At 38.5% G+C, this 72,089-nt stretch overlaps 1 protein-coding gene across 3 annotated transcripts; it reads left to right on the top strand.

Annotated features, from left to right (window-relative positions):
• The first annotated feature begins 15,596 nt into the window (after window positions 1–15,596).
• On the top strand, window positions 15,597–62,162 carry PNPLA8 (patatin like phospholipase domain containing 8). 3 transcript variants are annotated; one of them, XM_032402432.1, is made up of 10 exons: window positions 15,597–16,234; window positions 22,936–23,938; window positions 24,089–24,238; window positions 30,140–30,291; window positions 34,639–34,733; window positions 37,631–37,802; window positions 39,734–39,791; window positions 41,907–42,101; window positions 50,439–50,634; window positions 57,422–62,162. In XM_032402432.1, the coding sequence occupies exons 2-10, from the start codon at window positions 23,192–23,194 to the stop codon at window positions 57,694–57,696; spliced, it is 2,040 nt and encodes a 679-aa protein (XP_032258323.1). In that variant the 5' UTR covers window positions 15,597–16,234; window positions 22,936–23,191; the 3' UTR covers window positions 57,697–62,162. The 3 variants fall into 3 exon arrangements, with proteins under 3 accessions (XP_032258323.1, XP_032258321.1, XP_032258324.1); XM_032402430.1 differs by having other exon boundaries at window positions 22,799–23,938; XM_032402433.1 differs by lacking the exons at window positions 39,734–39,791; window positions 41,907–42,101; window positions 50,439–50,634; window positions 57,422–62,162 and adding an exon at window positions 38,098–39,698 and having other exon boundaries at window positions 22,799–23,938.
• Window positions 62,163–72,089: the final 9,927 nt, after the last annotated feature.

The following is a 72,089-nucleotide window of genomic DNA, read 5'->3' as shown; positions in this document are numbered from 1 at the left end:
GGGTCCAGTGAGAGGGAGGCAGAGAGTGAGGCAGAGCTTTCAGCTTCAACCCACATCAGAGTCAGCTGGGCACCTTATTAACAGGGTACTTTCCTGCTACTGTGTGGGTGGGACAAAGCATCCACACTTTCAGCAAGCCCCCAGGTTCTCCTGATGCAATCGTTCAGAGGACCAACCCTCAGGATGGTGAAAGCAGGCCTTATCCTTTCAGGTGTTGGTAGCCCACAGAAGGGCTAGAGACTACCTCAGGGTCGTAACCCTAGAGAGGAAGCTGATGTTCTCAAGAAGAAACTACAGCAGGGTCACATTCTTAGGGAGCGACAACAGACTGGCAGGCAGGAAATGTCTAACTCAGGGGGTAGTCAAGCGTGTTCACTGCATACACGTTGACAAAACATCCTGCCACACTTCCTGCCCTGATTGTGGTCTGAGAGATATGATCTTAAAGGCCGGGCTTACCCAAGTCCAGGATGTGGGGATACATCACATCTAGACTGCTTCATTATGTGTCTGTAGCCCTGGCCCCCATGTCCAAGCACTGGGCACGAATATTTGACTACAGCGCTAGGTCACTTGCCCAAGCCCTGGCTGCCAGTGCGCCGGAGGGAGAGGGCCTGGCCACTTATCTATTATAGTGGGAGGCTGGTCCAGCTTCCCATTGAGGATCTACTACCAGGACATTCCATTACTTCCGAGTAATTTAAGTTAAATACAAAACATAGAACACAGAGTTAAACAACCATATTGTAGGAATTAATTGCTTCTCCTTCAGAGGCAGCATGGTGTTGTAGAAAGAGCATGAATTTAGGATGAACTTAGGTGTCAGATGTCAGAGACACACACACACACACACACACACACACACACTGGGGAACAAGAGTTGTCCAGCTACAACTGGTCCTCCCTGATCTGATGAAATCTCAAGGCTCCGTTAGAGGTAGAGAAAAGAAATTTAAAAAATCAATTAAATTTTCAAGATCTGAAATAAAGTAAAAGGCATAGTGTTTCTCTAGATGCTGAAATGATATCTTCCTTGTGTCTCAGTAAATGAATTTATCTGGCCCCTAAAATCTGTTCTGGCCAGGAAATAATTAGCCATGTAGGTTTCCTTTCTTATCCTCAGTTTCTGCCCTAAACTGGAACTGTGGTGAGTTCAAAGGTTTTAGACACAAAATCAGCTCCCCATGCTTCTCAGGTTCCTGTTCCCACCCATCCCAGGACCAGACACAGATGGGGGTTGAGATTCACCTCCAACACAGAGGCGAGGCTCAGTGTCCTCAGGATCCCCTCACTTGTGAACGAAAGAGGCCATATGGCCTCGCCTACGTCATACCGCAGACCAGTAAGATATCAACATTCTCTGCAGCCCTTCGTGTACCCTCGGCTTCAGAAGGTTGGGGTATTAACAACCAACTCTTGGGAGGTAGGGCAGATGTGGGTGGGGGCCTTACTGCTAGCTGATTAGCACACATGGCCTGCTCAGGAAATGATGTAAAACAAGACTCTGTTTAGGCAAAGTGACCTACTTTACCCCCTAGAGAGGTTACACTTTCCTTAATTCTCCCAAAGAGGAGAAAGAGCCTTTGTTCTCAACCGTTGTGTTGGCACCATGACTACCCCTCTCCTTGGTGGACTTCTTTGTAACGTTGTCTTGCCCATTTATCCCTCAGTGCCTCACCCGGAGACTTTCCCTCCACGATTCCTCCTTTTATTTCCCTTGATCATTGTCCTCTGCTGTCAGACATGTGAGGTCTACCTGATTCTCACCCAGATGGAACTGTGTGGTTGCAGGGGTGGCTGAAGGAGAGCAGGCCTGACTTCTCAATTCAGGGTCAAGCATCTCCAAGGCAATCAGACCATTCCACATCCAAGAGTAAACACCTCTCAGCACAGCCTCGGTCTCTGTCCTGCGCCTGGACCTGTGTCCCTACAGCCCCTTCTCTCATCCTGGCTCGAGATCGTCCAGGTCCTATCTGTCCTGCCACATCCCTTCCGTGGCACCCACAGGGCAAGGGAGAGGAAAACGTGGAAAGGCCCAAGTAGGAGGGAACCAGGCAGGGAGACAGGTGAAGGCAATAAAACGATGATTTGCCACGTGCCCCCGCACTCGGGAGAAGCGGGCTAGCAGCAGGTTGGCGTCAGTGACATGGGGTCCACTCGGGCTCAGATGGGCTTAAAACGACATAAGAAGTAATGTATTAATTAGGTAAAATACTCTAGATTGCAAGGACTTGCTTTTTTTTATATATAACCGGGAGGTCCCACTTCACACCTGAGGATTCAAAACCATTATCATATTGTTTTCAGTGTTCAAACTATGATGACAAAGCCCCACATGCTAACATGGTTGGAAATATGGATTTTATTCTGAAGTCCCACCCCAGGTCATTTAAAGAATCTCAGGAGTAGCTTATACTCCTGTATTAAGTCAGTGCTCCTCGGTGCGTGCCTGTTCCTGCCACCTGTCCCGAGAGCATGGAACCTGCTGTCCCCATCACTGGTGATCTCTACCACTGCTGATTCTGGATGCACGTACAGGTGCCCTGCTCTGCAGGAATGCTGTGCTGGCCGAGACCCAGTGTGTGATAAACCTCCAGGATCAGACAGCTCCAAGGCGGGTCTCCGCTAGGCTGAGGAATTACCATGGTAATCAAGGACCAGCCTTCTTGGAAACGGGGCACTCTAGCAGTCCTGCTTCGTGAGCTGTTTACAGCTGCTGATCCTGCAATGTTTCCCTTCACTCTCTAATATATGCCCCATCGGGTGTCACGCAGCAACAAACACAGTGGACAAACACAACCACCTTGGGCTTTTCCACACCAGCTCTGAGTTTGTAGAGAGGCATCATCTTCCCATAAAAAGAAACAGTAAAAGAAATGAGATCTGCATTAGGAGGGGGGTGCAGTCCCAGCCTTAAATCGTGCCTTGATTCAGCCCTCCTCAAAGAATCTCTAGGCTCTGGTATGACAGCCAGATCATCCATTTAGATCCCTCCTGGACAACGCATTTTCTCTTCGGGGTCCCTGTTGGCCTTTTATGATAGCTGGTTTCATTTGCGACCACTCCAAACCATCAAAGGTGTTTTATTTAATCGCTTTAAACCTCAAAGAGATATTTGTGTTCCATTTACCTTCCTCCCTGAAAGGTCTTTGCCTGCTAGGAAAAGTTCTGCTAGAAAAAAAAAATTTAAATTGATGTATGAGGGATGCCTTTCGCGTATTTTTACAGATCAGGCTTTCTAAGTTCTAGGCCTTTGCTGAGCCGCAGAAGTGTGACCCATTTCTTCTTTCGGAACAGTGAGTACTTGACCTACATCACTAGAAGGGGTCATTGAGAGCCCAAGTGTCTGTATCGGTAGGTACGGACAACTACAGTCCTCCATCCTACAAAAATAAAAAATCTGGTTCTCCTAAGCCCGAGGGAGAATGCTCCTTTGGAAATAGGTTTTCCACCTGTGTTTAGGTGCTCCTTAGCACGACGCTCATTCTGTGCGCTCCCACGTGCTCCCTCGAACAGGAGAAGAACGTGTAAAGTTATAGCTATGGCAGAGGAAATGTCCCCCAGCCTGCAGCCTCCCTGAGCTTTCCCAACACATTTCCCTGGCTCCCAACCGTCTAAGACTTTGCTGTGCCAACTTTGGTTTCATTATCTGAGACATAGCTATCCTAGAACATAAATGCCGGAGAATATTTGAAAAAAAAAGAAAAGAGTTTCTTGCAACATGCTGTTTGACGCTCTTCAGTCACAGAAATGCTGCCCTGGGTCACCCTCCTCAGGGGGAGAAGGGAGAGGGACAGAATGGCCCAGCTGGGCCTCCATCTCCTGTCTTGAAATGGAGGGGAGGGATGTGGGATGATCTGTCTGGCCCCTTCCGGTTTCAAATCCCACGTCTCCGTGGAAGAAAGCGATGTTGCACCTGGAGAGAGTGAGACAGAGGGAGGCACCCACACGGACACACAGACAGAGATGAGGAGAGGGACCAGGAACACAGATGCCCGGAGTCGGGAGAGCTCCGAGTCCCAGGTGCTGCCTCCAGTGTCTGGCTGGGCTTCGCCTCGGGGTGTTTGGGGTCAAATAGGGCATCCTGCCTGGCACTCGAGGTCTCGGTTAATCGCTTAGGAGTATAAACAGGTTTAGGAATGAGCAGTTGCAGATTTTGTTACCCCTTTCCTAAGGATGTTTCAGAGCGGCAGTTTAACAACTGTAGAATGACAAGTGACTCCTACCACAGCATTCCAGGAGCAGAGACTACCCCCCAGTGGCCTTCTCAGATGCCATCCTCCGTGGAGGGGGAGGCGTGGGTCCGATGGCGGCGTCTCCAGCAGCGTGTGCCTCGGACCTGCTCTGGAGCGGGACAGAGCGACTTTGTGTTCTGAAAACCGACTTAGGGTAATCACCAAGGTTAATGTCTTATTCTAACAGTTTTTGGGGAAAAAGATCTATATTTAAAGAATTTTAATCCTCTAGGATTTTAAAATATACTTCTTTTTATACATTAAGTATATGTATCCCAATCTTCGGACTTTTTGTCCCGTGTCTGAGAATGCTCAGTTAAGCACTTGGGGAATATTTTACTTAAGGAAGAAAAAAATCAGAATGAAAAAAACTATATTGAATCTAGTTCTACTTCAAAACTCAACCTTCTCTGTGAGATTCAACCTCTGCTTTTTCCAACCAACAGCAGCCATGGGACTCCGTCTACCCCAACTGGAAAACCAACCCTTTTCTTTACCTGTGGCTGGAGTTTACTGGCACTAAACACCTAGCCCTCACCTCAAAAATCTCTTGGCAAAGAGAATGAGATGATCTGAGGAGTGACATTATTCCAACTTTGTTTTTTGTTTTTTGTTTTTTTTTTTAAGATTTTATTTATTTATTTGACAGAGAGAGACGCAGCAAGAGAGGGAACACAAGTGGGGGAGTGGGAGAGGGAGAGAAGCAGGCTTCCTGCAGAGCAGGGAGCTGGATGCAGGGCTCGATCCCAGGACCCTGGAATCATGACCTGAGCCAAAGGTAGATGCTTAACTGACTGAGCCACCCAGGCGCCCCCCAACTTTGTTTTTAATTGTTCTCCAGAGGTAGCCATTTCACTCAAAGATTCCGCTTTCCAAGATCGAATGGATTGCTTTCTCTCTTTTCTCTTTTTTTGTTACAAAATTATTTTCTTATAATGAGAACTTTTAAAATCTACTGCCTTAGATTCGAATATGCAATACAGTATTATTAACTATAGTTGCCACGCTGTACATTATATCCCCATGACTTAATTTATTTTATAACTGGAAGTTTGTACATTTTTACTCCCTTCCCCCATTTTGCCTGTCCGCCCGCCCCTTACCTCTGGCAACCACGAATCTGTTCTTTGTATCTAGGGGCTATTTTTACGGGGATGGGGTTGTTTCTGTTTTTGTTTTAAACTTCCAAATATAAGTGAGATTATATGGTGTATGTCTTTCTCTGTCTTATTTCACTTAGCATAATGCCCTCAGGGTCTATCCATGTTGCTGCAAATGGCAAGATTTCATTATATATAAATACCACATTTTCTTTATCTATTCATCCATCAATGGACACTTAGGTTCCTTATCCTGACTATTGTAAATAATGAATGCTGCAATGAACATGGGTACATACATCATTTCGTAGTGTTTTTGTCTTTTTTGGATAAATATCCAGAAATGGAATTGCTGGATTGAATGGTAGTTATATTTTTAATTTGGGGGAAACTCCATACAGGTTTCCACAGTGACTGTACCAATTTACATCCCCACCAGCCGTGCGCAAGTGTTCCGTTTCCTCCAAACCTTCTGCAACACCAATATCCTTATATGGTTTCTATCAGGTAATTAGTGTTTTAGAACATTGTTGGGGCAGCCCGCTCGCCACCCCGTCTCTTTCCATATTACACCTCACATTTTGGGGACCATTTTACTTCAGTTTAGGAATTTTTTCCCCTACAGTTTAATTAACTTAAAATCATTAATTTGAATTATGGTGGTTGGCATATTAGCTAGCGAGGCACCTCCTTCTCCCATGCTGCCCATTTCCTGGCCTTGTACGTGTTTGGCTGAAAAAAATCAGGAAGCTTTAGCATTTGGGCTTCCTTGCTGAGATAAAATGCTCTCTTGACTCACGCATTGTGATTCCCTTGAATTGTTGGACTTCCTGATCTTTGGGGATTTGGAAGGTGCATCATGGTTTCTGACTGCTTCAATTTGCATACAAGCTTGCTGCACCCACTCTGAAGATGATGACTCACATGGCTAAGCATCAGCTAATGTTCCTCGAGAGAACTCATTTCCCATTTCTTTTAGACAGGTCTTTTCCTCTTCTCAAACTGTTCAAGCTGAGAACACCTTGAGAAGATTTTCATTGTTTATTTAATCTGAATTAATTAACAATTGGTTGGTTGGTTGGTTTGTTTAATCTGAAGTCACTCCCAGCTTCCTTTCAGGTCCTATTCTTCTGCAATAATCCCTTGGGACCTCCTTCCAGAGTGGCCCCCCCTACCTGGTCCTCCCTATGGTGTTTTCGGCTATCCCAGCCACATTACATCCATAACCTAAATACTCAAAAATGGAAAGAAAGGTTAAATTACTATTTCACCAGCATTATACCCCACTATAAATAATCATCATCAAAAGGAGCAAATTCCTAGGTTAGCCATTCAAGGTTGTTTGTGATTTAGCTTTTTATAACATTTGGCTTCCAACCCATTCTCATAAAATACCGAATTCCTAGTTAAATTTGAGTTTCAGATAGACAACAAATAATTTTTTTGGTGTAAGTATGTCCCATGCAATATTTATTTTGCTAAACCTGGCGGCCCTATCCCTAACCCCTTTCTGGAATCAGTCACCGCCTCCTCTGAATTCTCACATCACTTTGTCAGCTCTTTTGTTATATAACATATTTAATTCTTCCTTGTTTTACAGTTAATTCACAGATCTGCCTCTTCTATAGTTTATAAACACTTTGAAGGCAAGAATTGCACCTAGCTCCCTTTTTTGCAGATAGTCGGTACTCATAAATGTCGTTTATTTTTATTTTATCTTATTTAAGATTTTTTCTTTATTTATTTGTCAGAGAGAGAGAGAGCACAAGGAGGTGGAGCGGCAGGCAGAGGGGGAAGCAGGCTCCCCACTGAGCGAGGAGCCCGATGTGGGGCTCAATCCCAGGGCCCCAGGATCATGACCTGAGCCGAAGGCAGATGCTTAACTGACTGAGCCACCCAGGTATCCCCATAAATGTCATTAAAAAAAAATTTTTTTTTTGAGAGAGAGCAATTGGCGGGGGGAGGGGCAGAGAAAGAGGGAAAGAGAGAATCTCAAGGAGGCTCCATGCTCAACGCAGAACCCGAGGTGGGGCTCGATCTCACAACCCTGAGATCATGACCTAAGCTAAAATCAAGAGTTGGATACTTAACCGACTGAGCCACCCATGCAGCCCTCATAAATGTCATTTTTACTGAATGGAATTAGGCATTCTACTACATTGGTTCAGGCAGCCTCTTACTTCAGATAATATCTCTAGAACACTATGCACTTCTTTTCAGCCCTATTAATTTGGTATTAATATGCTAATAATATTAACAAGATTTACTGAGTATATTCTCCATGTACATACTGCTGAATTGCTCAGTTCACAAGGGCTGGGACCACATCTCTTTTACTGAGCAATGTATATTCAAAACTACAATTATCAGGTCATAAAAAGTGTATAATAAATATTTTTTTAAAATATGAGGCATTTCACATGTATTATGTCATTTATGTCTCTGTAAAACCCTATAAGATCAGTATTATTGGATCCACTTCTTTTTGGATGAGAAAAGTAAGATTTAAAGAGATCATGAGAGGGGTGCCTGGGTGGCTCAGTCGGTTAAACATCTGCCTTCAGCTCAGGTCATAATCTCAGGGTCCTGGGATTGAGCCCCACATCAGGCTCCACACTCAGTGGGGAGTCTGCTTGTCCCTCTGCCCCTCCCCCTGCTTGTGCTCTCTTTCACTCTCTCTCTCTCTCTCTCTCCCCGCCTCTCAAATAAATAAAGAAAATCTTAAAAAAATAAAGAGGTCATGAGATACAAAGTAATAACTCTGGTTTATATATCTCTGAAGTCCATACTTTTAAGGATTTTATATGATACAAGCGAGTATTGATGCCTTTTAAAAATGGACATTCCATCTCAAACGGGACTCAAGCACCCTTGAAAAGGTCCTTGTAAACAAAATAATGTATTTTTCAAGCGTTGGAACTGAGACTTAAAAGTGGGTAATTTGGGATGCCTGGGTGGCTCAGTTTGTTGAGCATCCAACTCTTGGTTTCAACTCAGGTCTTGATATTGGGGTTGTGGGATTGAGCCTGGGTCAGGCTCCATGCTCAGTGTGGAGTCTACTTAAGACTCTCTCTCCCTCTGCTCCTCCCTCCCACCCCCCCCAATAAATAAATAAATATTTTTTTTGAGAGAGAGAGAAAGAGAGAGCAAGAGCGGGAGGGAGGAGCAGAAGGACAGGGACAAGCAGACTCCCCACCAAACAGGGAGCCCAGGACCCCGCGATCATGACCCAAGCCGAAGGCAGACACTTAACCAACTGAGCCACCCAGGTGCCCCAATAAATAAATCTTAAAAAAAAAAAAAGTTAGGTAATTTACTCAAGTAAATGGCAAAGCTAGAACTGGGATGAGCTAAGGCTACCTACTTCAGAGTCCTTGCTTACCACAAACACTGTACTTCCCAGACAGTGTTAGTCCCTGAGCAACCTCTAAACTCTCAGAGACTATAAAAAATATTGAAGGAAAAGAGCTACTTGCTCTCTTGCATCTGGGTACTGACTCATTCATCCTTCCAACCAGTGTTCCTGTGCCTGCCGTGTGGCCCCGCCTTTTTGCTTTTCTTCCCTGCATTCCTCTGCTTCTGGGAAAAACTTTTCTCCCAGACAAATTCTGTGGTTCTGTGGGAGCTGCTGTTGTCTTGAAAGATCCAACACCCTAGCGCACTGTTGAGGAGTCTGAGGCGACCATGCTGTTTGATCAAAGTACCTAAGCCCCTGGCCACAGATCATAATGCCTTTAGATGCAATTCCAAGAACTTTTACTGATGAGAAAAGGGAGGCTTGCACAAGTTATTTACCCAAAGTTTCACAACCACTCAGTGGTAAGACTAGCGCTCCAATACTGTATTAATTGTGAAGTTACACAACACAAATACTGATACTTCACTACAAAACATTGGCAGTAAAGCCCATTACCCTACAAATAACTATTAAGACAAGGAATAATCTACAAAAGTATTAGATAAAAGGTAAAATGTAACTTATGTTCAAAAGCAAGTTAAAAAATATAATTATGGGGACGTGTGGGTGACTCAGTGGATTAAGCATCCGACTCTTGATTTCAGCTCAGGTCATCAGATCAAGTCCCTTGTCCGGCTCTGCGCTCAGTGGAGAGTCTGCTTGAGATTCTCTCTCCCTTTCCCTCTGCCTCTCCCACTCGTGCTCTCTTTCTCTCTCTCTAAAATAAATAAATAAATCTTAAAAAATGTAATTTTGTGTGTCCTTAAGATTTTAATTTTGTGTTATTACTCTCATGCTAAAACTTGTGACACAACTTGTCTCTGAATAATACTATCTTTCTTCACTCAGAAAATTACCTCATCTAGCTGGTTTAGCTACTCTGAGGATGTCCCAGCAGAAGGTGGGATAAACTGGTTCAAGCTTGATAAAGAGGTCTGGACTGCATATATAGAGAGGCAAATTCTTTAAGGCAATTTGGGAGGGTGGGGTGAAGAAAGGATGATTTTATTAATAGATTAAATAGGAAAACGACACAAGATAACAGGACTGCTCATCTTCACATCTTGCCTTCCCATGATGCCAAAAGGAATCTACCTAAAACTTAAATGGGTGGCTCAGTCAGTTGAGCATCCGACTCTTGATTTTGGCTCAGGTGGTGATCTCAGGGTTGTGACCTCAGGGTCATGAGATGGAGCCTGGGAGTCTGCTTGAGATTCTCTCTCTCTCCATCTCCCCCTACCCCTTCTCAAAACACACACACACACACACACACACACACACGAACCCAAAACTTAAATTGATCATATTATTCTTTTGCCTAGAATCTGACAATGATTCCGATTACCTAGAAAATCAAGGCCAAGCTCAGTCTCAGCGCTCACCTAACGCTTACATCCCATTTCCAGGACTAACAACAGGGAACTGGTGGTAGGTAGTTCCTTTCATGAATTCTGGTGAGCGCTCAATGACTGTGTTGATTCTCATTTCATCACCTTTGACCACGATGTCTACTCTCTGTAAACTCTCTTCCTTGTCTCCACAACTTTACCACCTCCACTACTACCATCTGCCCTGCTAACAACTTCATCTTTTAAGACTCAGCTCAGAAGTCTTCTCCCCAAGTGAGCCTTTCCTAACCCCACAGGCTGGGCTGAGTATCTCTGCTCTGAGCTTTTATAATACCAAGTGCATATCTCTATTAGAGCTCTTTTCACATTAGTAGTATAATTACCTAAACTTACTCCATGAGTTCTGTGAAGGTTTTTCAATTTTTTAGCAAACAGCTTGGCACCAGGCATAGTAGAGACTCAGTAAATAACTGTTGAAGCAATGACTCTGATTCATTTGAGATGCACACATCAAATATTACTGAGTACCTACTAAATGCCAGGCCTAGATGCTAAGGATCAAAACAGATAAAGTCCTTGCTTTCCTGTCTTCAAACGATATAAAGGCAATTGTATTAATTTCCTATTGTTGCTGAAGCAAAATACCACACATTTAGTGACTTAAAACAATTCAAATTTATTATGTCACAATTTGTAGGTCAGAAGTCCAGGTAGGGTTGGCTGTTTCCTCTGCTCCAGGTCTCATATGGTGAAAACCAGGATGTCAGCTTGTATCTGGTGGCTCTGGGGGAGAACATGCTTTTAAAGGTAATTTAGCTTTTACAGGGCACCTGGGTGGTTCAGTCGATTGAGCGATTGAGTGTCCGACTCTTGGTTTCAGCTCAGGTCATGGTCTTGGGGTCCTGGGATCGCCCCCATGGGGCTCTGCGCTCAGCAGGGAGTCTGCTTGTCCCTGTCCCTCCCCCTTTGCTCCTCCCCTCCCTCTCGCTCACTCTCTCTCTCAAACAAATAAAATCTTTTTTTTTTTTTAAAGGTAGTTTAGCTTTTGGCATAATTCAGTTCCTTGCAGCTATAGGGCTGAGGTCCCCATTTCCTCATTGGCTGCCAGCCAAGAACATTTCTTAGCTCCTTAAGGCCATCTGTATTCCTTGTTAAATTGTCCCCATTTCTTCCTGTCACTCCAGCACCCATGAATCTCTCCGACTTTTCTTCTGCCAAATCTCTACTGCTTCCAACCTGAGAAAGTTCTCCACTTTTAGGGGAACATGTGATTAGATTGGACCCACCTGGACCATCCAGGATAATTTCCTTTTCTTAAAATCTGTATCTTAATTACTTCCGCAAAGTCCCTTTTGCCATGTAACATAATTTATTCACAGGTTAAGGGCATGAGCATTTTTTTAAGAGGCCATTATTCTTTCTGCCTACCAAAGTAACTCTTCTTCTAGAATTATTTCCTGGCATATCCCTTACTGAGGTGATCTGGAGAAATACTTCACAGCAATATGTCTAAATTTATTTTGGCTACGGCATTAAGTTTTGTTTGAACAATAAAGAGACTAGACGTTCTTTGAACAAGTATTATGAGCCAGACCTTACTAGTTAATAGAGAAAAGGGTTGACTATGGGTTTACAAAAGAGAAAGATCTAAGATAGACAATCAGTCAATCTTGTAAATTGAACGAAAACAGTCAGTCGATGATACAGGAGCAAAGCAGATGTCTATTTTATCTAGCAGCAAAAGAAAATGGGTTTGAACAATTATTGTATTTCGTATGATGTTTTCCTGAAGGCTATTAAATATTATTAGTCTCCTATTAAAAACACAAGATAATCTCCTATTTTGCACATTACTGAATTTATTTTGTTTGAAAGTAATTGAAATTCAAAAATTTTTAAATAAACATTTTTTAAAAAGTAATTGAAATTCTCTTTTCTCCTAAAACTTTTTCCAACATCAAAAGAATCACCAATTTTTAAAATTTATTAACTAGTAATCTGAATAAAATTAAAAATTAATTCAATAATACAGAATTTTACAGGGTCTACTATTGCTAGGTATCTATGCTAGATCTGGAGGATTTACAAATATAAATATGTTTGTTATACTTCCTGCCTACAGGAAACTCATAGGCATATAAATGAATGAATTACAATACTGTGCAGCCAGGGCACTAGAAGCAAGCACAAATGGAAGAAATGATTTACTCTATGAAGTAGTAAGATAAGCCTTTTCTGGTTTTTTCTTTTTAAATTTTTAAAGACTTAATTTTTTTAGAAAATTTTAGGTTCACAGAAAAATTGACAGGAGGATACACAGATTTCCCATATACCTTGGGCCGGTGTATATGCATGGCCTTCCCTATTATGGACATCCGCCAGAGTGGTACATTTGTTACAATCAATGAATCTACATTGACACATTGTAATAACCCCAAGTCCATAGTTTAGGGTTCACTGTTGGTGTTGTACATTCTATGGGTTTGGACTAATGTATAGTAACATGTAGTCATCATCATAGTATCATATAGAGTACGTTCACTGCTCTAAAAATACTCTGGGTTCTGCCTATTCATCTCCCTTTCCCCCAATTCCTAACCTTTAGCAATCATTGGTCTTTTTACTGCCTCCATAGTTTTGCCTTTTCCAGAATGTCATATGGTTGGGATCATATGGTTGGTATGTAGCCTTTTCAGATTGGCTTCTTTCACTTAGTAATAAGCATTTAAACTTCCTCTACATCTTTCCATGGCTTGAAGCTCACTTCTTTTTATCACTGACTAATATTCCATTGTTTGGATGTATCACAGTTATTTGTTCATTCACCTACTGAAGGACATCTTGGCTGTTTCTAAGTTTTGACAATAATGGATAAAACTGCTATAAACCTCTGTGTGTAGGTTTTTGTGTGGACATAATTTTTTAACTCCTTTGGATAAATACCAAGGAGTGGGATTGCTGGATGTATGGTAATAGTATGTTTAGGTTTTGTAGGCTTTTCTGGTTTTGAAGGAGGCATAAACAAAGTCACTGAAGTACAAAAAGGCACAAGGTATTTGGAGAACTATATTATGGTTGGGGAACATAATATATTAACCGATTGAAGGTTGTGAGCATTTTTTAAGAGGCCATTATTCTGCCTACCACAGACTATTCTTCTAGAATTATTTCCTGGCATATCCCTCCCTGAAGTGATTTGTAGAAATACCTCACAGCAAGATGTCTAAATTTATTTTGGCTACAGCATTAAGTTTGTTTGAACAATAAAGAGACTAGATGTTCTTTAACAGGTATTATGAGCCAGAACTTATTAGTTAATAGAAAAAAAGGGTAAAGAGCAGCCTGTGGTGAAGTTAAGGCTGGAAGGTCGGCGGGGTTGGAACCTGCTACGGAGGCTATGCATTTTATTCTATGCAGATGAAGTGACAGCAAAAACTTTTTAATCAGGGACAACACATGATTGGATTTGTACTTTAGAAAGATTACTTTGGCTGCACAGAAAAGAATGGCTCTGGGTTAGAGGTCAGTTACAGCCTAGAAAACCAGTTTGGATAAGATTGTGTCTCAAGGATGAAAGCCTAAATTAATACAGTGGAAATGACAATGCAGAGCCAGTGGGAAGATGAGAGAGATTTGGCAGTAGGAATCATCAGACTTCACAACTGTTAAAGGTGTATGGGGGTAGACAGGGAGGGAAGGGAAGGGCAAAGAAGGAGAAGAACTTGCGAATTATTTGAAAATCTCTGACATGGGAGAAAAATCTAGATATTTGATGAAGCCTGACTAAATTAAGGAATAAAGGAAAACAAGGGGAGAATAGATGGTGACAAAGACTTTCTGTTTGACCAAACTTTAGGCATCTGTGAGTCCTCCTCTCAGGTAGTCTTCCTGCCTGGACCCTGTCTTTGGCCTGCCAAGTCCAGTTTTAGTAAGAATCCTGCTAAGTCAGTTTGGAGAGAATCTCCCACCCTTTCTATCTGACCACCCTTGATATCTGATCAAATTCCTCATCCCCCACCTTTGATATATGACCTCATGGGCCTGTCCTCAGCAAGAATCCTGTGAAATCAGTTAAGCAAGAATCACTCCCACGCTTGATGTCCCCTCTTAGTAATTTTCTATCCACTGACCCCTCTCACTCTGCTCATCTGCTGTGCATCTCCAGCTGTCATAGTTGAGCCCAATCTCTCTTCCCTACTGCAATAGTCTTGACACCTACAGCAATAAGGTCTTTCTTATAGTTTTAACAAGTGGAAGAATAATTTTTTTTTAACAATGGGGAGAAGCATCACTCCAGAACTAAAGTTATCTCCAAACACCTCTAAAGTTTAATTTGTTGCATACATCTTTTAACTATCGTATAAAAAATAACATGTCTGAATCATGTGCTTCAGGCATCGTGATGTACACAATCCAGCCATCTGTGCCCCAAGAGCCTAGTAAGATAACAAGATGGCTTCCTTGCCATAATTAAAAAAAAAAAATTATATATATATATATATATAGAGAGAGAGAGAGAGAGATTGGGAGAGAGAGATATCCGTCTAATATCCACTATGTTTGACAGTTCATGCAATTCCCCTAAAGATTTTACAATAATCTTACAGGGTGCTAAAGGCTGGTGAGTTTTGGCGCCTGGGTGGCTCAGTCGTTAAGCGTCTGCCTTCGGCTCAGGTCATGATCCCAGGGTGCTGGGATCGAGCCCCGCATCGGGCTCCCTGCTCAGCGGGGAGCCTGCTTCTCCTTCTCCCTCTGTCTACCACTCTGCCTACTTGTGCTCTCTCTCTGTCAAATAAATAAATAAAAAATCTTAAAAAAAAAAAAAAAAGGCTGGTGAGTTTTAAGGGAAAAGAGTCTAAGTCTTGGTAACATTTTGAGGTTGCAGTCTAGTACAAGCTACTTTTCTGTTTCCTAACCATGATTTAATTGCAAGGTCAGTTCAAGAGAATAAAGGAAGCTGTTATAACTACTCACATTCACTGCTGTAAGCATGAAAGTTGCTTGAATAGAGGAATGGGCATGGTTGTGTTCTAATAAAACTTTTTTTTATGGACATTAAAATTTGGATCTCATGTTATTGCATGTGTTCCAAAGCATACTTTTTAATTTTTTTTTTAAACTTTTCTTTTTTTTTTTTTAAATTTTATTTATTTATTCATGAGAGAGAGAGAGAGAGAGGCAGAGGGAGAAGCAGGCTCCCAAGGAGCAGAGAGCCCGATGCGGGACTCGATCCCAGGATCCTGGGATCATGACCTGAGCCGAAGGCAGACGCTTAACCATCTGAGCCACCCAGGCGCCCCTTAATTTTTTTAACCACTGAAGAATGTAAAGGCATTCTTAGCTCACAGATGTACAAGAACAGCCGATGGGCCATATCTGCTGTGAGGCTGTAGATTGCTCATCTGGTATGCATACAATGTCAGAATTCGAAAAATGTAAGTGTGACGTGTGGGACCTTTTGTGGGAGGTACATGGTAATGTCACAAGCTAACTTCCAATACGATAATACATGTGGAAGGGCTTTCCAGTGATACGTAGCCGCGGTGGCCATGCCCAGGAATGGCGACAGCAGAGGGCTAAGCAGAGGGGTAGAAGCCCCGGCCCAGGCCGCCCGCCACCCTCTCGGCCGATGGGAACGCAGCCCCCAGCTCCGCAGATTGGACAGCGCGCAGACACCGCCCTCAGGGACGTGAGGATGGAGGCCGGTTGACAAGCACACGGAGTGAAACAACGGCCCCCACCCCACCAACCCAGCCGCGCCTCCCCGGCGCAAGCAGGCGCGTGCACGCACGCACGTCTCCCGCCCGTCGCTCACTCAGGCTCTATTGCGCATGTCTGGAAAAAGGAGCGGCGATTGACAGGTCGGCCCAGGCCGGAGCCGAGCGGAGGGGCTCCTCCCGGCCTGGCGGGTAGACGCGGGCCGCGCGTGCGTCACTTCCGCTGGGGCGGGACAGAGCTATGGGGGTGGCGCCCCGGCCGCTGCTCTTCTGTTTGTGTTGGAAGCTCAGCTGATGCGGGTCGGCCAGTGTGGACGTCAGTGCGGGACAGAGGCGCGTCGCCGCTGCCGCCCAAGTAGTTGCGGCCTGCATCCCGGTGAGTGGCGGCGGGGGGACAGAGGCGGGACGATAGGTTAGAGAAGAGGGCAGGCTCCTGGTCTCCCCGGGCACTTGTCTGGCCCTTCTTAACTGCCCTCGGAGGGCACTTGCAGGGTAAGAGAGCGGGGAGACGCCCGGCTTCGAGGAGGTCCCGGGACCACGGTTCCAAGAGGCAGCCGGGCACCGGAAGGAGCCGCGGACTCGGGGCTGATTGGTGCGCCGTGCCCGCCCCCGCCGCCCCCCCATCCCCCACGGGTTTTGCTGGCCTGGACCCGCAAGCTGTTTTGGTTTCTTGGTCCCGCCCCGCGCTTTCTGTCCCACCCCCACTATTCCCAGCCCGGTTACCCCGAGTGTGTTTGGCTGCCCCTGAACTGTAGGGTTCTCCAGCAGTTCCGTGGTGACTGTCAAAACTGTTTCCCTAGTCTACATCGTCCTCCACTCTTAGTGCACCGGGTCATTCTGCTGCGTGATGTTTTAGTTACCAGCGGTTTCTTTTTAACCCCACCCGCATTTAAGTGCCTCCCTCCCTCCACTGTTGGTGCTTCAGCAGGTTCAGGTGTGTGCTTTTTCAAAGATGAAGCTGTGTGAATCATTGTGTTGCAGTGTTCTCTGTCATTGTCATTTCTGTCATCATGCTGGGAGGAACCTGGTTTCTACGCCTAATACAATGATAAAGAAAAGTGGTGACTTCTAGGGGAAACATAGAAGAAGTGTCCATAAGGGACTATCTTCTTTAAAATGGTGTTTTTACTTCCAGTAACAGTTGCATCTGGTTCTTGCATATAGTCCTGGTTGCTGAGATTTTAGACTGACAAAAGTATGCTTCATTGTGCTGAGGAAATGCTGTTAAAACAGTGAAATAGAATTTTTAAATCCCAGAGTTAAAAAAAAATGTATTAAACTGTGAGCCGAGAATTGATGCCTCTTATGAGGCAGTTGTTTCCAAATCCATTGTAGTTATCTTGTTAAATTGCGCAATTTACTTGTACTTTCATTATAAGAACATGTTCTTATTTCATAATTTCTATTATCAAACTTTTTCTCAATGTTGATATTGCTTTTCTATTTCTTAGATCTATATTAAAATCTTGAGAGAGTGTCTTTATAGTGAAGTTGAGGGAAAAGATCAGTTGACTAGTTGATGTAATTAATTTGCATCACTTGCAAAGTTGATAAAAATACAGCTTGTACTGAGTTGTTCTTTTGCTCAGTAATCACAAAGGAATTGTGCTGAAGGGTACATATTGCCTCACTTGTGGAACACATATTTGTGAAAAGGTCAGTTAGAACTCTTAGCCTTGGACACCTTTCTGTCATGTCATGTCTTAGTTATAATCTTTCTCTCCCATGTTATATATTTTACTTTGTTCATTATCCAGTTCTTTTAAGAACTTGCTGTTGTATTGGTTTCCATGACCCTGATTTTTTCAGGATATCTTTTCACCTGTGTTGTTTTGTTTTCTGGGAAGACTTCTTCTAACTCTGGATGTCAGTCAAGGCTCTACCCTTGTTCTTCTTTCTAAAGAAACCAGAGTTTTAAAATTTCAAATCCAAGGAATACTTTCGTAGGTCCATGAGTCCTGAAATGTTATGGAAAATATAGTATATATATGCAAATAACCATTTTTCAAGGAAGAGGAGCTGTGATCCCCAAATTCTTAGGAATTATTACTATAAACCTTTGTGTGTGTGTGTGCGCGCGCGCACGTGTGTGTAAAACCAGTCTTAGGTTTTTAGTTGTCATTGTGCTGGTAACTCCAGACATAAACCACAGCCTGTGTTCCTATAGTACATCTCCATTTAAATGTCCCATGTTACTTCATCCAAGAGATTTTTCTTTCATATTAAATTGGTCCCCTTCCCAGTCATCTCATATTCACAAATGGTATTCTCTGTGTGTGTCTGAATAAAAACTTGAGTTGTTTTGACTACTTCTCCTTACCCCATTCTTCCCTGTTACCAAGTCCCGTGTTTTGCTCTTTCCCCACTTTCAAAGTGTGGCTCAAAATAATGCTTTCTCCAGTACAGTAGCATTACCTTAATTCAAACCCTTGTCACTTTATGCCTGCATTATTGCAATAACTAAGGGAAGTCCTGTGTAGATTCATTCTTTCTATCCTCAGCTGAGCCTCCACCTAGGAATTCCCTTATTTCCTCAAGTTAAAACACAGTTGCATTCCCTAGAGGTTGGTCTAAACCTCCCTATTGTATTTATTCCTCCGCTGTATTTATACTACCCTATAAATAGGTACCCTAGTCTTCTCTGCTCTTTTCTCAGTAGATGATGGCACCTACATTCTTCTCTTTATCATTTTGCAGTCTAACTTTTGTTCCAGCGGAATTTACTCTCAAAACTATTTATGTGCATTTACTGGTGTGATTTGGGAGCAGTTAAATTAAGCGTGTTGATTTTGATAGTTTTCTATGTTTATTAATTTTTGCTTGATAATTGTTTCTAAGAGGTGTATTAAATATTATGATCATGAAATTGTCTAGTCTTCCTGTAATTGTTCCTTTTTTTTTTTTTTTGCTTTATATACTGTATTTCAGTGCCTTGTTGTTAGGTGTATTCATAATTGGTCATGAGAATTATGTCATTGGAAAGAAACAATGCAGACCCATTACCATAGTCTAGGCTTGTATAGCTTTGTCTTCTGCTTGACTATTGGGCCCATTTTTCCACCATTTTCCCTGTTTTTTACTTACCTTCAACTTCCTGGTTGTTCTTCTAGTCTTGAGTAGACAGAGCTCATTACTGTCTTCAGTATATATTTTACTTTGTTCATTATGCACTTCTTTTAAGAACTTGCTGTTGTATTGGTTTCCATGACCCTGATTTTTTCAGGATATCTTTTCACCTGTGCTGTTTTGTTTTCTGGGAAGACTTCTTCTAACTCTGGATGTCAGTCAAGGCTCTACCCTTGTTCTTGGTTGCTTTTTCCTTTGTCTTGAATGCTTTTTCCCCAGATTTTCTTACTTAATTCAGGTCTCCAGTAAAATGTCAACTCAGTTCTTCTCTTGGTCATGTCAAGTAAAATAGCCCGTTTGCCCTGAGTTTTGGAAGTATCTTTTCATGGTAGTTTTTTGTTGCTGTTGTTTAAAGATTTATTTATTTGTAAGAGAGAGAGCAAGCTTGAGCACACATGCTTGAGAGCCGGAGAGGGGCAGAGAGAGGGGGAGAGAGAATCTCAAGTAGACTCCCAGCTCAGTGCAGATCTCAGACTCTGAGATCAAGACCTGAGCTGAAACCAAGAGTCAGAAACTCAATGGACTGAGGCACCCAGGCACCCCCTTTCATGGTACTTTTAGTTGATTCTACTGAACCCCCTTGGGGTTCACCAGCTCTGACTAGTTTTCATTTGCTTAGGGTCTGTGCACCATTCAAGGCAATGTGACTGAAGAAGATCCAGGCTTGTGGTTTCTCAACTATGGATTTACCACTATTGGGGTGGTTTTTTTATTGTAATAAAAACAAGTATTATAAAATTTACCTCTACCTAAAATTGTTTAAGTATGTGGTTCTGTGGAATTAAGTACATTCACATTGTTGTAAAATAGATCTCCAGTACTTTTTCATCTTGTGGAACTGAAACTCTGTGCCCATTAAACAACCCCTTTTGCCCCATTCCCCCACCCCTAGAAACCACCATTGTGTTTTCTATAGCTATGATTTTGAATACTCTAGATACTTTATGTAAGTGGAATCATACAGTATTTGTCCTTTTGTGACTGGCTTATTTTACTTAAAATAATGTCCTTAGAATTCATCCCTGTTGTAACATGTGACAGGATTTCCATCCTTTTAAAGGCTGAATAATATTCCATTGTAGATAAATACCACATTTTGTTTATCTCTTTTTCTGTCCATGGACATTTGTTTCCACCTCTGCTATTGTGTGCTTCTATGGACACAGGTGTACAAATACCTCTTGGAGACCCTGCTTTCAATTCCTTCAGATATATACCCAGAAGTAGGGTTGCTAGATCATATGGTATTTGTATTTTTAATATTTTGAGGAACCACAATACTATTTTCCGTAGCAGCTGTTCCATTTTACAATCCCACCTACAGTGCACAAGGGTTCCAACTTCTCCACTTCTCTGCCAACGCTTGTTATTTTCTGTTTGTTTTTAATCATAGTCATCCTAATGAGTCTGAAGTGATATCTCATTTGGTTTTGATTTGCATTTCTCTGAGGATCAGTGATGTTGAGCATCTTTTCATATGCTTGTTGGCCATTTGTTTATCCTCTTTGGAGAAATGTCTGTCCAAGTTCTTTGCCCATTTTTTTAATTGGGTTATTTGGTTTTTTTGTTGTTGAGTTGTGGGAGTCCATTATTGGTTTTGAGCATAGCTTTTTATTCCACAAGTACTTTAATTGTATTTTATCAAATATTTCTGTGTTGGGGATTATGGGGCTTTTATGTTAATTCAGCTTATTCATTGACCATAAGTCTGAGGAATTCAGAAAAGCTGGGAAGGCAGATAGGTTGGTTTCTTTTCTCTCTGCCTCTCTGTAAAATTGGGTATTTTAAAATAATACATTCACATGCGATTTAGAAAGATTTTAGTTCAGACTATAATCTGAACAGTCATGGTGGGTTCTGGGTTTCTATCTTTCTCAGTCCTGTCCTGTTTCATTCTGTCAGAGATTTGCTGGAATCCTCTTTCTAGTGTCATTCCTTTGCTTAAAATACTCCATTGACAGTCTGATCTCCGATCTCCTTGGCAAGATTTGTAAGAGCCTTCATAATCTGGCCCAAAACCATCTTTGCAATATCATCTTCTACTTCTCCCTCATTATTCTCATTACTCTCTCGAGGTCTTGGCGTGAAACTAGACTGCTTGCAATTTTTGATCATACTGTGTGTGCTTAAATGCATTTTTGTCTTTGTGTTTATTTTTTTCCCCCACTATCTAAAATTCTCTCCTTTTCTCAACTTTCCACTTGAATTCCTTTTTAACTTTGTCCACTTTTTAGTGTCTTTATTTTTTGGACTTACCTGGGTATCCACTCTCACCATTTGCATGACACCGTCTGTTAAAATGTTCTAAACCATTTGCTTTTTCTTCTTTTTTGTTTGCTTTTTCTAATTATAAAAGTAATACCTGCTCATTGTAAAAAATACAATACAAAAGGAAAAAGAAAAAGCCCCTCTCCTTATTCTCTTTTGATCCCCTCCTTGGTTCACAAGAATAAACAAACTAGTGCTTACCCTTTCAGAATCTGTGTGTGTGTGCACGCGCCATGTGTGGACAGCCACGCATTTAAACTGCATGTATAGGTTTTGCTGTCTTTCGTTACCTAACATCTACCTGTTTACCTCTTTGTATCTCCACATGTGTATCGTGCATGTAGTATTGCAGCTGACCTTTTTCACTGTAGTACATATAAAGGATATGCAGATCTAGTTTCCTTTAACTGCTACAGAATATTATATGGTAACCCATTCTGCTGTATGTATGTGCCATAATTTATTGAGCCATCCCTTGCTAGAAGACCTTTAGAGTTGTTTTTCGTTGCTTTATTATTCCAAGCAGTGCATTAGGGAATGTGTATATATACTTTTGCACTCTTATACAAGTATTTCTGTAGGATTCTTAATAGAGTTTTAATAGTGGAATTGTTGATCAAAAAATATGTGCCTTTAAAATTGTGATAGATAGTAGATAGATAGATAGATAGTATTTAGTATTTAGTATTACTTACTGTCAAATAGCCCTATGTGTCCCATTTCTCCAGCCCATTATTAATACTGGATATTATCAACCATTTACATTTTTACCTATTGAAAGAACAAAATATGTTTTAGTTGGTATTTTTCTTTGATGTGGTGAAGGGTGTTTTCATAATTTTACTGTTTGTATTTCTTCATCTAATTCTCCATAAACTGGCCTGTTAATGTCCTTTGCCTATTTTTCCATTAGATTAATCTTTCTTATTATATTATGATTATGAACCCCTTGTCTGTTAGATGTGGCACATAGCTTCTTCTAGTCAGACTTCTTTGATTTAATAAACACAACTAGATAGTGAAATGTTTTTTTGCATGGCTATCTGTAGCTCTAGATTGAAAGTTCCTTCGTATCCTGTTTGTCTTTGTGATCTCAGCATCCAGCACCATGTCTGTGTAGATTAAATATTCTGTAAATGGTTTGCAATAGACGAGGTAGTATAAGACTTGAGTCTTTCAAAGAACTCAAAGTCTAGTGTCACATAAACTAATCCAGACTTTGACAAGGAAGAAAAACAACATAGTATCTAAATTGCATATTTAGTTATGTGTTGTAGGAAAACTTATGTATTTGGTAGCTTCTCTAAATTTGTTCTTAGAAACATCCTACTACTCACTTTCTTTTTTCACTGAATTCTGTACTGAAAAATGAATTGTTTTCTGTGAGCTTAAAAGTCAAATCTACATTATCCCTAATGAAAATACGTTATTCTGTCTTCTTTTGAGACAAGTTGCTGAGTTTAGTTCAAGTAGAAGTGTATTTTATCTTATACCCAGTTTAAATTTTACCTTGAATCCTAATTTTTTTTTTTTCTTGCTATTTCAGGTAAGACCATGAATTATGGCATTTCTTAAATGAAGCATTCAGGAATGAAGTGAAAATCATAACATATAGAAAATAAATGATTTTTAAGTTATGTCTATTAATTTGACTATAGATATATATTATATTTACCTCCTTAGTAATGCAAGAAGTCTTTGTGGGAAGCAGAGAAGCAAGCAACTGCATTTCTTATGCTCACCTAAACATTACTGGAGGATAAGCCACGTCAGTCTACAAAGAGGTTTTCATACAAGCAAAATAAGATGTAAATTGACCAAAAGTGAAGCCCATTCTTGCAGCAAGCATTGTTACTTTCCAAGCCACCATGGTTTACATATTGGAATTTTGAAACTTAGCACTTCTACTCCGAAGGGACTTACAAAAGTGAGCATTCGTATGTCCCGTATTAAAAGTACTTTGAACTCTGTTTCAAAGGCTGTTTTTGGCACTCAGAATGAAATGATCTCACGTTTAGCTCAATTTAAGCCAAGTTCTCGAATATTAAGAAAAGTATCAGATAGTGGCTGGTTAAAACAGACAGGCATTAAACAAGCCATCAAATCTCTGAAAAAATACAGTGACAAATCAGTAGAAAAGGGTTCTTTTTCAGAAAGTCATATTCTAGATAAAGATGAAGATATAGGTAAACAAAGCCTTTTTCGTTACACAAGTAGTATAACCACAAGATTTGGAGAGTCATTCTACTTTTTATCAAAGCATATTAATTCATACTTCAAACGGGAGGAAAGAATGTCTCAAAAAAAGGAAAATAAACATTTCCAGGACAAACTTGAAGATAAAAAGATTGAAGAAGAGAAATCGAGCTCTCCAGATCCTGGCGTCCTGACTGATAAGCTAGATTCAGAATCTTCTTTATATTCTGTGGACAAGCCTGCAAGTGCCAGTGGGACACCTGAGGCTCTTCCACTTTCTACTAAACAAAGTATTGCTAACTTTCTTTCTCGTCCCACCGAAGGTGTCCAAGCTTTAGTAGGTGGTTATATTGGTGGACTTGTCCCCAAATTAAAGTATGATTCAAAGAGTCAGCCAGAAGAACAGGAAGAGGCTGTTAAAGCTGAGCAACCCGTCAGCAAAGACAAAAATGCAGAGGAGAAGAAGCAGTTATCTCTTCAGCGAGAAAAGGCAAGTCGTTACCAGTGTCGCTTGACATTTTAATTTTGGTCAAATGCATAAATTTCATTTCCCTATGGGACCTAAGAAACTTAATCACGTGTTGGTATTACTAGAGAAGTTTCGCATTCTAATCATATACATTTTAATATGTCTTTGTAGATTATTGCAAGAGTGAGTATTGATAACAGAACTCGGGCATTAGTTCAGGCATTGAGAAGAACAGCTGACCCAAAGCTCTGCATTAACAGGGTTGAAGAATTGACTTTTCATCTTCTAGAATTTCCTGAAGGAAAAGGAGTGGCTGTCAAGGTAATTCTAATTTATTTAATCTGGTTTTGTCTTGGAATAAAAATACTAATACACTTTTTAAAATGGAGAAGGCAATACCTTTCATTTTTTTATTTAAATATTTTTATGGTTTTTATCATACACATGATGTGTCATAGAGTCAGTAATTGCCCCACTTATTCTGTTATATATATTATGCTAAACACTCTTTTATTCTGTGATGATAAATTATGCTATTGATACTGCTATCTATACTTTGAGATTAAACGTTTTAAAATAGAAGATAAATCTCAGTGTGTTCATTGAATTGCCAAATAGTTGCCAAATTTTTCTTAAATGTGTTTATATAACTGCTTTTAAGACAGGAGGTGTAATTCATAAGTACAACCATTGCTAATTTTTATTTCATGATCTTTTTGTATTTGCAAGTCAACATTTTAATGATCTTAATGATAATTGGATTGATAATTATATTAATAAAATGATTAGCTTTTCTTGGCCTCAGTTTTTTCAAATATAAAGTAGTGAAGGTAATTTAGACCCATTTAAATAGACCCTTTTCAGAGAAATACTATAAAACATGATTGATATGGTTGCGTCTCTTTCCATCTGCACTGCTAAGATTATTTGTAATATTTATCAACAAATTACAAATATATAATGAACAGATTATGTTAAAATTTGATTAGAGATCTGTTAATGCTTGTTTTTAACTTGCCATTCAGAAAATTTTAAGTTAACTTAGTTCATATTTATTCCATTTTTTGCAACCATCTTGCTGAACAGTTATGTCTTTAAATAAGGTTGCCTTCTTTGTATAATTGTCTGTTGTATAATTGTTTGACTCATACATCATAAAGCTAAACTTTAGAATTTCATGTTCATAAAATTGGGAATTATTTTTCATAGATATTTAATCTCTTACCTAAAAGACAAATTTTCCAAAGGTAGATATGCTTTTAAGTCTATTTAACATTTCAGGGATATACTGAAAGCAGCGATCTAAAATAGAATTGCATACTTTAAAAAAATGTTTTATTGAAATATAATACAACTTGCAGTTATTGGAATCAAGTTCAATGAATTTTTCACACTCTAAACGCATCCATGTAACCAGCACCCAGATGAAGAACACAATTTACCAGCACTTCAGAAGCCTCCCTTGTGACCCCTTCAGTCACAATCTCCCCAAATTAATTTAGATAGATTAGTTTTGGGGGTTTTTTTGTACAAACTACTGTGATGGGGTTTTTTCATTCATCATGTTGGTAGTAATCATTTACATTGTTGTGAGTAGTTACAGAACATTCATTCTTGTTGCTTTCATATTGCATGGTGTGAATGTATTACAATTTATTTATTTATTGTACTACTGATGAATTGTTGGGTACTTTCTAGTCTTAGTCTATTATGAATAGTCATGCTAGTAGAAATTTTAAGGGCTCTTTTATTTTGCTTACTGATCACGTCTAAGGACCCTTCAATACCAAGGAGTAATGTGTTGTAGGAATGTATATTCCGATCAAGTATGATTGAAAATCTGGACAGTCTTTAAAAAGTTCTTATCATTTCCCTAAATAAGCATCTCAAAAAGAATGAACTTGATAAATTAAGACTTGTTAACATGTACACTCTCATGTGAACTTTCCCAGTGAAGTTTTCATTATTTGAAAGAATTGAGCTTTTGAAAAATGCTAGAATTGTTTGCTTTAAAACATTTGTATGAATTTCACATTTTTGTGAATCATATTTATGGTGGCCAAATCAGAATGAATTGTCTTTGATAGACTTGTTTCCTCCTGTGTATATATATGTATTTGATGTGCTACATTTATGGCAGCCACATCTAGGAAATTGCCTTTGATGATTTTTTTCTTTGTTGGTGAAGGTAGTCTCCTTTCACTATTTGTTAAATAAAGAAGCAACCTTTTATTATTAAAAAAAAGGGCAGCATAAACTTTGTAAAAAATTTTTTAAAAATTAAAAAAAGAGAAAATAAGAATAACATATTTCTGCTACCCAGAGATTACCACTGTAAATAACATATTTCTGCTACCCAGAGATTACCACTGTAAATGTATTAGTGTCTATTTGTATTAATCAGATTAAGCCGAGTTAATAAACAATACCAAAACCTCAGTGGCTTAACACAACAGGAGCTTATTTGTCCCTTGTGCAAAATCGCCTGGGGGTTTGGGTGACTTCAGGACAGTGAACCTCTGTGTGGTGGCTACTTTGATCTTGTTCTCGTATGTTTGCGTTCGAGGCCTCCATGATCACTCTAGTAGGGTAGGAGTTTTCAGCAGCAAGTGCCGCAGGTTTCTTCTAGTTAAAACTTACTTATCCTGCGCAATTGCATTGGCCTGAGAAGTACTGTCTTCTTGTGCCTGGAAGGAGAAGCAAATTGGATATTGGTGAACATTAGTAATGTCTGCCGTGGTATTTCTCTAGAAAATGTTCTGTGCATATATATAATATACCAGAATAAAGTCATTCAATATGTACTGCTTTTTAGTCTGTTTTTTATTTTGTTTTTTCAGTTTGTAATGTACACCTCTCTGTATCAGTAAATTGTCATTTCATCCTATACCCATGTTGAAAATGTTCTTTGTGTAACTAATTGGGTCCAAATGAAGGTCCAGTCTAGACCATATTTATATATCATCTGGTTATTTCCCCTAAGTCACTTACAGCCCTGTTCCTCCTTATCCACAAAAACTAATTGAAGAGACCAGGCTGGTTATCTTGTAGAATGGCTCACTTTGTGGATTTATGTGGCTTCCTCCTCATTGGTGTTATTTGATGTATTCCTTCTTCCTTTGTATTTGCCGAACACTAGAGTATAAATATAAAGACTTGGTTGAGTTAAACATTTTTGTTAGAGCACATTGTATATGATGCCACGTGCCTCATCTTCCATCATATCAGAACACGCATAATTGGTTGAAAAACCAAGGTTGACCACTGGATTAGGGAGATGACAGTCTGATCTTCTATTGGACATTTAGGCTAGAACCATAATCCCATCAGCCATTAACCTAATTGTTACCAGAACTAGTCATTTCATTAGGGTTGCAGAATGATAAATTTCTAATTCTGCCACTCCTTCTGCATTGTAATTGACATTCTTCTGTAAAAGTAGAGCTTTTCTTTACCAGCTAAAGCTATCTGGTTACTCAAAGACCAATTTCACAGGATAAGCAAGAAAAATGTTTAGTTTCCTTCTACTTAGTCACCAATTTTCAAAGTAAAGAGATGCTTTAAAAGCTGCCTCATTGGTGACATGAATTTTTTGGCATTTTTTTAAACTATCATTATGAACTCCTAGTTTTTCATAAATTGTGTTTCTATAATTTTTTTCCTCCCCCCTCTCTTTTTTTTGAATGCTGAGTTCATCTCAACTTTGGTAGGGGCCCCAAGTTCATTTTGTGATTTTAACTTTTTATAAAAATATCATGGGCAGAAAAGTAAATGTAAGCACACAGCTCTGTGAATTTTCAAAAATTGAAAACATCTGTATAACCCTCACCCCTTTATGCCCCCTTCCAATCACTGTCTCCAAAGAGATTAGACCAGTTTTCCTGATTTTTAGCAGTCTAGATTAGTCATGCCTTTTTCTGCACGTTCTACAAATGGAATGGTACAACTTGTGCTCTTTCATATCTGTTTTTTTCACTTGACATTATTTGTGAGAACCTTCAATGTGGGGTATGGTTATGAAACATTCTCATTGTGGTGTATTCTGTGGTATGAATATAGGACGGTGTATCCATTTTACTGATGGACATTTGGATAGTTTCCAGTCTGGGAGTATTTAGGAATAGTGCTTCCAGGACGTATCTTTTGGAAAACACAGGTCTTTACTTGTTTGGGAGTGTATACCCAAGAGTAGTGGTCCTGGTCATGAAGTATACCTATTTTCATCTTAAGTAGATACTGCCAAATGGTTTTGCAAAGTGTTTATACCAATTTATACTTTCGCCAAAATTGTGTCGACCTTCTGGTGGGTTCTACTTCCTCCCCAACACTTTATCTTTTTTATTTTAGCCATTGTGTTGGATGCTTAGTGATACTAAATTGTGGCTTTAGTTTGCATTTCTCTGATAACTGTGAAGTTTAGCACCTTTTCCAGTGTTTATTGGCCATTTGTATACTTCCTTTGTGAAGTGCCTGTTCCAGGTCTTACTCATTTTTCCTTTGGGTTGACCAGCTTTTTCTTACTGATTTGGAGAATTTCTTTATATATTATGGATAAAAGTTTTTATATATATGGTGTATATTACATGTATATATTACGTATAATAGTAATATACAATAACTGTGTTTTTTGTAAATGTATTTTCCCACTCTTTGAGTTACCTTTTAACTCAGCTGGTTTCTCGGTCCTCCGTTTATAGCCCTCTGTCTGAACCAGTCCCAGTTATTCAGTCTTTAGTTTCTTCCCCAAATAAGTAAATACCTCAGGGAAGAAAGGCTGTAGTTTATGAGATCACTTCTTTTTTTAAAAAAAGATTTTATTTATTTATTTGAGAGAGAGAGCATGAGCAGAGGGGAGAGGGAGAAGCAGGCTCCTCCCTGAGCAGGGAGCCCGACGTGGGGCTCGATTCCAGCACCCTGGGATCATGACCTGAGCCAAAGGCAGACACTTCACCGACTGAGCCACCCAGGTGCCCCTGAGCTCACTTCTTAGCAATTATCTCCTCTCCAGATTCTTAGCTCCTTCTGTCCTCATTGCTTCAGCAGCCCTCTGGTGCTTTTAAACAGATGGAACTTGTTTTGTCTTTTATTAAAGTTTTCTAATTGTTCTTGGAAAGAGACTGTTCTAACCAGAAATGGAAATTTACATTCCCAAGCTCCACCCAACTGAAAAGGAATTTAAAACAATATTTTTTCAGATTTTATTTATCATAAAAAAGAAACAAATGAATGATCATTGGGATTTTTTTTTTTTTTAATTTACTGAAGTTACATAGCACAAGTATAGCTGCTAGTCACCTATTCCCTTAAACCTGGGGTTCCAACCGGATAAGAGGCTTATGTGTACAGAACCTAGAGAATCTCTGGTAAACTCAGTATAGAACCCTGGGATTTAAGCTCTTGCCTCTGGTCGGCAATATGAAGTTAAACACTTAGAGTCTTGGAGTCCTAGTTTTGTTTAGACTAACTATTTAAGGGGCGCCTGGGTGGCTCAGTCGTTAAGCATCTGCCTTCGGCTCGGGTCATGGTCCCAGGGTCCTGGGATCGAGCCCCACATTGGGCTCCCTGCTCAGCGGGAAGCCTGCTTCTCCCTCTCCCACTCTCCCTGCTTGTGTTCCCTCTCTCGCTGTGTCTCTCTCTGTCAAATAAACAAAATCTTTAAAAAAATAAACTAACCATTTAAATGTAATGAATTTGAATCTGAATTATTTGTTGTAATGGTCAGCTTTTGCCTTCTACCTTAATTATATTTATTGACATTTGTTTATATTTCACTATGAGCTACCCTTATATCCCATGTGCACAAGATGGTTTGTTTTTCTTTTGATAAGTTTAATTTCCAGTAATTACTATGAAGAAGTTTGATCTTTAGGATTTGGAGAAAATAGCTTATACAATTTATAATGTTAACCTTTTGTTTTAACAATTAATACTTTGTAAATTTGTGTTAAGCGAATTATATTTTTTCTAATTATTAAGCATTGAATCTTTTAAAGAAAATATTTGGACTGAGGTTAATTTTTAACCTAGATATTAGAAGAAATATAATTTAAATATTAATCGACATTACTGTGTTAAAAAGTAATGTCATTTAAGATATTGAGAAAGTAATAAACACTGGCACTGTGATTATATGTGATGATCTACATAGGTTGGTTAAAAATAATCATACATTTTCATTCTTGATTTGACAAAAGCAATAAAATATTTTTTCTCTCAATACAGGAGAAAATTATTCCGTATTTACTAAGATTGAGACAAATTAAGGATGAAACTCTTCAGGCTGCAGTTAGGGAAATTTTGGCCTTAATTGGCTATGTGGATCCAGTGAAAGGAAGAGGAATCCGAATTCTTACAATTGATGGTGGAGGAACAAGGTAAAGCTAGAAAAATGATTTTTTAAATCTATAGATCCAGTTCAGCCTTAGAACTTTTTTTAACTGATTCTGTGTAATTATAGTAACTATATCATTGTAAAACCAAATTTTTAAAATAAAACATGAAATAGTTTTTCTTAATTTATTATTTTATCAATCTAAGAGCTTCTTTGTTGTTTTTTTTTTTAAGATTAATTTAGAGCAAGAGTGAGCATGAGTGGGGGGAGGGGCAGAGGGAGAGAGAGAGAGAATCTCAAGAGGCACCATGCTCAGCGCTGAGCCCAACACAGGGCTGGATCCCAGGACCCTGAGATCATGACGTGAGCAGAAATAGAGTCAGCAGCTTAACCAACTGAGCCACTCAGGCACCCCAAGAGCTTCTTTAACATATACCTGAATTTGCTTTTATTTTAATTTGACCTAGTATTTATTTCAGTTTGGTCTTTTCAGACCTTTTTGTTAGTTTAGGACAGTGTATCAATCATGATTTAAAAAATGTTGGCAAAGTTTTGTAATGTTAGCTTTCTTTTATTATATTTATCTTACCCAGGTTTATCAGTCAGCTAGTCACTTAATAAAGTGATGGCTATAAAAGGAGTCTATATCAGTAACTTTCTGACTCCCCACATCCTCACCTGCAGATGCCAGTTCTGCTGCTACACAGGAGATACTTAATGTATTCTTAGCTCAGAAGAAGGTAGTTTCACCATCAGACTCCATTCTTACTGTCAGCAGTTCATCGGTGCTTCTTATTAGTTTGCCTGGTTCCTTGCTGCTTGTTGGTTAGATCCTTTGGTGTTAACCTTTTCCCCCAGATTTTCTAGCTTGGGTTCTAGTTCCTGCCATCTCTAGTCTCACCTCTGAAATTGATAGTACATGCCATGCCTACTGTTCTTTGATTACTTTGCCTCTCTGATTCGTTCTCTGATAGACCTGCCTTGCCAGTTACCATTTTGTATGTCCAAGTACTACCCTTATCTTTTTGTTAAATTCTAAAGTCCTGTATGTCAGCCAGATTCTTTTAATTTTGACACCAACGTGAATAATGGGTGTGAGTGATGAAGGAAGAAGGCTGTTTAATAATCTAGGCAGAGGACAATAAAATAACAGCTTTGGGTGGTGGCAGTGGGAAGCAGGAGGAAGGAAAAATATGCAAGAAAACTTTGAAGAAAAGGGGGATTGGATATAGAAGGAGGTCAAGAGCGCTCTTAAATGTAGACCCCATGGATGCCTGGGACAGAATTGCAGGGAAATGGGAGGAGGTGATTGGTATTGAGAAAGTTCTGTTTCGAACCTGTTTCGAACATGTTGAATATAAGACTTTACACATCAAATAGAAGTGCTAATTTGGCAAATGAAGATTGGGTTGATTGAGGAGAAAAGTCTTAGAAGATCTTTTGTGGGGTGCCTGAGTGGCTCAGTCAGTTAAGCGTCTGCCTTTGGCTCAGGTCATGATCCCAGGGTTCTGGGATTGAGCCCTGCTCCCTGCTCCGCGGGAAGCCTGCTTCTCCTTCTCCCACTCCCTCTGCTTGTGTTCCCACTCTCGCTGTCTCTCTCTGTCAAATAAATAAATAAAATCTTTGGGAAAAAAAAATCTTTTGTATGTTTCTTATGGAAGTGAAATAATTCAAGAAGGTGAACATCATTTATATGATAGATAAAGTGGTAATGTACTGGAGAGGATCATTCTAGTTCATAGAATTAGTTCAAAGTGGTGGGAAGTAAGGAGAGTGGCAGTTAAATGAGTAAGGAATTTTACTGAGGAGCAGGAAGAAGCCAGTCCTCTCTGCCATTAAGATCAGGGCAGATAGAAAGGATGGTATCATTCATTGAGTCAACTAACAGGTTTTGAGTGCCTACCATGTTCCTTACACTGATTTGGATCCAGGAATCAGTCAGTAAGCAAAACAGACAAAATCCAAGTCTTTATGGTACTAGCATTCCAGAGGAGGAAAGAGAACAAATAGAAAGCAAAAATGTATTTTTTTGAATAGTAAGGGGTGCTATGAAGAAAAATAAAGCAAAGTGATAAAGAGTAACAGTGCTGTTTTAGAGAATGATCATGACTATGACTTCTTTTTTTTTCTATTTAAAAAAATACTGAGATACCGACTTACTATATTAGTTTCAGGTGTACAACACAATGATTTGATACCTGTTTATTTTGCAAAATGATCACAGTCTAGTTAACATCTATCACCACACAGTTAATTTTTTTTTCTTGTGATGAGAGCATTTAAGATTAACTCTTTCAATAACTTAAATATGCAGTATAGCATTGGTAACTATGTTACCATGTTGTACCTTACATCCCGGGGACGTATTTATTGTATTATTTATTGCGTAACTGGATGTTTGTACCTTTTTTTTGAAAAAGTAACATTTGAGTAGAGATCTGAAGGAACAGTCAAGAACATTCAGCTATCTATTTAGAGTGAGGGAGGTATGTTGAAAAGAGCTTTGGGACCAATAAGTATTTGATTTTAGAGAATAGGAGTTTTGTTAGTCGTTCAGGGAGGAAATTGGAGTTGAAGACATTTGGGGAAATCTAACCGTGGGTTAGGATGAAGGGAGGTTTAGATCAGCGGTTCTCCACTGGAGGCAATTTTGCCGCCTGGGGGACGTTTGTCAGCGTCTGGAGGCATTCTTAGTTGTTGCAGCTGGGGGACCACCACTTGCGTCTGGGGGGAAGAGGGCAGTTGATGCTGAAAACCTACAATGCACTGGCTAGCCTGACAGCAAAGACTTGTCCAGCCCAAAATGTCACGCGTGCTGCTGCTGAGAAGCCTTGCTTGAGGGGGACATGAGAAGGCAGCCAGGATGGGAAGTTTGTGTGGAGAGGAGTAAGGTATGAGGGCTTGGGGGAAAAAGAACCCATACCTTTTATTTCTTTTGTATATGAGAGCCCCCTACAGTGTTAGGCAGAATCAACCTGGCAAGTGTATTTATTTCTAAATTTGACCTGAATTAATTTATAAGTACAGCATTTTAAAATAGTTTTCTTCCTGATTATACACGTAAACTTGGAGGGGGAAAAAAAAAAGAAAAATATATGAAGAAAAGCAAAACAAAAAATTATAGCTCACAATTTCCAGATTTTTAATATTTTGACTTATTTCTTTAAATCTTTTTTTCTTGCATGAGTATGTATGTGCATGTTTTATTTCTTTTTTATAAGATAATAGAGGTCACATTGTTAAATATATTTATCTGGCATTATCTCTAATTCTTCATGTCTCACTTTGATTTCATAATGTATCTCTTTGATAAACCATATTGTCTTTTACCTCTCTTCAAATCCACATTACTTCTTAAAATTAAAAAAAAAATCACTTTTGGTTTTCTACTTTAATGTTAGAGTATTTTCTAGTGATTTCCTGTTAGCAGTGGTATCAAAGGATACTTTGACACTCTAGGTTGTATTTGGTGGTGCCTGACTATAGCCACTACCTCTCTGCCCCACATCTTGTATTGGGTTTAGACCCTTTCATTGCTTCTGTATATCTCCCAGCATTAAGAATTGTCCACATGTTACACACATCCTGAATTAGCCTACACCTCCTGGCCCCTTTCATTTCCACATTCATCATCAGGCTCTTTGCTGCCTTTGGCAGGGATCCAGAAATGAGCAAAGTAAGCAGCATAAAGTAGTACATCCCTAATGAGGGGCATTGTCTTGAAGTTGTTGAAGGTTTTAAAAAATGAATAAATAAAAGAACTCTTAAAAGTATGACTAGCGAAATGCAGAAAACAAAAATGTATAGAAGCATAGGCAGCCAACTTACATTGCAGGGAGAGGAAACCAATATATGATGTTCCAAAACTGAGTGCAGGTTTTAAGTATTTCCCACAGTCTGGGGTGTTTAAAAAAAATACCTTCCGTTCGCATCTTTATAGTCTTACGCAAAGAGATACTAATATAAATGTAAAACATGGAGCGCCTCGGTGGCTCAGTCGTTAAGCATCTGCCGTCGGCTCAGGTCATGGTCCCAGGGTCCTGGGATCGAGCCCCGCATCGGGTCTCTGCTCGGCGGGAAGCCTGCTTCTCCCTCTCCCACTCCTCCTGCTTGTATTCCCTCTCTCGCTGTTTCTCTCTCTGTCAAATAAATAAATAAAATCTTTAAAAAAAAATAAATGTAAAACATGCTGCTATAACACAGGTTTTCTACCATTATTTAGATATTGGAATTTTGAAAGTGATCTTACTACAGGCAGTTTTTACTGACGTTAATTTATATTATCAGTTTCCATGTTAGCATATAAGCTAGAAAAGCAACTTGTAGGCTTGTTTTATTCAAGACTTAATTTCCTTGAAACAGGAATTTTCATTTTTCCTTTTTTCTGTAGGGGTGTGGTTGCTCTTCAGACACTGCGAAAATTGGTTGAACTTACTCAGAAGCCAGTTCATCAGCTCTTTGATTACATCTGTGGTGTGAGCACAGGTAATTATTGTTATATGGAAGCCCTGCGTCCCCACAGTATGCATTTAAAATCATGGTCATTCTCTGAAGTGATGAATATTAGTTTTATATTTTGATGATGAATAATCCTTTGATTGGCTTAATGAACTTCATAAAATGTTTATTGGGAATAAGTTACCATTTGGAGGTGGTGTTTTGTTTTTTTTTGTTTTTTTGAGAGAAAGAGTGCGAGAGCGTGTGCCTGTGCAAGTAGGGGTGAGGGGCAGAGAGAGAATCTTAAGTGGTCTCCATGCTCAGCACAGAGCCTGAGGCAGGGCTTCACCTCTTGACCCTGAGATCACGACCTGAGCTGTATCAAGAATTGGACGCTTAGCAGTCTGAGCCACCCAGGCGCCCAGGAAATTGCTTCTTAATCATTTCTTATCTGATTGTTTAAAGCCAGAATTTAAATTGATAAATGTGAGAATCTATGTGTTTAAAAGCCTACTTCTTAATACAGTTGGATACATTTAAAATTGTAGTGTCATGTTTGTATAGAAGAAATTGGCAATTTAGAATACAATTGTTACTGAATAATTTTTTAGTTTTCCTTGAATCACCATCTGATACATTTTTGTTCTGTTTTCTGTTTTTCTATTTCCTTACTTCAGCTCTGTCACCCATCCATCCATCCATCCAGGCCCACCCCATGTATGCATTAAGCCCCTCAAGATACCCATAGCTGTTGCTTATCCCCTAGGTAACACTCAAGGACTATCAGGATTGTGAATCCTTGCTGTATATTTTACTGTGTGACCTGATAATTTCTCACTTCATGTTAGTTCATAAGCTTTCTTTTCTATTTCTTTTTCTCACTCTTTTAAATTAAAATAGTTCTAAAGACCACTAGCAACAAAATCAAATGATTTCTCTACGTTATCTCTGTCAAGTATGACAAATATGCCCAAAGGGCATGTTAATTGATGTTCAGTTGTGAAAACTTACTGAGTGCAGTTAAAGGAATGATTCAAAAGCATAAGGAATTAGTGCTTCTTATAATGTTCCATGGAACACTAATTCCTCAAGATGTTAGGTTACAGGAAGTTGTTGGGTTAAAGGAAGTTATGCAGGTTTCTTTACAGAGGGACTTCTGAGATATTTTAGTATGTTAACAATGCATCGTGACTCTCAGGATAGGAAAATAATATTTATTTCCCAATTTGATTTAACTGTGGAAATGTTTCTTAAAAGAGACCTTTCCTATGGCTAATGTTTTTTTAGCACTTTTTTTGAAGCTTTTACCCAGACCATTTCTATTAAATTTTGTGGTGGTTCTTAGCAATTCACACATTTAAACAAGCTAACGTCCTGCTTTGGCACTAACGAGAATTTTAAATCAGAGATTCATCCATGAAGTAGAGTATGAGTTTATGTAATACGCACATTTCTGTGTTTATCACAATATATCTTTTCCATTGTGTCTTCCGGCTTATGTTAACCTTAACTTCTAATACAGTGCTTATAATTTCCTTTCGTTTTTTCATTTTGTATATTCTAATGTAGAAATTTTGTTTGCACTTAGAATTTTTATAAAGTTAATAGATTTAGTTTAAGGGTAATAATATCCTTGCCAGTTTAATAAAATTTAGTTTTAAAATATCTGCTCATCTTTATAATAGCTCTACTTAAAAGGCACTTAGTTTTTGGCAAGTTATTTCTTGTGTTAATTAGGGATTTTCTGCAAACTGAAAAAAGTAATTTCTATTACATAGTTATGCCAATTTATTTTAAAACATAAGCTGTTTTATCTTTTACTAAAAAGAATAAGACCAAGTATGACAAAATACATACAATATTTGAAATACGTTACGATAATGAGTTCCTGTTTTTTCCTTGTTCGCAATATCACAGTGATGTTGTGTTTGTCTTTGTCCCCATCCCCGAAGCTTTCTCCCCTACGTTCCTCCTTAGTTCAGGGATAGGCCAGTTAGGTACACTAGGTGGCAGTGTGTCCTACCAAGTGCAGCCAGGACATGAATTCAGCTATTTAAAAGGATATCCCAGAGACCTAATTTCTTTACTTAGTTTAGTTCCCCGGACCAACTCAAAGGAGTAATTATTTTAATGAATTGGTAAGTTGTCAAATATACTGTATTCTGTGACTAAAACTAAGGAATTTATTAAGGTTAGAAAGAACGTCATTGACCATGATATCTTAATTATGTATTATTTGATGTACAGCAATCCTATATTTTAAAATTAATCTTCATATCACTGGTTAACATTTATTTAGTCCTTATTGAGGCCGGGTAAAGCCCTTTACATGTGTTACCCCTATATAAGAACATTATAAATTTTAGTTATTATCTTTTTTTTTTTAAGATTTTATTTATTTATTTGAGAGAGAGAGGGGGAGAGAGCACAAGCAGGGGGAGCGGCAGAGGGAGAAGCAGACGCCCGCTGAGTAGAGAGCCTGATGAGGGTCTCAGTCCCAGGACCCTGGGATCATGACCTGAGCTGAAGGCAGATGCTTAACTGACTGAGCCACCCAGGTGCCCCAGTTTTAGTTATTATCTTAATAGATGAAAAAATTGGGGCTGTGAGAGGTTAAATAGTTGGTCCCAGATGGCACAGAAAGTATCAGAGCTAGAATTTTTTTTTTTTAATTTTTATTTATTTATTTGACAGAGAGAGACACAGTGAGAGAGGGAACACAAGCAGGGGGAGTGGAAGAGGGAGAAGCAGGCTTCCTGCTGAGCAGAGAGCCCGATGTGGGGCTCGATCCCAGGATCCCGGAACCATGACCTGAGCCGAAGGTAGACGCTTAACGACTGAGCCACCCAGGCGCCCTTCAGAGCTAGAATTTTAACCAGGTCTGTGACTCAGGAAGAAGTACTGTAATGTCAACACTGATAAAAACTAAGCATTCTTTCTTTCAGGTGCTATATTAGCATTCATGTTGGGATTGTTTCATATGCCCTTGGATGAATGTGAGGAACTTTACCGAAAATTAGGATCTGATGTGTTTTCACAAAATGTCATTGTTGGAACAGTCAAAATGAGTTGGAGCCATGCATTTTATGACAGTCAAACATGGGAAAATATTCTTAAGTAAGTTATTATTTTTTTAAAAAACGTTTGATTCTATAAATAATATGTGCGTATTATTTGAAAAATGAAAAAAATTAAAAAGAATATTAAATTATTGATCCCAGTAATTAGAGATAACCACTGTTAATATTTTGGTGCATAATTCCAGTCACTATTTTTTTTTTTTTTTTAGTTCATTTGTGAGATTTGCATGTAGAAGTTACAATTGCCTTTTTAAAAATTGAGACCAGGTTATAAATGGACACGTGTTTTTTACAATCATTTGATATAATTTAATTTTCCTCCTTCAATAAAGGGATAGAATGGGATCCTCACTAATCCCCTACTTTTTCCCTACAAGTTATATTTTTTTTTCCCTACTTTTGCTGTACAACATACCACTCCAGAACTTACTGGTTTAAAACAACCTGATTCTGTGGTGTAGTGTTTCTTCTGTTCTTGTTTAAACTCACTCACACACCACAGCTGAGGTGGCTGGGACACCAGTCTCTCTCTCCACATGGTCACTCTCATTCTGGACTTCATCTTGTTAGACTGGTCTGAGTTTCCAGAGGGCAAGCCCCATTGCATGAATACTTATTAGGCCTCAGTTTAATGGCATGTTTGCTGAGGTCCCATTGGCCACAGCCACTCAAACATAGGGCCTGTGGGAAGGGACTCTTCAGAAGGGTATGGATAGCAAGAAGTGTGATTCATTGGAGGGTCATTATTGTTATCCACCACATCTACTCTCTGGCCTTTTTTTGTCTTTTTTCCCCCTCTTATTTATTGAGAGCATATTTGTGCCTTTTTTTTTTTTTAACTGTGATAATGATTTTGTGTTATTTTAGGGACACTGTGTTTATCAGTGGAATCTAGCAGTTTTGAGGGCTTTTTTTTTTTTTTTTGGTATTTTCAGTTTCTCTGAAATAAGCAATTAATGTTCCTGACTTTCTCTTCAAATTTATATTCATAACGTACTGCACTAAAGCATTTTACCTCTGTTTATAAAATCAAGGCTTAAAAAAAATGTGAACTTTGCTTGAAGTGTAAAAGCAACATGCTGCCAGGGTCTCTGTCCCAATTTTACAGCAAGATGTCTGTGAAAAGATAAAGATCCTAAAAGAAACACAGATCAGGTTGGAAAGACAAAGATCTTGTCCACTTTAGAAAGTATTTTACATTGATATTTATGCAAGATTATACAGGGTAGATCACCACCTAATTTGTACATATTACCTGTATATGAAATTCACTAATACTCTATTTGAGAATCATGAATATTGTTTGAAAAAATGTCGTTAGAAACATGTTTTTTTCTTACTGAGGCAAGTTGGCAAAAAACATAGTCTTTATACCCAATACAGGGGAAAATATACACATTTTTAAGTCAGGAAAAAATCTGCTGTGAAATAAAACTCCTTTATAAAATGGAATTGTGGAAATTGCTGCCCAAGGACAAGATCTGTAATGTTGCAGTAATTCAGAGCCCAACTCGGATGATTTAAAAAGCATTTTGTAGGAGTGACATCGGCTCTGTATTGCTAGACCAAGTTTAAAGTCTAAATGTCCTGATCTGGTTTTTAGATTACTCTGTTACTAGTCTACATACTTCTGCAGTTTTATTTCAACACAGCTCCTTTATCCCTCAGGAGGACCCTGAAAACAGCTGGGTTATTCTGCCTCAGTGCCTTTCTTTACCCCTTAGTCGGGGTTGAATGTGTTCCCTTGTCATTTTTTGGTGTCCTTCTCAAGCTCCACTTCAACTATATATTGTTATATGTGCATTAATTGTACTATCAGGCGCCTGGAAGAGATTTTTATATTTCTTTTTTGTCGCTCATAGTACTTTGAACAAAGCCCTGAGCAAACAGTATTTGCATATTTTATGTTCCCTGATGTTAGGAGATACGATCATTTTGATATAATTTAATTTTCCTCCTCTAATAAAGGGATAGAATGGGATCCTCACTAATGATTGAAACAGCAAGAAACCCTACATGTCCTAAGGTAAGTTTGGAGTCTTAAATATAATACCAACTTGGAATTGAAGGTTAGGCGAAAACACTTGTTCTAAAGGCCCATTACTAAGAGAAACATTTCTTAGGAACCTCTTAATAGATTATATTGATTCCTTACATCTTGCTTGGGCCATTTTCTAAAGATCTAGGATGTGGGCATTAGACCTCTTCCTATAGCCAGTAAAAGTATAACAAAAAGTTTAAGAACATGAAAGACTACGACTGAAAATAAGGAAGAATTATTTTATCATAAGGTTAATCAAATCCAGTGATTTAAGAAAAATTGTAGCATTTCCTTGCCCAGACTTTTTAAAAGAAATTTTATGTGCCTGTAGATATATGTTAGATTAACATACAAATGGAATTCCAATTTTAAAAATGGTAAAGCCACAAGGATATGTCTCATGTGGTCTCTTTTTATTTATTTTGTCTGAAACCTAATAATCTGAGTATTGCTTGAGTTCTGTGTTCTTTAATAATACTTGTTATTTGATTAAGGAATAGCATTTATGGACTTTAGAATCCCTTGTAGCTTGTATTTGTTCTTGGATAACAAGCTGTAACCGTGAAAAATCAAATTCAGCTCCCTTTATTTCTCTTTCACTCTTGCTTGTTCAAAAATCATTCATTCGTTAGATATTAATTCTGAGCCCAGTGTGTCAACACTGTGCCAGGCACTCTGGAGACCTTAGTAAATGCAGACATGGTTTATAGTCCAGTAGGGCAAAGTAGGCATTCATCAGGTAATCACACAAACGAGATGTAGTTTCCCTGAAATAAATGCTGTCGAGTACAAAAACAGACCTCTGAAAGCATATATTTACAGGGACAGGAGGGAAGGCTATTCTAAGGAAAGGAGGTTTGAGATCTCAGTGTGCAGGCTGATGAGTAGGAGCAATGCTGGCAAAGGGAAGGACCTGTGCGGGAGGAGGCACGGAGAGGCACAGGAACTGAGAGCCCCAGGAGACCAGAGCCTAAGGATTCAAGGGCGGCATGCAAAATGGGACTGAAGTGGCAGGTGAATCAGACCACAGGGCCTTGGAGGCCATGTTAATGAGATGCACGCAGCTCTTTTGGAGGAGATCCCAGGGTGCACTCTATGCCTCTTGTTTGTTTCCCTGCATCTTCAGAACTGTTTGTTTGTTTTTCAGTCATGGGAGTTGCCAACTTTAAATAAAAGACTGGAGTAGGTGTAAGGGAACTTTAGCCACCTCAAAAAGTAATTCACTCATGATAAATGGGTTTATCATGTTTCCCACACGATTCTTAATTCAGCCTGTCTCTAGTCCAATTAATAGAAAGACCCCCTGGATCTTGGTGTATGACCAACTCTTACCCACGGTGGCCTAGAGACACTCGGATCGCTCACAGGATCTGGGGATATCTCCTTTGGTTTATAAAATAGCAAAGCAGACAAGCCCCTGGCAGGGCTTGACATGGAACCCTAATAACTTTGGCCTCCTCCATACCTTTCAGCTTCTTAAGTTTATATTAGAGGTCATTAACCAGTACAACATATTTTACATTAATTAAACTTACATTGATAAAATCTGAGACCCAAGGTGGTCAGTATTAGTTATTTAATAAAAAATTACCTAGCTACCAGTTATTAACTATGATAAGAAAGCCTAAATAGTGTATATTGTTAGTTTCAGTTACTAAAGTCGTAATGCTTTCAAAGAGAACAGAAGCAAAGACTAATTTGTAAATGATATTATGAAAATAGTGTATTTCTTCTTCTTTGAGTAGTTTGTATTCATTGCTACTACTGCTATGTTGATTATTATATAAAGATTTGCAAATTTATGTCTTCCTAATGTCTTTTTAAATGGCTAATCAAATCATGTAGTCCAATAATATCTTTTAGTGTTGTTGTCTTACAATACATTTCTCAAAATTGTCTCAGTCCTTGTATCTACTGTCCCATAAAGAAATACCTGGTTAAATCTGGTTCCCTTTGCTTAAGATCATATTTATATTATACATTTATCTTGATGGGTAAAGTTGTAGGTGGTTCATTCACACTACTAAATAATACTCAATTTTCTACAGATCCCAGATACTGCTGTTTACAGTGGGTATTGTTCACTTTTTACTTTACTAGGTAGCTGCAGTAAGTACCATAGTAAACAGAGGGATAACGCCAAAAGCTTTTGTGTTCAGAAACTATGGTCATTTTCCTGGAATCAACTCACACTACTTGGGAGGCTGTCAGTATAAAATGTGGCAGGCCATTAGAGCCTCGTCGGCTGCTCCCGGCTACTTTGCCGAGTACGCATTGGGGGATGATCTTCACCAGGTGAGTTGACTGTGGCCTACCTTTTAAAAGTTTATGTGATTAAAGATCAGCACTCATTAAATGTCACAGAGGGATCAACCATGATTTCTTCTTCATGTTTACATGTGGCAAAATGTTTTTATTTATTGTTTGTTTTTCTTAAATCAACAAGCCTTATGGCTTGAGAGCACATTTTAGGAAAGCTTTTCTTTGTATTTTATATAATGTGATTCATAGCTAATTATGATTTTATTGATGGAAAAATGTGGTATGTAAGATTGGCTTTCAAAATGTAATAAAAATTAAAAATAAAACACGGTCCCTGAAAACACAGAACTCAATCTGTTTGACAGTGGGGGTGACATATTTTGAAGGAGATAATATAATAAAATGATAGCAGTAAATATTAAGTTAGCTGTGTGCCGGATACTTAATATAGTCCTTTGCATGCATTGTCTCATTTAATCATCACTGCTTATGAAGTGGATAGAATTAGTCCCACTTTTACAAATGAGATATTGAAGTCTTGAGAGAGGTTAAGTACCTAGAGTAGGATCACGGCTGTCAAGTGACAGGATTGGGATGCTACCTATAATTACACTGCTTCTAAGTTTATGGCTAAATGATGTATAAAGTTGAATATTATTCCTGGCAATTTATTCCTTTTCTGTTAATGGAGACTTACTTATTTATCATAAATGTTTCCTCTGTCAAGTTTTTCCCATTATGAAATGTTAACTCATAATTTATAGTAAATGATAAAAAAAGTCACTAAAGCTTTTGAGCTCATACTTCCAAGATATGTTTTATAGATGCTTAGTTTTTGTAATAATATCCCACCCAAAATCAATCTCATCAAGGTTATAGAGCTAATAACCTTAACTATCTCTAGTCAGTGAAGTATTTGTGTTCTATTTCTTTGGTATTTAAGTATATGTTGAGAAAACTATTTTGACCAGGATTTTCAGATGTCATTCAAAAGCTCATACATAGATCTTCTATATGAACTACATATCAACTATATACTTTTAATTTACATGTGTCAGTATTATAATAACTAAAACACTTTTATCAGTTTTATTTTCTCCTATATTTTTATTGTATGTTAGACATATTTTTAAATATTATGGCCCGCTATCCCATTTTTTTCTGTATTTCTAGAAGTAATGTCATAATCTTTGTAGTTATGAGATTAACCTAGGTTTCCTTTTGTCTTTGGAGTCAATTCAGACCATTTCTTACTTTGTCAAATCAGTCATTGTTGAATTATTTAAGGCACTTCCCCTTCTCGCCTTTCTCTTTCTTCCACCTACCCAAGGCAGAAAGTGCTAGCTGTAGGGTTTTTCTGACATTGATTTCAAGACTTACTGGTCAAATTAAAATTTTTATTTTAAAATGTACCCTGCTGCTTTTAACAATTTCTGCTTATTCTTATTCTTACCAGGTTGTAAATGGAGAAATAATTTAGACAGTGTGTTCAAAATAGTAGTTAAGATTTATAACATATTTTAAGGTGGTTGTCATGGTACAAAATTGCAGTTATGCCAAATATTAATGAAAGTCTCAAATGATAAGTTACTGCATTTCAGGACCATATGCTCCCAGACTTCAAAAGAAGTTGTCTCATTTGCTTTTTATTCTTTAAGTGGAAATAATGCTAAAGTTTAATTCAGTACATAATAACAAACCAGAGTAATTCAGTGGTTCTTTTTCCATTTCATTTAGACTAGTGATATTTCTTTTCATGCTTAGCCATTTTTATATTGATGACCATAATCTTTGAGTTTAGGTTTGAGCTACAGAATAAAATAATTTATTATATAAAGTTTATGTAAAGTATATAACCACGTGTACAGAGAATATACTTTTATGTAAATCACTGACTTGACTCCAGGAAGATTTGTACATCTAATTAATATTCACATGAAATCTGGATTCTAAGCAAACCCTGTTTTTAAGAATATTTTTCTTGGGGCGCCTGGGTGGCTCAGTTGTTAAGCGTCTGCCTTCGGCTCAGGTCATGATCCCAGGGTTTTGGGATCAAGCCCCGCATTGGGCTCCCTGCTCAGCGGGAAGCCTGCTTCTCCCTCTCCCACTCCCCCTGCTTGTGTTCCCTTTCTTGCTGTCTCTCTCTCTGTCAAATAAATAAATAAAATCTTTAAAAAAAAAAAAATATTTTTCTTACTGCATGTTCTCTTCCAAACTTGAGGAAGAAATGGGATATTCTTCTACTCACAAGGCGCCGTGAAAGATTGTTTAGGATATTCTAACATGTGAATGATCTTGATTGCTTAAACAAAAAAACATTCAAGTGAAGTTCCTTTCCAACTCTTCAGAAATTGTTAAGAAGTTTAAAACTAAAATATGGTACTTACTTATTACAATCCTCTTATCCTAAGCTCTTTGAATAATTACATTGAGTTATTTACAGACTCATTTTTTAAATCTCTTTTAACTGTCATGTCTGATACATGTTCTAATGTAAGTTACTCCATATCCTTTTGGAACCATGTAGAGTATAAATTTAGACTAATACTCTGAGCAGTTATTGAAAGTAGTGCCACAATTAAGAGGTATGAGTAGGTAGATTTGTAGATTTCATTTACCTTTGCCTATAAAGAGAAGAATATTATTACGGTATTTACCAGGTTTATTACATGTCCTAGAAAATTATGAAGTGAGAAGAATTCTTTTTGAGTAGCTTTCCAAGTATTACTTCTCTCCCCCTGCCCAAGTAGCATCATATTTATCTTGAAATAGAATGTTTTACACAAAATTAACCCTTCTTTCTCTCTCAACAGTTTCATTGACATATAATTGATATACAAAAAACTGGGCATATTTGATGAATACAGTTTGATGAGTTTGGACATATGCATATCCCTTCTCTCTGATCTTTTTCCATCTCCACCTCCAAAATTAAATCATTCATTCTCTGCCTTTGGAGAAAGAGCCTGGTAAATTAATTTGCAGTAAAGGTTTTGATGACAGATTCCCATATATTATTTCTCTTAGGCCTTATTTACATTTTGAAAGGTTATGTCCAGAACTCAGAATACATTAACCTAAGAGGAATTATGATATTTCATATAAATGTTCCAGGTAAATAGTGTTTTCAGCAGAAAGAACCTGCCTAGCACCTGGCAGATGATGCTTTTGCCAGGCCAGAACTATTAATTTTCAGTATAACTGGTCAAAAATGTAGTGACTGTGGGCGCCTGGGTGGCTCAGTTGGTTAAGCGACTACCTTCAGCTCAGGTCATGATCCTGGAGTCCCTGGATCGAGTCCCGCATCGGGCTCCCTGCCCCGCAGGGAGCCTGCTTCTCCCTCTGACCCTCCCCCCTCTCATGTGCTCTCTCTCTCTCTCATTCTCTCTGTCTCAAATAAATAAATAAAAAATCTTTAAAAAAAAAAAAAAAATGTAGTGACTGCTAGCTCAGTGCTGGGCACTGTGTTAACCATGAGGAACATAAGGGTTTTAATAAGTGCCAGCTTATTGTTTGTGTTTCCTGGGCCATAGCCTCAAACAGCTCAAACTAGAAGAATATAAGCACAGTTATATAATAAGATGATAAATTCAATAATATGGAGGCTCCTCAAGAAGTTAAAAATAAAACTACTCTATGGCTCAGCAATTGTACTCCTGGGTATTTATCCAAAGGATACAAACACAGTGATTCGGAGCGGCACATGCACCCCAATGTTTGTAGCAGCCATGTCCACAATAGCCAAACTATGGCAAGAGCCCAGATGGCCATTGACAGATGAATGGATAAAGAAGATGTGGGCACACATACACGATGGAATATTACTCCACCATCAAAAAGAATGACATCTTGCCATTTGCAACAATATAGATAGAACTAGAGAGTATTATGCTAAATGAAATAAGTCAGTCAGAGAAAGACAAATACCATATGATTTCACTCATGTGGAATTTAAGAAACAAAACAGATGAACTTAGGGGAGGGGAAGGAAAAATAAGATAAAGACAGAGAGGGAGGCAAACGATAAGAGATTCTTAACTATAGAGAACAAACTGAGGGTTGATGAAGGGGAGGTGGGCGGGGAATGGGCTAACTGGGTGATGGGTATTAAGGAGGGCACTTGTGATGAGCACTGGGTGTTATATGCAACTGATGAATCACTAAATTGTACCCCTGAAACCAACACTATACTGTATGTGAACTAACTTGAATTTAAATAAAGTCTTGAAAAAAACAAATTCAATAATGAAAATATGCATAGCGTTAAGAAATACAGAAGATGGGGCTTATTCTGTCACGATTGGCTTTACATTTCCACTCCAGTTGAGATCTAAAGAATGAATAGGTGGGTAGGACAGAAATGGGATTGGGAGGGGAAAATGGGGAAAAATTGCTTAATGGTTTTAGAGTTTCTCTTTGGGGTGATAAAAACGTTTTGGAAATAGATAGTGGTGATGGTTGTAAAACATTCTGAATGTAATTAATGCCACTGAATTGTAACCTTAAAAATGCTTAAAAGGACCAATTTTATGTTTTGTACATTTTACCATAATAAAAAACAGAATTTTTTTTAAAACTCTAAAAAAATAATAACTGAGTGAGATGATTAGGAGAAGTTCCCATTGTGCAATGGTTATTTTCTGATAGGTACTCTGTATGATTTGAAATGATTAAATGTACATTAAAAGCAATCAAAAGTATCTAAATTTTAGGCTAGTAAGTACATGTATGATGTATTGCTATTAAAACACAATTCTCTGTATCCCTCTGTGAGATAAATAGCAAATTTTTCAGTCAGTTCATTTTTTAAGTCTGTTTTACTGCAGTATCTAGCAGTGGGCCTGGCAAAACCAAATAACACAATAAATAGATAACTATGAATATGAATACCTAAGTGAAGGAAATACTATGGTCGCACCATTAGCCTGATGACTTCCTGATAGAAGAGGCATGGACAGGAGTGGACTAAGAAGGGAGTTCAAGGGCTGGCGTGCCTCTGCATAGACTGGAGTGAGCACCTTAAAAATCTTAACTTCCACACTTACATGATGGAAAGCAGTAAAGTTTAAGGAACAGCAATTTATTGACATGTCTATTAAAACCATTGGAAACCTGACAGCTTTTTAATTTGGGAGTGATTTTACTATTATCAATTCTTGCTAAACCTCGTTTGCCCCTTCTTATCTTTTCTTCCCTTTTTGTCTCTTCTGATCCTTCTTGGTAGGCTTTTATATAAAATAGTGCAGGAGTGTTCCATCTAAAATACCAAGACGGTTAAAAGTTATGTAGAGTATAACTATAGAATTTAAGGTAAAAGTAGTTTTGGGCCCCTGGCTGGCTCAGTTGGGGGAACATAGGACTCTTGATCTCAAGGTTGTGGGTTCGAGCCCTACATTGGTTGTAGAGATTACTTAAAAGTAAAATCTTAAAATTTTTTTTTAAATTCTTGCTGAATTAGAAATGAAATGTTACCTCTATTATATGATGGATATCGTTCCAGTGTCCTATTAATTGAAAACAAAAGATAAAGTTGAAAGGACTAAATTAAAATTAAATTTAAATTAGAAGCCTTTAGGAAATAATTATTACTACCTACATTTAAGGAATCCTAGTAGGGTTCTACAAAGTTAAACAGTACAAATAGACAATGTTAAGACTTTAACAGACATATTAAGATAACTAAAGGTAAAAATAAAAAATAACTAAAAATAAAAACAAACAGTACAAATAGACAATGTAAGACTTTCAACAGATATATAAAGATAACTAAATTTAAAAATAAAAAATAACTAAAAATAAAAAAATAACTAAATTTAAAAATAGTTCCTTTCAACTGATACATCCAAGTAATTAAATATTACTCAGCCCTAAAAAGCAATGAATTACTGGGCTGTCCAGTGACATGGATGGATCCCAGAAGCATTATTCTAGGTGAAAGAAACCAAACTCAAAAGACTACATCTATCTTGGTAACAAGAGCTAATGTGTGACCTTGGGGAACAGATAGAAGAATGGTTTTTGAAGATAAGAGGATTGAGGAACTGAGAGTCTAGGGTGTTCTAAAGATGAAAAGTCACATGTGGTATGATGAATCTCTACCCTTTTCTGCGTGGGATAGTAAGGAAGCCTATGGGCCAGGTGCTGGACGGTTTGTTGAATGAGAAGTTGATAGATGACAGCAGTGATGGTAGCATGGGCCAGTAGTTGGGCCTTTAAAGCATATGAATTTTCTAAGTGGATTGGAACTAGTAATGGTCTAGAAGGAACACTAAAGAACAAATAGGACACCATTCCCTCCTAACCACTAAGGTATATGAGATAGGAAAGAACAGCTACTTGGGAGACAACATTAGGGAAGAGCAACGTCTGTGTTAAAGAGAGCATTCAGAAGAAGGTGACGTTACCTTGGAAGTTGTAGCTGTGGAACAAGATCCATACAGCCCAGTGGAAGGGTTTAGGATGTCAGGGAGGAGTGGACGACTGTGTCGGTGGCAAGGAAGCTCAGAGATTTGAATGGCATTATTGAATGGAACAGAAGCATGGTGGAGTTTAGGATGACATGTGAATTTAACCTCTATTGGTTCTCTGAAGAAAGTGGGCCTAGGACCTCTAAAAACACTAAAAACATCCCAGCCTCCATAGTGATCTTTCCAGCAGATGCAGTCTCAGTTCATCTGCTTCAAGCTCAGCACACACAAGGATAGCAGTCCCTAAACTGTAGTCACTACATGCTCTTTGGCCTGGCATAGAGTAGATGGACATTTAAGCTTTTAATGAATGAACTGAAACTGTCTGCTTGGTGTCAGAGAAGCTTTACTTCTCACAGTGTTAACTTGCACTGTGATGTGTTTTTAGTTTAGGATTCTGATCTTTTGGGTGCATTCTCTGCCATGCTGCTTTGAGTTTAGGAATGATATAACTATATTACGATGGCATTTAGCTGTTTTACTAAGATGTACACTGAAAATTAAGTCTGGTGAACCCGTAATAAAGAGAAGTTTAATGCTAGCACGTGTGCTACTGTGTCGTCATTCTGCTCCAGCTACAAGTTTCCCTCTTCCTGAGTCTAGACAAGGGACAGAAGAGAGAAGCTCCACCCTCCTCAGGACACTTACTGCCGGTCAGGTGGCAGATGACATGAAACCAGGGCCCCCCTTTCTTGTGTCCCGGGCCTGGGGCTAGTCACAGGCCAGCTGTCTGCAGTCTTCTAGGTCTCAGAGACCATCCCGACTTAAGCTTATCTCAGCCGCAAAGGAACTTTAAGAAAAGAGTGAAGGACCTGAAATACGGTGGACCCATGAATAAATGGGCCCTCATTGACAAGAAATGTCTTTTGAAAGAATAAATAGCCTTTTCTCATGAAAGTCATAAACGTTGAAACATGAACCACATTCTTTTGAAAAGATGTAGTTAAGAGAGTGATGGAGGTCGCACATCATGGAAAGGTAGAGATTAGATTGGAAATGGCAGCAAACAACCTACTGGAAAATGGAGACTAGAGCAAGCAGTGAAAACACGTGATGAAACCGTTTCTCTGGGAATCCGCATAGCCCTGTGTATCTCTGTTACCCCAGAGGCATCATAAAGCTACACACTGCAGATGAATGCCATATGCATATGATAACGGGCTTTTGGGCTTTTTAGAAGGAGTAACTTTCTAACACTTGTCGCTTTTCAAAATTGAATGGTTACACTAATAGCAAGTGAGGTTTATCCCAGCAGTGCGAGGCTAGTTATATACTTTTATTCTGCTACGGTTTAACAGTATTCTGTCTGCATGTTTTACCCTTCTTTCCTCCTGAAGTCTTCAAAATAGTTATTATTTATAATAATGCTTAGAAATACAAAGTTTGCCTACCTCGTTTAGATCATATCTGCATTATAATGAATGTAATACTTCAAAATTGTATGGTTGATAAAGTTTCAGTTAAATTAGTTGAATTAATTTGGTTATATTTGACTTGTGAATGAAGAGCTAGTTTTAATTGTTTGGTAGAACCACAGTTCTGTTAGGTTTTATATCAAATCTCTAGTAACCACTAGCCAAAGATACTATCCTTTAAAAATAACTTTGTTCATTTTAGTAGTTTGAGAAAAATATGCAAAGCAATCAAAGAAGTTAAAATAACTTTCATAATAGGAACGGAAACCTTAATGAGGCCAGTGAGCTTTCACATTACCCTTTTCTGAAGCTGTAGTATATAAAATAAATTCACTTTAAAGGAATTTCTTGTCTTCAAGTAATTTGTTCAATTTTTTGTTCATTCCTTAAGCTCTCCTTGTAAGTACATTTCAGCCTGTTTACAATTTTTGTCTTCATATTTGTAAAATAGAATTTCACTTTTAAGAGTTCTGCACTGTATTTTGCAGGATGGAGGTTTGCTTCTGAATAACCCTTCGGCGCTAGCAATGCACGAGTGTAAATGTCTTTGGCCCGATGTCCCGTTAGAGTGCATAGTGTCCCTGGGCACTGGGCGTTACGAGAGTGATGTGAGGAACTCCGTGACTTACACGAGCTTGAAGACCAAACTGTCTAATGTTATCAACAGTGCCACAGATACAGAAGGTTAGTCTGTCTGTTTGCCGCCTTAAAGCACTTTAACTTCCAGAGCTCAGTGTTTGGTAGCATATGCTGATGCTGCCTACGAAAGAGTATGTTATGTCTGTATGGGGGGCTCAGGAAGCAGAGGGGAGCAAATCTTTTGTTTTCATTTCTCCCCACTCATTTCTTCTAAGTGACCCTCGAATGGAGACTACTTTCTCTGCATGCTAGTACTACCATGCCCATATACAGTTGGAGAAGTATCTACAGCTGGATTAGCACAGAGGTTCAGTTGGAGACTCTTAAAATATACATCATGTCTTTACCCTGCTCAGAGTCCTCTAGGCTTCCCGTCATACTTAGAACAAAACCCAAAAGCCTCATTCACTGAAATTCAGCAGGCCCTTTGAACCTAGCCTTTGCATACATCTCCTCCCCCATTCCTCACCAAGTTGTCCTCAGTCTGGCTCAGAAGTCTCTTGCCTCTGGCCCTCTGCAGTTGCTGCCCTCTCTGTGTGAGGTCTTCCTTCCCTCAGATTTACGCTTGCATCACTCCTCTGTTTCGTTCAGGTCTCTGCTCAGATGTCACTTCCTCAGAGAGACCATTCCCGATTCCTTTCTGTCCCCCCTCACTACGTCATTCTACCCTTTTACCCTGCTTCTTTCTCTCTCTCTCTTTTTTGACTTAGAGCATTTGTCTCATCACATGGATGTGTGTTCCATATTTGCTTGTTTCGTTGCTTATTATGTCTCTATCCCACAAGAACGTAACGTGGGCGGTTGTCCAGTTGACTGTGTTGACTGTGATGCCCGCGCATAGTAGGCAGTCAGTGAGTGTTTGTTGAATGTCTAGTTTTGGCCTGGAGGTCTAGATCTCCTTATTTTGTTATTTTTAAGTCTTTTGTGAAATCTGTTATTCAGTTCTTAAAAAGAATTGTTACCACTTACCAGCCCCTTGCTTCTAAATCTCATTCTTTTCATATCATTGTGTTATTGGCCGAGTCTTTCGCCCACATGAGGATCTTAAACTCCCCACTAAGGACTTTTATCTAGTAAATGATAACCCAAAAGAAGCTTATATACTGGATTTTTCACTATCTGAAATTTTATCAAATCAACAAAATACTCTTTTTTCTCTTTTATTTTCCCATAACATTTTTATTAGATCACAGCACAAATGCATTTGACTTATACCTAGAATACTAAACTTCTGAATGTCTGCAGTGAAATAAATGGCCTATGGCATCATAAAACAATTTTCTTAAAGATGACATGACATTGCTTCATATACATATATTCACATATGTATATGTGAATATATTAACATATACATGTGGCATATTTTTATGTACATGCAAGTGAACAGTTAAAATTGAATAATGCTTGATCTGTGACTTAAAAATAGTAAAAGAGGAGCGCCTGGGTGGCTCAGTCAGTTAAGCATTTGGCTCTTGATTTCAGCTCAGGTCATGATCTCAGGGTTGCAAGACCGAGCCCTGCCAATGGGGCTCCGTGCTGAACGTGGAGCCTGCTTAAGATTCTCTCTCCCTCTGCCTTTCCCCCACTCGTGCATGCTCTCTCTCTCTAAAAAAATAATAATAAAAATAGTAAAAAAAATTCTTAATATTTTTCATTAAACTATGGAATTAACACCATCATTATCAAGAAGCATATTTCTAAAACAAACTGAGGGTTCTAGAGGGGAGGGGGGTTGGAGGATGGGTTAGCCTGGTGATGGGTATTAAAGAGGGCACGTTCTGCATGGAGCACTGGGTGTTATACGCAAACAATGAATCATGGAACACTACGTCAAAAACTAATGATGTAATGTATGGTGATTAACATAACATAATAAAAAAAAAGCATATTTATAGGTCTGTACAATATTCTTATTTTAAGCAATCTGCTGAGAAAAAGCTTTAATCAGCTAGTCTCAGAATACTTGTATGTATATCTGGTGCACATCATATGATGGAATAATTTGAAATTTTCAAGAAACGAGTAATGCTATTTCTGCATACTTACACCCTTGTTAATGACAAACTTGAGTAAAACACATGTAATTGCTGATACTAGATGGTTATTGACCTATAAAAACTGCAATTTCATGTAGCTCAATCTAATGCATTATCAATTACTAAATAAATGGTGAATAGTTGTAGACGATTAAGACCGTGAATTAAGAGGAGGAATAAGAAAATGAAACTAGATTATTGTAAACAGTTCACAAGAAGCAAATTAGACTAGGGGCCCCTAGGTGGCTCAGTCGGTTAAGCATCTGCATTCAGCTTAGGTCATGATTGAGCCCCGCATCGGGCTCCCTGCTCAACGGGGAGCCTGCTTCTCTCTCTGCCTGCAGCTCCCCCTGCTTGTGCTCTCTGTCTCTCGCTGTCTCTGTCATATAAATAAATAAAATCTTCTAAAAAAAAAAGCAAATTAGACTTGATACAGGTCTTAAAGGATGATAGGGTTTTGAGATTTTAGAAGAGGGTTGAGTGCCACTTCTGGCCATGATAAAATGATAGAGGCCATATATTTCCTCCCACCTTACACCATTAGCAAACTGAATGGAACAGTGGTTTTCAGCCATTAGATGACAGGTGGCATGGGTTCGTGATCCCTGAGAGAAGGAAAATAAATGAAGTAATCTTTGCGATTGCCCAGCTTGCTACCTGAAAAGAGTTTGTAGGTCGTAGCAAAGGACGGGTGAACCCAGATACAGAGTTGGAGTTCATGGAGGCCCAGGAAACTAGAATTTGTGGGCAAAATACAACAGAGGAGGCAGCTTTTCAGAGTGCTCCAGAGACATGCAGGGGTGTCCCCCTTGAGTATTGATCTGTGCGTGCATGTGAGGAAGCTACCCAAGGCAGGGCAAAGAACCACCAGACAAAACAGTTCTTGGAGCTCACATAGGACCCAGAGTAGCTCACATAGGAGCTCACATAGGACCTCAAATTTTTATCAAGTTGATTAGAAGGACCTTGTAATGCATGAGATAAGCAGTGGAGTTCTCAGAAGAATATTGTCTCAATAGTGGCATCAGATTAGTTCTAGACTGAGGGCTGCTGTGGATCTACCCTAACACTGCTTAAAAGCAGCCCTCAAAAAGATCAAATTGAATCCAGTTAATAGCGTCCATTGTTAGAATAAAATCAAACAATATTAAAAGGAATACAACAAATTCCAGCACACAAAAATATAAAAAATCACAATGTTTGGTGTCCAATAAAAAATTACCAGGCATACCAAGAAACAAGAAAAGACATCCTTCAGTAAGAGAAAACCCAGTCAGTGGGGAGAGACCTAGCTATGAAACAGATGATAGGTAACTAGCAGACAAAGACATTACAGTAACTACTAAAAACATACTTTGCATGTTTTACTGGGCTGGAGGAGGACTTTTTTTTTTTTTAAGATTTTATTTATTTATTTGACAGAGATAGCGAGAGCAGGAACACAAGCAGGGGGAGTGAGAGAGGGAGAAGCAGGCTTCCTGCGGAGCAGGGAGCCCGATGCGGGGCTCAGTCCCAGGACCCCGGGATCATGACCTGAGCCGAAGGCAGACGCCTAACAACTGGGCCACCGAGGCGCCCCTGGAGGAGGACTTGAATATGATGAGAGAAATGAATGATATAAAAGAGGCCCAAATCAAACTTCTAGAGGTGAAAGATACACTATCTGAAATGAAAAATACAGCTGATAAGATTAATAGCAATTCTACATAAAAACTTGCAAAAACCAGAAGAAGGATAAATACTTGCCAGCTCATTCTATAAGGCCAGCATTACCCTGACACCAGAACCGGCGGGGGGGCGGGGCGGGGGATTATAAAATACATAAAAATACCAATTCCCTACTAGCTTTCCCATGCTGAAATCCTTAAAATATACTAATAAATTGAATTCAGCAATATATAAAAGGGAGAATACAGTATAACCAAGTAGGATCATCCCAAGAATACAGGAGTGGTTTAACATATTAAAAAAACAATGAAATGTTAATTTAAGACTAAAAATTGAAAAATTGAAAATTTTGTGGTGGTTTCAATAGATGCAGAAAAGACATCTCACAGGGGCGCCTGGGTGGCTCAGTTGTTAAGCGTCTGCCTTCTGCTCAGGTCATGATCCCAGGGTCCTGGGATCGAGCCCCGCATCGGGCTCCCCGCTCAGCGGGAAGCCTGCTTCTCCTTCTCCTACTCACCCTGTTTGTGTTCCCTCTCTCACTGTGTCTGTCTCTGTCAAAAAAAAAAAAAAAAAAAAGACATCTGACAGAATTTGAGATCCATTCATAATAAAAACTCACAGTAAGTTAGGAACAGAAGGGAACTTCCTCAGCCCAACAAAGGGCATCTATTAAAACAAACAAACAAAACCCCTTAGAGCTGGCATCATATTTAATGATGAAAGACTGAATAATTTCTATTTTAAGATCAGAAGCAGAGTAATATGTCATCACTTCCAGTCAGCATTGTACTGGAGGTCCTTTCCAGTACAGCAAGGCACTAAAAGGAAATAAAAGGCAGGTAGATTAGAAATGAAGTAAGTATTTATAGATAACACCATTGTCTATGTTGACAATCTTAAGGAATCTATTAAAAAGCTCCTAGAACTAACAAATGAGTTCAGCAAAGTTGGAGAATACAGGGTCAGTAAAACTCAATTGTATTTCTGCATACTAGCAGTTGGAAATTGAAATTAAATATATACAAGGACAAACATCATTTATAATAGCATGAGAATATTAAACACTGATGGAATTACTTGTTTTAAATTATGTGCAAGACCTGAACTGTAAAAACTACAAAACATTACTGGACAGAAATTAAAGAAGTTCTGAAAAAGTCCGTAGATACACCATGCTCATGAATTGGAAATCTCAGTGTTGTTTTAGTGACCCACCACAAATTGGTCTGTAGACACCACACAATTGCTGTAAGAATCCAGACAGCCTTTTTCTGGGGTAGAGATTTAACAAGATGACTATAAAATTTATATGGATATGCAAAGGACGTAGAAGAACCAAAACAGTTTTGAAAAAGAACAAAGTTTGGAGGACTTACACCTTCTGATCTCAAAACTAAAACTCCAGTAAGCAAGGGACTGTGGTATTTGCATAAAGATAGACATATAGATCAATGATGCATTGATCCATATGTGTCAGCTCAAATGATTTTTGACAAGGTAACTCAATGGGGAACAGATAGTCTTTTCAACCAATAGTACAGGGACAATGAGGTTAACTATATTCAAAAAAAAAGTGAGCCTTGACCCTTCACACCATATGCAAAAATTAATCTGAAATGGATCATAGACTTAAATAAAAGAGTTAAAACTGTAAAACTTCTAGAAGACTACCCTGGAGAAAATCTTAATGGCTTGGGTTAGGTGAAGATTCTTTAGATAGGACACAAAAAGCATGAACCAAAAAAGAAAAAAATAAATAAATTAGACTTTACTGAAGTACAGATTTTGCTCTTCAGAAGACACTTTTAGTAAAATGAAAAGCTGTAGACCTAATAAAATACAGCAAAACATGTATCTGGTCCATTATCAGAACCAAATATATAAACAGATCCAAATTATATAGAGAATTCCCACATTATATATATAAAAAGCACATAAACAAATTCACTAAAAAAAAAAAATGGGCAAAATATTTGAACAGACACTTCATTGAAGAAGATGTGCACGTGACTAAAAAGTACGTAAAAGACTTCACACCATTAGTCATTAGAGAAATGAAAAGTAAAACCACAAGGTACCACTACACATCCTCTAGAATGGCTAAAATTAAGGCTGACAATACCAAGTTTTGACAAAGATGTGGAACAGTGGGAACTCTGATATATTAATGGTTGGAATGCAAAATGATATGGCCATCTGGAAAATAGTGCTGCAGTTCTTAAAAAGATGAACATGTAACATTGTAACATTGTCTATCAACTATACGTCAGTTGAAAAAAAAAAAGGTAAGTATGCTTTTGCCATATGACCCAGCAGTTTTATCGCAGAATATTCCCTCAAGAGAAATGGAATTATGTATCCACAGAAAGATGTACATGTAAATGCTTACAGCAGGATTATTCCTACTAGCTAAAAACTGAAGAGAACCAGAACCGGAAAGAAAAAATTGTGGTCTATCTGTGCAGTGGAATTCTACCCACCAATAAAAAGGAAGGAGCGATTGATACATACTATGACAGGGATGAATTTCAAAAGCATGTTGCTAAGTAAAAGAAGCTAGACACAGAAGAGCTAGCTATATACTCCTGATTCTCTTTATATGAAATTCTAGAAAAGGCAAAGAATAAGAAGAGGAACTATAAAAAGACATGAAGGAACTTTCTGGAGTGATAGAAATGTTCTGTCATGACTGGTGTGATTACACAAAGATACTCATTTGTCGAAACTTCTCAAATTATACACTTAAGATTGGTGAATTTTGTATGTAAATTAACCCTCAGTAAAGACGATACCAAAAATTATAAAACACGAAAAGGAAAGTTGGGAAGGCATTTCAGCAGTGGCTAACAGTATGACCAGAAACAGAGAATAGAGTACAGGAGCAAGTACTCTAATTAGCAGAATTATATGAATGATCTTGGGAGATGAATTTCATTTTGTAGTTGTAGTCATTAGTATGGATTCCTTGGACCGACTGTTAATTGCCTGGAGTGATGAAATAAGGCTTTGTAATTTGCCCTCAAAGAAGATAATTTTAAATAAGGATAAAATTAGATCATTGCAGAATAAATCAATTTTCAGAATAAATCAATTTTCTTATCTACCCTGTTCTCTATTTGTTTTAACAGAAGTCCACGTAATGCTTGATGGTCTGTTACCTCCTGACACCTATTTTAGATTTAATCCTGTAATGTGTGAAAACATACCTCTGGATGAAAGCCGAAATGAAAAGCTCAATCAGCTGCAGCTGGAAGGGTTGAAGTACATAGAAAGAAATGAAGAAAAAATGAAAAAACTTGCAAAAATATTAACTCAAGAAAAAACAACTCTGCAGAAAATTAATGATTGGATAAAACTAAAAACTGACATGTATGAAGGCCTTCCATTCTTTTCAAAGTTGTGATAAGGGTGTGTGTATATTTTCATAAGTGAGGGCCTGATCAGCAGATCAGTGAGTTCGGTTAGGATTTGGGTTCAGCATGAGTTTACTTTGAAATACTGGCAAATCCTGGAAAAGTACGTGCTTGGACCAGCTTGCACAGCACGGAGGGTATGCTTGCCTACAGAATTCATATGGAAATTAGGTTTTTATGATGTGAATAATTAACTGTGTTTTAGGAGTCTTATTATTGTGCTAGTTGGTTTTAGTAGATATTGCTGTTCTATTGTTTGATATTTGAAAATTTATTAATATATGTGCCAAACAAGAACTATTATCATCTTATACTTGGTATTTTTGCTTTAGTCACCATAATCATGTTGAATGTATTTGATACTGATTTTCTGTCATGGGGAAAAGCTAATTTCTTCTTAAATTTCCATCACTTATGTTTTCACTAGCTATATCCTAGGATCCAAGTGTTGACTTTTACTGGAATATCATCTAAACAGGTACAGAAAAATAGAATTTTCTCTATCAGAAGACTTTTACATTTGAAATATGAAAGAACCAGATACAGTTCTATTCAAAATGTGTTTATTTCCGTCAGTATCGTTTGATTCAGAAAGAAAGGTGAAGCTCCAATCAACCACTTTCCCCCCTGAAATTTCAAGATAATGCTAGGTGTTAACTTTTCTAGCTCTAGCTTATCATTCACTGTTACAAAATTATTTGAATTTACTGAGAAGATATCCCTATCATTAACAAAAATAAACTATTGAAATAATGTATTGTTAAAGGGCTAATGTCGTTTTTAAATTTTTTTATTGTTCATATGAAATGTAGCTTCCCATCTCTTCTAAGCATTTGAATATACCTGCCAACAGTGTGCTTAAAAAAATAAGTTTTATCTGATTAACTCCTTTAACCTGGATTTCGTGGAGGTTGTATATATACCAACCCGAATCATTGTTTATGCCAACCAAATTCATCTTTGCTTTGTTATCTGCCATGTAAATCCTTACATCATGTATAGATTGGTCAAGGAAAATGAAAAAAGGTAAATGCCTTTTGCTTTGTACATATCAACTAAAGCTAAACCTCACTGCCTAGATGATTCTATTGCTTCTTTGTAACGTGAATTCATAGAGGCAGTGAGGCATGGTTCAGAGCACTGTGGGGAGCTGAGAGTCTGGAAGCTAATCCGACCTCTGATGCAAAGTCCTGTTTGTGAACTGGAGGAGGGGGCACAGCCTATCTGGGCTTTGGATATTTCATTTATAAAACGAGAAAAGCTAGCTTGAAAATTTTATTTACTCTTTAGTGGCAATCCAAATTCTGCCAGTGTACAAGCAAAAGATGGGAAGAGATGTGAAAATGAGTTTTCAGTCTACCAGTGTTAAACTGGTAGATTATCTGCTCTTTTCAAAGAAGCAAAGAAGAAAAATAAAATGTAGTAAATTCTCCAACTCATCAGTTACATAAAAAAAAATAGAATAAAAATTGTTTTGATGCTCAGGCCTTTTGGAGTGTCTCAAAATTCTTATTTCTGTAATAAAGGGTATGCTGGCCATGTTTCAGTTCTGTTCTTACCGCAGATAGTATTCTTTATTAAAAATAGTACCTCAGATAGGATTGTCCCTAGAGGCATATGGGCTGCATGGGATTTCCCCCAGAGGGTGGAGAGAGCCCAGCCTGGGTTAAAATTACCCTGTGAGCCTTTTCTCCTCCCACACCGCATTTCATCCAGGAGAAAGTAGATGTCAAGGGACTCTTCCTTTCGGAGAGGGAAGGAAGTCACAAAAAGCGTGCAGCCTGAGGGGATGGAGGGGAGGCTCCCAACCTTGTTTCAGTGATGGAATAGCTGGGCTCCCCCTGAGCCTCCCTGCCAGCAGCAGCTACGGACGGCCGCCTCCCCTTTTCCCCTTCCAGAGAGCTGCTAATCACCGAAGTGGCTAGGACCCCAGAAGTTCGAAAGCTCGTTGGAAGCTCAAAATGTTGCCTAACCTGCTGTGCTCTAGAAATAATTCTAGGCACAGTTTTGAGTATTTCACAAGTATCAGTGCTAGTAATGTGGCTAAAAATACAGGTCTATAAGATCCGAATGACACGGTTTTTAGACAATCTAAGTAAATATGAAAATATCAGTGGTTTCTGAAGATACTGTAAAATAGTCCTTTCAGATCACAAATACTGCATATTTTTGTGCAACTAGAACGTAAGAAAAATACAAATAATTGGCAGAATGAATACCCAGAAATATTTTGCTTGTAATAAAACATTTCAGGCACAATAAGGTAATATGTACTGCAGTTTACATATGGCACCTTATCATAAGGTCACTCTTCCCCTAACGTGATGCAGCTCATCTATTCTACAGCGGAAGTTAACTCTCTGTCCTTGTTTTTGCTTGGCTGATCATTTCCCTCTTGAACAGTACAAAATTTACAAGTGTATGCTGGCCACCGCTTCTTAAACTACACGGCGTGGCACCTGAGTATGTCCCCATGTCCCCGTCCCTGATTCTTTAGCTCTTTTCACTGTCCAACAAAAGGGGAACCCAGAACACCCAGTTCGGTGGTGTACCAATTTTCAATCATTCTTGTCCCCATTTGTACTTGAACCTGGTTATCTGAAGAACTGTGTAATTCACCTGATAATACCCCTCATTTTATAATGAAACCAGTACTTCCCACGCTCCAAAAGCAAAGTGGATTTCTTTCCAGGAAAGAACAGAAGTAAAGAACACTCTTCTGAAAGATGAGTGCTTGCTACCAAGTAGGTTATGGATTCTTCGTTGCACTATTTATTTAAAGTACGATAAGTTCTTTATGAGAGAAAATTCTGAAGGGGATAAATGGCCTAGTTAGGTTCTTTCAAACCCTATAATTCTGTGATAATTTATAAAAATAAACAATGGTCAAATAAGTTAGAAGAAACAAGAAGTTAGGATATTATATTTTTCTTGTTCACTGTATAAGATTTAACTGATGTCTTTAGCACACAGTTTATGCTTCTTGATAAACTTGTGTATTTAAATCAGCTAGTTTTCATTCATGCCAGTAGATACATCTCATTTTGTTAATCATTTTGTATTCTTAAAATATGTCAATGTATGCCTTGAAAATGGATTTATTTTTAAAAATCTGATTGAAAAACCAACATTTATCCAGTATCAATAATTTTATTACAACTAACTTTGACAAAGTTGATTTAATTGTGGTTCTGTGTTTACATTTAGGGAAATTTCATAGCTGTGGAATTAGAGAAAAACATAGATGTGTTTTGTTCAGTATTTTCACATCTGTAGAGGAAACCTGAATATTTTCATGATTGCTAATAGCTAATACCTAGCAGTTATATGCCAAGCATTATACCGAAAGCCCTAGGTCCAACATCTCATTAGTCTTCATTCTATCCCTGTGAATAGTGTACTATCCTTGTACTATTATTATTCCTATTTTCCACCTAAGGAAACCAAGGCGGTTAGAAAGTTAAATAATGAAATAAAAAAGAAAATCATAAATATTTTTAAGTTTTTCATTTTTCTCTCCCAATTAGCCAGGGACAAGAGTTCATTATTCATTGTTCTGCCATCTTTATTCCAGGATGGACTTCACCCTTTACATCACCCATATTTGAAGATCAATTCCTATTTCACTTGAAGTGTCTTTTTTCCCCTTTATTTTTGACAGTGACAGTATCAGTACACTGTCAAAATATGGAAATTATCATACCAAAACGTCATCCATCGTAACTGTCCAATCCAGTAATTTCCAGTAGGTTTATACAGCTCTGTAACCATCACCATAATCCAGTCTTAGGGCAATTCCGTCACCCCCCCCCCACCACCAAAAGTTCCCTCATGCTTGTTTGTAGTCATTCTCTGCTCCTGTCCCCAGCCCCAGACAACCACCGATCTGTCAGTATAGATTTACCATTTCTGGATATTACATACACATGCAATTATGCAGTATGTAATCTTTTGTATCTGGCTTCTCTCACTTAGCATGTTTTTGAGATTCATCCAGGTTGTGGCATGTATCAGGAGTTGGCTCCTTTTTATTATTGAGTAGTATTCCATTGTAGGGATCTGCCACATTTGTTGATCCATTCACAAGTTGATGACCATTGGAATTGTCTCCAGTGTTTACCTGTGATGAGTAATGCTGCTCTGAAATTCACATACAAGCCTCCTTGAGGACATACGTTGTCGTTTTTCATGAACAGATACCCGGAAGTGTAATTGCTGCAGCTGTATGGTGTGTGTGCGTGTTTAATTTCTCAGGAAACAGTCGAGCAGTTCTCCAAAGTGTCTGGACCACTTTACATCCGCCGTCAGCAATGTATGAGAGTTCCAGTTTTTCCACATCTTTACCAGACCTGGGTATTGTCTTTTTGATGATCACCATCCTAGGGGATCTGTGGTGGTATTCCACCATGGTTTTAATTTGCAGTCTTCTAATGACTATTGATGGTGAGCATTTTTTTTAGGTGCCTACTAGCTATTTGTGTATCTTCTTTGGTTAAAATGTTCAAATCTTAGGCCCATTTCTCTTTTTATATATTTGTCTCTTCTTAGGGAATTGTAAGAATTCTTTAATTTTGTGTGTGTGTGTGTGTGTGTGTGTGTGTGTGTGTGTGTAGGGGTAGCCAGTTGTCCCAACATCATTTGTTGAAAAAAAAAATCTCTCTCACCATTGAACTGCATCTGTACTTCTGTCAAAAATCTGTTGTCTTTATATTCGTGAGTCTGTTTCTGGACTCTACTCTGTTCCATTGATCGATACACTATTCCTGTATCAGTATCTCATGGTTCTGGTTACCATACCCATATAATAAGTTTTGAAAGCAGAATATAATTCTAACAATTTGTTCTCTTTGAAAATTATTTTTGCGTTTTGGGTTCCTTTTCATTTCCATATAAATTGTAGAATCGGGGCGCCTGGGTGCCTCAGTCGTTAAGCGTCTGCCTTCGGCTCAGGTCATGATCCCAGGGTCCTGGAATCGAGCCCCGCATCGGGCTCCCTGCTCCACGGGAAGCCTGCTTCTCCCTCTGCCACTCCCCCTGCTTGTGTTCCCTCTCTCGCTGTCTCTCTCTCTCTGTGTCAAATAAATAAAATCTTAAAAAAAAAAAAAAGAATCAGCTTGTTTACACACACACACACACACACACACACGTGCTAGAATGTGATAGGGATTACATTGAATATATAAAGTTGAGAGAACTGACATTTTAATATTGAGTCTTCAGTGGTTTCGGTCCTTCGAGGCATACAATGAACATGGACTACCTCTCCATTTATTTGGATATTTAAAACATTTTTTTCTCAGCAATGTTTTGTAGTTTTCAGTGTACAAATCTTGCACTCCTTTTGTAAAATTTATTTCTAAGTATTTTATTCATTTTGATGCAATTGTGAATGGAATTTTTTTTTTTAATTTCACTTTCTAATTGGTGCTAGTATATAGAAATACATACAGTGATTGCAACTCTGGTGATAACATGATTTTCCAGTTTGTGAATTATCAAACTAGTAATGTCACAGTGACCTGGTCCATGAAATACGGACAGGGTGCTATAGATTGTGAAAAATAATTGCAGTATTGTCTTAATGGTCTTACTGGAATGCATGATTGAGATAGTTCTGGGTTATTGTTATCTTTGGGCATTGAACACCTATTTTAAAGTGCTAATACTAATTGTGCAACATGTGTATGTATTAAATATCACACATTATTACTGTATTATTTTGGCATAAAGGTATTTAGAGCTCTCGGAATTTTGTTCATTTAGAAAAAGTCAGATCCTGGATTCTGGATCAGATGATATTTTATTGTTTGCAGGCACTGAGTAACTTACCAGTTACTGAGTGACATTTTAGCATTTTATGTTATTCTTACTTAAAATGCTTTGAATTTATATCTGATTAGATGTGTTAATTGGATTAGAGTTCAATCTCAATCAGTAAAAACATGAATTACAGGCTATTTTAGAGAAGAAAAGCATATTAGGTGCGCAATACATTTGATAGATCAAGAATTTAGGAATAAGAACGCACACTTTCTGTGTTTCCATATGTATTCATTGTGGATTCCTAAACTGAATTAATAATTAAACAAAACATTTTGACTTAGGCTGAGCAATTGTGAACCATTCAGTGTAGAGTTCCTGAATTGTACAAATTTAAACAGGAGTCCATCATGAATTTAAAATATGGCATAAAATTGGGGTGCCTGGGTGGCTCAGTTAAGCGTCTGACTCTTGATTTCGGCTCAGGTCATGATCTCAGGGTCGTGAGATCGAGCTATGCTGTCTAAAAAATAAAATATGGCACAAAAGAATAAACATGAAAGCTTATCTCATGCCTTGTGATTTTATGAAAATACACTCTTATTTTTTTTTTAGCAGTTAACAGGACAACAAGTAAGACCTATTCCTGGTGGTAGAAAATTGCTATTTGCCTTATTTTTTTAGTTTTTTCTGAGGCTGCCCTAATTTACCTTTGTTTCTTCCAATGTACATTATTCTGACAAATTCTTGGTCCTTGTGAATGACCTCCATTAAAGGCATAAACTCCCACTTTGGTAGCTCTATGCCTCACAGCTGGAACATTTGGGGGCTTGCTGCGTACCAGGAGCTGAGCTGCACAAGTGACACGTTAGCATGCTGAATCCTTCCAGTAAGCCTGCGAGGTGAAGATCACCATTATCCCTCCCTTAGTTAGAAGTAGTTGTGCAACACATCACAGCTAGGAAGTGGGAGAGCTAAGATGCATCCATTTTCTTAACCACAACTCTTTCCCTCTTTCCTAGAAAGTCCTTTCCTGAAATGTTGCAAAGTGACTTCATACCCCCACTTAACCGAATCTAACCTCTTGGGTTAGAGGTTAGACGGGAAGACGTGTAATCCCAACATCAAACCCTGTGCACAGTTTTTATGCCCTTGTCTACCACAGTGGTTCTGTGCTAGCGGTGGTATTACCCATATCCCTGAAAATGCAAGGGAGTAAGGAGAAATTGTCTGGGGGACCATCAGCGTTTGGTACCCCAGGAGTCAGAGACAGTGAATGTTACGCTGTGGACCGGGCACACAGGAAAGCCCTTCATGATGAAGAGCTCTCCCACCCAAAATACCAACATTGCTCCCTTTCAGAAACTGTGAGCTCCTAATCCACAAAACGCAAATAAGGAATTTCTTCCACCAGAAATTGAAAGTCTAGTTGGACTAGAGTTAGGATGCCTACACCATTTGCAAAATTCCATTTCCAGTTCATCCCAACAGGAATTCTTGTTGCATTCATTGCTCCCGGTTCTTCTTCTTCTTCCTTTTTTTTTTTTTTTTTTGCCAAGTTTAATTACAAATGAACTGTTCACTTAATCTCACTTTTTTTTTTTACCAAGTCTGTGGCAGTTGCTCTTTTCAGGACTAGGAAATAGGAAGGAGGGAGGTCACATTAAAAAACAGTTTGTTCTGTTCCTGGCAGGAGCTATCTACCGTTCAAAAAGATTCACAGAGTACAGATGTCCCTGGACTAAACTGTTTGCATGCGCTGGTCCAAGGGTTTGATAAATGTGTCTCTCTCAGAAGTCACACTGATCGCCTTGTTCATTAGAGCCTTTATTCAACTGAGGCAAGTGGGCTGAAATTCATCACACCCCACAGAGAGGTATTATTAGTTTGGGTAATTCGTTTGTTGAAAATAAAGCATTGACTGGAATGTTGACTTACCTTCATGATAAAAATCATTAATTCAGATTCATTCCTCGCCTCTAGACAATATAGAGTTGAGATATATTTTAAAGATTTCAGTCTGATTAATATGAACAGGTTACATGGGCCAAAATGGTTGAGAGTTCCAGTAATAATTGTAGCTGACATTTATGGCCATTCAGTGGCTGTCACCATGAGCTTGTCATGTCAGTGCTATCATTATCCCTCTTTTATACCTAATGGTCATGAGGATGGTGAGAAAAGTCTTCTAGTTCTTGACTGCTGCTAAGTTCAGACTCTTACCTTTCCCCAAAGAAAAGCAAGTAACCTCATTACCAACGGGAAGTTAAAGATCATGGTGTGAACACGGGTGACGCCAGTCTTTTTAAAGTTATATATACATAAATACTGTAATACCCTTTCACATATTTTATTCTAATCAAAGACACATCACATTGAAATGCCTGATTTGTATTATTTAGGCAATTTTCAAGGATCAAACCAAGACAAATGTACTATCTTATAGAAGAATAAGGTAGTATAACAATTACTACTACACTCTTCCTTGTATCATATACTGCCACTGACAGTGTTTGTAAAACACAAAGTGATTGACAGTGATCCCAAAGTCCATCCAATTATCTGAGAAGAAAGGAAAGCTATGTCATCTTAGCTTATGTTAATTACATTACAATGTATTCCCAACACACCTTGCTCCAAAATAGTATTGAATGCAGCATTTTAATTAAATTACTTACGAAAATAATTTAGAAAGAACTGTGAATGCAATTAAAAATAACCCACGCCTTGACCAGAACAGAGTATTAAAAAGCAAAAAAACAAAAATCACCAAATGTTCTACGCCAAGAGACACAATCCTTGGGATTCATAAAGGAATCTTACAAAAGAAAGTGTCTTATCATTCTTCCTACGTTTTGTACAATTGGACCACATTTTTAAAAACAAATGTTCTAGGGTAACAAACATAGCCATTGTGCTTTTGTGTTTGTGGTAACATGCATGAACAATCTAAGGAATTCTTAAAAGACTCGAATTGAAAACGTTAGGTAAAACAAGTGTAACTCCACACCTCTCCCTGCCTTTCAAATTTGTTCTTAAAAACACAAGTTTTAAAAATAATACTGGAATTAAGAACCATTTAAAAAATCAGTTTTTTTCTGTGTCGTCAGTTGTTAAAGCCACATTCTTGCAAATCACAGGTGCTGTTATTCTGCTAATTATGAATGCTCCTTTGGTATCAGGATACAAATAATCCATACATATCTAAACATGCCCTTAGGCATCCAATTCCTGTGTTGAATTATGTGAAAAGTGCCCAGTGCTGACGCTCAAAACCTGTAGAAGTATTGGCCATGTTAATGCAAATATTTGTTTATGTATGCATACAGAAGAAGGAAATATATGCCTCAAAGGTTTTGATGAAGTTTAGATAGTATAGAATGTTGTGATATAGGCTTACATCATTCTTATTTTGTGAACCTGGGTAAGTAGCTATGTCCTGATCTTCAGACTCAGCATCCCGAATGTTGGCAATAGTGTGTGGAAAACTACCACTCCATCCAGCTCATCACAAACAGGATCATCAGCTCAACTCCAGCAGCTCTCTTTAGAATAATTTTCACAGCCAGAATTATGTTTTTAAAAACAAGGATCTTGGGGCGCCTGGGTGGCTCAGTCGTTAAGCGTCTGCCTTCGGCTCAGGCCATGATCTCAGGATCCTGGGATCGAGCCCCACATCGGGCTCCCTGCTCAGCGGGAAGCCTGCTTCTCCCTCTCCTACTCCCCCTGCTTGTGTTCCCTCTATCGCTGTGTCTCTCTCTGTCAAATAAATAAAACCTTTAAAAAAAAAAAAAAACAAGGATCTTGTACGCCCTGCAGTCATCTGAGAATATCTGCAAAAGTCTGATTTCAGTCTTAAAACATGTAAATAAAGCTATGACGTGCTTCTGTTTCAAGCATGAGGGAAAACTCTCATGGGGCAACATAATGGAAATAAGGTAGCGTTCTTTATTTTTAACTAAATATATTATGTATTCCCAACTCAACTTACCATTTGGTTCTCTTACAAGATCCTGAATATTTGTCTTAAGTTAGGTTTAACTGAATGATCTGCCTTAAACCATTATGGGGAGCTGGTAGAAATGAAAATGCTTTTAAAAGTACTTTCTGAGACAGTTTACATTTAAAATCTGAAAATGGGGCTGTTCCCTGTGCTGGTAGGTAGATTGGTGGCAGGCATCATTTTCCTCAGGGTGAGTAAGACCCTTTGCAGACAATAGAAATTGCACAGATGACAAAGCCTGTCATTTCCTCTCACCTACAGCCTGAGGTAAATACTGCTTCAGCGTCTGCATCTGCGTCTTCGTCTTCGAGTCTGTCATCTTGACAGGGGCTCAAAGACAACCCTCTGGGCACAGAAGAAAGGGTTTTTTTGTTTGTTTGAAATGTGAGCTTTTATCTACCCCTTTTTGATCGGTATCTGCTCATCCTAAAACCATCTTTTCCTCATCACTGCCCCCTAACTTGGGCTCTTTGTCACTTTTTCAATCGATTCTTTTTAGTGGGCTGCCTACATCCTTAAAGGTATGTCTTATTTTAGTAAATTTATGGGTGAGGAGCTCTGTACCTTCAATGAATAATAACTATAGTAATACATTTGTACACATTTATTTATAGTTGCATACAGCATTTATATACTTTCCGAAACACCTTCAAGTAGACTTCTTCATTTTATTCTAACAACTGTCTTGTGGGTTTGGTAAGGCCAGCATTTTCACCCCACAAGGAATATATGAAAGGCACAGCACCAACAAATCCAAAGGCTTGTATGACCTCACCCTGTTAAATACGATGGTTTGAGCCAGTGGATTCCCAGCCCAAGACTCCTTCCACTGCTTTGCATATCATAGCTGGGGGTGGGGAGATTGGATGCAGTTAATAGGTTTGGGTTGTGATGGTGACTGTATCCTTTCCCAGTATCACGCAAGAGCTGTATTTCTGTAAGATTTGCTTTTATTTTTCTAAAATGAGAAAACATCATCTAAATGACATTTGTTAAGTGCCTTTTTGCATCATTAACTCTTATTTTCTCAAAGATTTATTTATTTATTTTAGAGAAAGTGAGAGTGCAGGGGTGGTGGGGAGAGGGGCAGAGGGAGAGGGAGAATCCTCAAGCAGACTCACTGCTGAGAGGGAGCCATATGCGGGGCTCGATTTCACGACCCTGAGATCATGACCTGAGCTGAAATCAAGAGTTGGATGTTTAATTGACTGAGCCACCCAGGTGCCCCTTTTAACTTTAACTCTTGATGAGATTTCAGTATATTAAGGAATTTGTCCTAGAAGATTCTAGGAAGATCTGGATGTCAGAAAAATAATACAGTGAGTGATATCCTACACACTTTGGAAGTATACCAATGGAACAAGATTGGTGTGATGTCCAGATTTCCATCCAGTTTCTCCAAAGTCCCTGGTCCTAGCCCATGGGAGGTAAAAGGTTTGTGTTAAGATGAAGGTATTTGTTTTATGTATGTATGTTTGTATGTATGTAGGCTCTATGCCTGGCGTGGAGCTTGAACTCACAACCCTGAGATCAAGACCTGAGCTGAGACCGAGAGTCAGATGCCTAACCGACTGAGCCAGCCAGGTGCCCCAAGATGAAGGTCTTTATTGAGACTTGAATGGGTTCCACGTGAGGCCCTAGCCAAGTTTCTTAATCTCCCTTTCAGTTTCCTCACCTGAAAAATGCAGAGTGTCGTGAGCACTAAGAATAATGTAAGTCAAAGTGCCTGAATATAGCAGGTGCTTAATCGGTAATTGCTATTATTTTTGTGTTCTGGGAAATTAAGGTACTGAGGGAGAGTACATTAAATTGATCATTTTTTCTGAAATATATAGTTCTAACATCAAAGTGTGTGTTTCTCAAACACAATGTCATAGATCTAAGTTGTACAACACTCTTCCCCCCCAATCCTTGTAAGGATGGTGCAATCACTTGATAGGACCTCTTTTTATTTTCCTGCATTATCTTTTATTATTCTGTTAAATTGTATCATATGTTGCATTGCTAAACACGTTAATACTATTATACTTAGTATCATACTTTGGGGATAAAAATCGAGGATATAAATGGTCTTGTTGCACATGAATTATTACATTCCCTATTATTTGCTTCCAAATGATTTTAAACAATTTTATGAAATTGCATTTAAAATAAAACAACAACAGGGACATGTGGGTGGCACAGTCGGTTAGGCATCTGACTCTTGGTTTCAGCTCAGGTTGTGATCTCATGGTCATGAGATCGAGCCCCATGTCAGGCTCCGTGCTCAGCATGGAGTCGGCTTGAGATTCTCTCTCCCTCTGCCCCTCCCCCTGCTCTCTCTCTCTCAAATAAATAAATAAATCTTAAAAAATAAAATAAAGTAAAATAACAAAAAAATAAAATAACAAGAATGAAAACTGTAGACCCTACATGTTTTATTTTTGCCTAAAAAATACTTTAAGGTATGTAGCATATTATACTTCCGTTAGGTTGCAGTAGTTGCTAACTGTGCAAATGAAACCACGTAGCTCTGAAGAAATGCAGCATGGGCCTTCCTGGGGTTCCCACCTCAGGTCCTGACTGTGGAGGCTACTCCCTTCACACAGAGACTACTCCTTCAAGAAATGTAAAAGAGGGAGTTTAGTCTGGGTTACAGGGCAGAAACTGTGGCAGGTGGGGAAGGAACAGTTTCCCGAGAATACATTGATTTTTGTTGTCCTAGGCCCAGGGATTTAATCTTCCTCTGTAGCTGAGGAAAGATGTTTTTTTGGTGCTATCTTTGTGCTTAATGTGTTGTTTTGTTTTTTAAGATTTTATTTACTTATTTAGAGCGAGAGAGAGCTCGGACCGGGGGAAGGAGGAGCAGAGGGAGAAGCAGACTCCCCGCTGAGCAGGGAGCCCGACGCGGGGCTCGATCCCAGGACCCCGGGATCCTGACCTGAGCTGAAGGCAGACGCTTAACCGACTGAGCCACCCAGGCGCCCCTTAATGTGTTTTTAAACTTACTGTTATTTAGCAGGGTGTCCTCCTTGTTCCTTGTGCTATACAGTCCTCCTCCCCTTGGCACACACGCCACGGTTCCAGAGGCCCGTGAGTTCTCTGTGCTGATGGTCCATTTGTTCATCGAGCGAATATTTATTAAACATCTAATATGTGCCAGACATAGTCAAGAAATTACAATAAAACAGAGTGATGAAAACACCAAAGTACCAGACCTTGTGCCTCTCAAAGAGAGTCACCATGGGAAGCTTTGCGGTTTTATCAGTGGTTTTCCCAGTGTGACCTCTCTTTGGGAACTGTATTCCTGGGCCAGTGCATGTGTGGCTGTGTATATAATTTCAGTTTTTTATATATGTAATATATGCATTCTGTTATGTCTATAAAAATGTAATTTCTATTATATGGAAATAGGTAATTTCTGGGATATATGTATATGTTTAATTTTATAGAATTAATTTCTTTACTAATACTGTGGTGGAAATAACTGAGACTTTGGAACAAAACAAGCAAGTTCAAATATATGACCTTTCAGGAAGTTATGAACTCTTCCAAGGCTCAGTTTTGTCACCTGTAAGACCGGATTAACAATGGAAAATCATATGGTCGTGAGGATTTATTTGTTTATTTAATTCATCCAAAATGGTACCCGTGAATTGAACACCTATCTTACTTAACAAAAATCTATCTGGGCATTTTAAAAAATTAAGCCTCATTCATACTGCTTTTTAATCAGAAATACCTTCTAAATCACATAGGATTTGTATGCATTTACACAGAAGCATGCAGCGATGAGCGAAAGTATATCAAAGTATTCAGCCTGTGTGGTTTTTTGTTTCTGCCTTTAGGTTTTTCCGTTTCAAAATACTATACATTTCCAAAGACAATCACTAAAGGGCCGAATGTCCGAGAGTTCTTTAGGCAAGCACCTAGTCTTTGCCTCACCGATACATATTTCCTGTAGTGTAGGGTCAGATGACTGTGGTGCGTTCTATTTCTGGGCCATCTTTTGAAGATCACCAGAACGCAGAGGCCCCTCTCACCTCAGGGCACATACTCATGGGACACGCTGTCCCTGGGCTTTGGAGTAGGACCATGAGCTGCCTTACTTCCGAGTTTCAGTGCCAAGGCCAAGGTATCACTGTCTGGTCTAGGGCATGACAGGAGAGAAGAGAAGGAAAAGAAAAATGAGAAAAGACACCAACTTTTTTTTTTTCATTGACTTACATTTTTAAAAATTTAAATTCGGGCGCCTGGGTGGCTCAGTTGGTTAAGCGACTGCCTTCGGCTCAGGTCATGGTCCTGGAGTCCTGGGATCGAGTTCCGCATCGGGCTCCCTGCTCGGTGGGGAGTCTGCTTCTCCCTCTGACCCTCCCCCCTCTCATGTGCTCTCTCTCATTCTCTCTCTCTCAAATAAATAAATAAAATCTTTTAAAAAAAATAAATAAAAATAAATAAAAAATAAAAATTTAAATTCCACGGTAGTTAACATACAGTGTTATCTTAGTTTCAGGTGTACAATATAGTGAATCACAGTTCCATGTATTACTCAGTACTCATCAAGAGAAGTTTAATAATTCAGTTTAATTAATTCTAAGTTTAATTAATCCCCTTCACCTATTTCCCCCATCGCCCCACCCA

Source organism: Phoca vitulina, unplaced genomic scaffold, assembly GCF_004348235.1.
Source record: "Phoca vitulina isolate PV1807 unplaced genomic scaffold, GSC_HSeal_1.0 scaffold4, whole genome shotgun sequence".
In the NCBI taxonomy this organism is placed as follows: Eukaryota; Metazoa; Chordata; class Mammalia; order Carnivora; family Phocidae; genus Phoca; species Phoca vitulina.
The sequence above is the reverse complement of the archived record's forward strand: the minus strand, read 5'-3'. Positions and strand labels throughout refer to the sequence as shown.

Bases quoted from the DNA above. Each gene is read 5' to 3' on its own strand.
- PNPLA8 (XM_032402430.1), top strand. From the start codon at position 22,889: ATGTCTATTAATTTGACTATAGATATATATTATATTTACCTCCTTAGT. The intron at 37,803-39,733 runs GTAAGTTATTAT...CCTCTAATAAAG, and splicing joins ACATGGGAAAATATTCTTAA to GGATAGAATGGGATCCTCAC. The intron at 50,635-57,421 runs GTTAGTCTGTCT...TTGTTTTAACAG, and splicing joins CAGTGCCACAGATACAGAAG to AAGTCCACGTAATGCTTGAT.